The sequence below is a fragment of the Coloeus monedula genome, assembly GCF_965178545.1.
Source record: "Coloeus monedula genome assembly, chromosome: 34".
NCBI classification, from domain to species: domain Eukaryota; kingdom Metazoa; phylum Chordata; class Aves; order Passeriformes; family Corvidae; genus Coloeus; species Coloeus monedula.
The window spans coordinates 1,324,519-1,383,530 of NC_138814.1; the positions used below are offsets into that span (position 1 = coordinate 1,324,519).

Genomic DNA, 59,012 nt, shown 5'->3' on the forward strand with positions numbered 1-59,012 from the left:
CCCAGTGCACTGAAACCCCCTCCCAGTTCATTCCAGTGCCCTCCCAGTACTCCCAGTGCATTGAAATCCCCCCCCAGTCCCCCCCAGTCCCCCCCAGTCCCTCCCAGTCCCTCCCAGTCCCTGTCCCGGGTGGGGGAGGGGCCCTGGCGGGGGGCCCGGGTGGGGGAGGGGCAGGGACAGGTGCGGGGGGCCCGAAATAACCGGGGGGGAGGGGCCGGGCAGCGGGAACTGGGAGGGACTGGGAGGGACTGGGAGGGGACTGGGAGGGGACTGGGGGGGACTGGGGGGGAACTGGGGGGCAGTGGGAAGGGACTGGGGGGCACTGGGAGGGAGTGGGAGGGGACTGGGAAGCACTGGGAAGCACTGGGAAGGAACTGGGAGGGAACTGGGGGGGGCTGGGGGGGACTGGGGGGAACTGGAAGGGACTGGGGGAGACTGGGAGGGGACTGGGAGGGACTGGGACGGGACTGGGAAGGACTGGGAGGGAGTGTGGAGGGGAACTGGGAGGGACTGGGGGGAAACTGGAAGGGACTGAGGGAACTGGGAGGGGACTGGGAGGGACTGGGAGGGGCTGGGGAGGGACTGGGAGGGGACTGGGAGGGACTGGGAAGCACTGGGGAGGACTGGGGGGGGAACTGGGAGGGACTGGGAGGCACTGAGGGGAACTGGGAAAGGACTGGGAGGGGCTGGGGGGAAACTGGAAGGGACTGGGAAGGGACTGGGGGCACTGGGGGGATACTGGGATGGACTGGGCCATACTGGGGGGATACTGGGATGGACTGGGGGGTACTGGGGCCATACTGGGGGGATAAGGAGGGTGTACTGGGAGTCATTTGGGCCATACTGGGGAGACACTGGGGCCGTACTGGGGGATACTGGGAATCACTGGGGCCATACTGGGGAATACTGGGAATCGGTTGGACTGTACTGGGTGATGCTGGGCCCATACTGGGAATCACTGGGGCCATACTGGGAATCATACTGGGGCTATACTGGGGCCATACTGGGAGTCGGTTGGGCCATACTGGGGCCATACTGGGGCCGTACTGGGAGCCAACTGGGCTGTACTGGGAATCATACTGGGGCCATACTGGGAACCTGCTGGGCTGTACTGGGAATCATACTGGGGCCATACTGGGAGGCAGTTGGGCCGTACTGGGGCCATACTGGGAGTCGGTTAGGCCGTACTGGGACCATACTGGGGCCATACTGGGAGGCAGCTGGGCTGTACTGGGGCCATACTGGGAGCAGGCTGGGGTGGACTGGGGCTATACTGGGGCCATACTGGGAGCCAGTTGGGCTGTACTGGGGCCATACTGGGGCCATACTGGGAGCCAGCTGGGCCATACTGGGGCCATACTGGGGCCATACTGGGAGCCAGCTGGGCCATACTGGGGCCATACTGGGAGCCTGCTGGGCTGTACTGGGGCCATACTGGGAGCCAGCTGGGCTGTACTGGGGCCATACTGGGGCCATACTGGGAGCAGGCTGGGGTGGACTGGGGCTATACTGGGGCCATACTGGGAGCCAGTTGGGCTGTACTGGGGCCATACTGGGGCCATACTGGGAGCCAGCTGGGCCATACTGGGGCCATACTGGGGCCATACTGGGAGCCAGCTGGGCCATACTGGGGCCATACTGGGGCCATACTGGGAGCCTGCTGGGCTGTACTGGGGCCATACTGGGAGCCAGCTGGGCTGTACTGGGGCCATACTGGGGCCATACTGGGAGGCTGCTGGGCTGTACTGGGACCCTACTGGGGCCATACTGGGAGGCTGCTGGGCTGTACTGGGGCCATACTGAGGCCATACTGGGAGGCTGCTGGGCTGTACTGGGACCCTACTGGGGCCATACTGGGAATCACCAGGGCCACGCTGGGAGATAAAACTGCCCAGCCCCCACTCCCAGTGCTCCCAGTAACCCCCAGGGGCCTTCCCAGGCCCCGCCCCCTTCCCAGGCCCCGCCCCTTCACAGACCCCGCCCCCTTCCCAGGCCCCACCCCCTTCCCAGGCCCCGCCCTCCCGGAAGCACGAGCCGCAGTGGGGGGGGAGGGGCGCCTTTATTGACACGAGAGCGCCCCCTGGTGCCCCCCTGGCACCCCCAGACCCCCCCTCACCTGCGGGCACAGGTGAGCAGGTGAGAGAGGTGGGCACCGGGCACCTCAGCAGGGTCCGGCTGGGCACCGGGCACCTCCAGCTGGACACTGGGCACCTCTGATGTGTCCAGCTGGACACTGGGCACCTCCAGCTGGACACTGGGCACCTCTGATGTGTCCAGGTGGGCACCGGGCACCTCCAGCTGGACACTGGGCACCTCTGATGTGTCCAGGTGGGCACTGGGCACCTCCAGGTGGGCACTGGGCACCTCTGATGTGTCCAGGTGGGCACTGGGCACCTCCAGGTGGGCACTGGGCACCTCTGATGTGTCCAGCTGGACACTGGGCACCTCCAGCTGGACACTGGGCACCTCCTCCGTGGTGTCCAGGTGGGCACCGGGCACCTCCAGGTGGGCACTGGGCACCTCAGCACGGTCCAGGTGGGCATTGGGCACCTCCAGGTGGACACTGGGCACGTCCTCTGTGGTGTCCAGGTGGGCATTGGGCACCTCCAGCTGGGCACTGGGCACCTCCTCGGGGAGTCCAGGTGGGCATTGGGCACCTCCAGCTGGACACTGGGCACCTCCTCGGGGAGTCCAGGTGGGCATTGGGCACCTCCAGGTGGACACCGGGCACCTCTGATGTGTCCAGGTGGGCACTGGGCACCTCCAGCTGGACACTGGGCACCTCCTCCATAGTGTCCAGGTGGACACCGGGCATCTGCGTGCTCTCCAGGTGGGCACCGGGCACCTCCAGGTGGGCACTGGGCACCTCAGCAGGGTCCAGGTGGGCATTGGTCACCTCCAGGTGGACATTGGGCACGTCCTCTGTGGTCTCCAGTTGGGCAGTGGGCACCTCCGCAGGGTCCAGGGGGGCAGTGGGCACCTCCAGGTGAACATTGGGCACCTCCAAGGTGTGTCCAGGTGGGCACTGGTCACCTCAGCTGGCTCCAGGTGGGCACTGGGCACCTCCTCTGTGGTCTCCAGGTGGACACTGGGCACCTGCGTGGTCTCCAGGTGGGCACCGGGCACTTTCTCCGTGGGTTCCAAGTGGGCAGAGGGCACCGCTGACACCTCCAGGTGGGCACTGGTCATCTCCAAGGTGTCCAGGTGGGCACTGGGCATTTCTATGGTCTCCAGGTGGGCATTGGGCACCTCTGATGTGTCCAGGTGGGCACTGGGCACCTCCTCAGAGGGCTCCAGGTGGACACTGGGCACCTCCTAGGGGGGGTCCAGGTGCACCTCGGAGGTGACCAGGTGGGCACTGGGCACCTCCAGCTGGACACTGGGCACCTCCGTGGTGACCAGGTGGGCACTGGGCACCTCCAGCTGGACACTGGGCACCTCCTCAGGAGGCTCCAAGTGGACAGAGGGCACTTCCGACGTGTGCAGGTGGACATTGGTCATCTCCAAGGTGTCCAGGTGGGCACCGGGCACCTCCTCTGTGGCCTCCAAGTGGACACTGGGCACCTCCAGGTGGATGTTTGGCACCTCCTCAGTGGTGTCCAGGTGGTCAGAGGGCACCTCTGCCATCTCCAGGTGGACACTGGGCACCTCCAAGGGCTCCAGGTGGACATTGGGCACCTCGGTGGCCTGGAGCTGGACACTGGGGACACCCGAGGGTGGTGGCAACACCTGGAGCTGGACGTTGGGCACCTTGGTGGCCTGGAGATGGACACTGGTGCCCTCTGCCGATGGTGGCAACACCCGGAGCTGGACACTGGGCACCTCGGTGGCCTGGAGCTGGACACTGGGGACACCCGAGGGCAGGGGCAGGGCCTGGAGCTGGACGTTGGTGACACCTGAGGGTGGTGGCAGCACCTGCAGCTGGACCTTGGTGACCTCAGGGGGTGGTGGCAGCACCTGGAGCTGGACACTGGGCACCTCGGTGGCCTGGAGCTGGACATTGGTGACCTCAGGTGGTGGTGGCAACACCTGGAACTGGACACTGGTGACACCCGGAGGTGGTGGCAGCACCTGGAGCTGGACATTGGTCACTTCCCCTGCTTGGAGCTGGACCTTGGTCACCTCGGTGGCCTCTGCCAGTGGTGGCAACAGCCGGAGCTGGACGTTGGTGACACCTGAGGGTGGCGGCAGTGCCTGGAACTGGACATTGGGCACCTCGGTGGCCTGGAGCTGGACACTGGTCACCTCCCCTGCTTGGAGCTGCACCTTGGTGACCTCAGGTGGCGGCGGCAGCGCCTGGAGCTGGACATTGGGCACCTCCGAGGGCATCGGCAGCACCTGGAGCTGGACATTGGGCACCTCTGAGGGCATCGGCAGCACCTGGAGCTGGACATTGGGCACCTCCGAGGGCATCGGCAGCACCTGGAGCTGCAGCCCTGTGACCCCTGTGGCACCCACACCTGTGACCCCTGTGACCCCTGTGGCCCCGGTGACCTCCTGGGCCTGCCCCTGCCCATCGCTGACCTGCAGCCGTGGCGGCACCTGGGCATTGGTGACCTCTGGGGCCACTGGCAGCACCTGGAGCTGGACACCTGTGACCCCTACACCTGTGACACCTGTGGCACCCACACGTGTGACACCTGTGACTCCTGTCACACCTGTAACCCCTGTGACACCTACACCTGTCACCCCTGTGACCCCTGCCACCCCTGTGACCCCCGCCACCCCGGTCACCCCGGTCACCCCGGTCACCTCAGCCACCCTCAGCTGCCCCCCGGCGCCCATCCCCTCACCGCCCCCACTGGGCACAAACAGGACGCCGTGCCACGCCTGTGTCCCGCTGCCCACCTGTTTGCCCACCTGTTCGCCCACCTGCGTGCCCGGAGCGTGCCCAGAGCCACGAGTCAGAGCGGGCAGCAGCAGCACCTTTTGGGCCGCGGCGGTGCCGGTGACGAGCTGCAGCCGCTGCGGGCCGGGCAGCAGCACGAGGCTCACGGGCGGCACCGGCGGCGCCGTGGCGGGCGCGGGGCCGTGCGTGCGCAGGTGCCGCTGCAGGTAGGCGGCCATGACGAAGGCCTTGGGGCAGGCGGGGCAGCGGAAGGGCCGCGCGGCCGAGTGCGTGCGGCGGTGCAGCTGCAGGTTGGACGAGTGCGTGAAGCTCTTGCCGCAGGTGCCGCAGCTGTAGGGCCGCTCGCCCGTGTGCACCCGCAGGTGCTGCCGCAGGTTGGTGGCCTGCGCGAAGGCCTTGCCGCAGGTGCCGCAGGCGTGCGGCCGCTCGCCCGTGTGCGTGTGCCGGTGCCGCCGCAGGCTGGACGAGTTCTTGAAGGCTTTGGGGCAGCTGGGGCAGCGGTAGGGCCGCTCGCCGGAGTGCTGCCGCAGGTGGTACTGGTAGTGGGACGCCCACTTGAAGGTGAGGCCGCACTGGGCGCACTGGAAGGCGCGCAGCCCCGTGTGCACGCGCAGGTGCGTCTGCAGCAGCGAGGAGCGCTTGAAGCTCTTGCCGCAGGTGCCGCAGGTGTAGGGCCGCTCGCCCGTGTGGTCCCGCAGGTGGTAGCGCAGCCCCGAGGAGCCCTTGAAGGCCTTGCCGCACTCGCCGCACCGGTACGGCCGCTCGGCCGGCGCGGGGGGCTCGGCGGCCGGCGCGGCCTCGCCCGGCTGGGGCGCGGCTCCGTGGCCGGGCAGGTGCCGCGCCAGCCCCGAGCCGTTCTTGAAGCTCTTGCCGCAGGTGAGGCAGCGGTGCGGCGGCGGCACCGCGCCCGTCCCCTCCTGCTGGGCGCAGGTGACGCCCAGGGGCCTCCAGAGCGGCTCAGGTGAGGCGGCAGCGGCGGGGCCGTGCGGGCAGGCGGGCGAGGCGGCGGCGGCGCAGGCGGGGCAGCGCGGGGCAGGGCCGTGCGTGCGGCGGTGCAGCTGCAGGTTGGACGAGTGCGTGAAGCTCTTGCCGCAGGTGCCGCAGCTGTAGGGCCGCTCGCCCGTGTGCACCCGCAGGTGCTGCCGCAGGTTGGTGGCCTGCGCGAAGGCCTTGCCGCAGGTGCCGCAGGCGTGCGGCCGCTCGCCCGTGTGCGTGTGCCGGTGCCGCCGCAGGCTGGACGAGTTCTTGAAGGCCTTGGGGCAGCTGGGGCAGCGGTAGGGCCGCTCGCCGGAGTGCTGCCGCAGGTGGTACTGGTAGTGGGACGCCCACTTGAAGGTGAGGCCGCACTGGGCGCACTGGAAGGCGCGCAGCCCCGTGTGCACGCGCAGGTGCGTCTGCAGCAGCGAGGAGCGCTTGAAGCTCTTGCCGCAGGTGCCGCAGGTGTAGGGCCGCTCGCCCGTGTGGCCCCGCAGGTGGTAGAGGAGGGCGGAGGAGCCCTTGAAGGCCTTGGGGCACTCGGGGCAGCGGTAGGGCCGCTCGCCCGTGTGGCTGCGCAGGTGATGCGCCAGGCGCGAGGACCAGCGGAAGGATTTGCCGCACTCCCGGCAGGTGAACGGGTGCTCGGGGGCGCCTGCGGGGGGCGCTGCGCCCGCCATGGCCGCACCTGAGGGGACACGGCCGCAGGTGAGAGGCCGGAGGTGACGGGGGAGAGGCCAGAGCCGAAACACGGGGACAGGTGAGAGCCCAGACCCAGCACTGGGGGATCAGGTGAGACCCCAGACCCATCCCAGGTGTGCAGGTGAGACCCCAGACCCGACAAGGGGGGGGGGGTGTGGAACACGGACGGGGGCGTGGCCACCCATCAAGCCCCGCCCCTCCCCGCCCTCAGCCCCCGCCCCTTCTCCCCTCAGCCCCTCAGGCCCCGCCCTCTCCAGGCCCGCCCCGCGCAGGCGCCGCCGCCGCGGCCCCGCCGCTTCCTCCTCCTCTTCCTCCTCCTGCCCCGCTCCCCGCTCACCCCCTGGGCTCGCGGAGACTCCGCCGGGGCCGGCACCGGGCCAGGAACCGGGGGCAGAACCGGGGCCGGGCCGATCCCGCCGCCGCCGCCGCGCAACGCCCGGGCCGCGCCGCCTCACGAGGCCACGCCCCCTCCGCCTCACGAGGCCACGCCCCCTCCGCCTCACGAGGCCACGCCCCCTCCGCTTCCCGCCTTCGCCGCCGCCGCCCAGGCCACGCCCCCTCGGCCGGGCCGCTCCCCCCCACCGGAAACCGCGCGCGGTGCACTCTGGGTAATGTAGTCCCGCTCCGCTTTTAGCGGCCTTTACTGGTTCTTACTGGTTCTTACTGGTTTTTACTGGGTTTGGAGGGTATTTCAAGGCTGGGGGTGAATAAATACAAGGGGGAGGGGCTTCCCCAGCCGTTCTGGGCGGGCGGGGCTGGTCACAGGTGATTTTTGGGGTGTCCCAGGTGATTTTTGGGGTTCCCGGGTGTTTTTGGGGTTCCTGGGTGATTTCTGGGGAGTCCCAGGTGATTTGGGGGGTCCCGGGTGATTTTTGGGGGTCTCCGGGTGATTTTTGGGGTCCCCGGTGATTTTTGGGGTGTCCAGGGTGATTTTTGGGGGTGTCCCGAGTGATTTTTGGGGGTTCCCGGGTGATTTTGGGGTGTCCCGGGTGATTTTTGGGGTGTCCCAGGTGATTTTTGGGGGTCCCAGGTGCTTTTTGGGGGTTCCCGGGTGATTTTGGGGGTTCCCGGGTGATTTTTGGGGTGTCCCGGGTGATTTTTGGGGGTTCCGGTTGATTTTTGGGGTGTCCCGGTTGATTTTTGGGGTGTCCCGGGTGATTTTTGGGGGGTCCCGAGTGATTTTTGGGGTGTCCCGGGTGATTTTTGGGGTTCCCAGGTGCTTTTCGGGGATCCCAGGTGCTTTTTGGGGGTTCCCGAGTGATTTTTGGGATTCCCGGGTGATTTTTGGGGTGTTCCGGGTGATTTTTGGGGGGTCCCGAGTGCTTTTTAGGGGTTCCCGGGTGATTTTTGGGGTGTCCCGGGTGATTTTTGGGGGTTCCGGTTGATTTTTGGGGTGTCCCGGGTGATTTTTGGGGGTCCCGAGTGATTTTTGGGGTGTCCCGGGTGATTTTTGGGGTGTCCCGGGTGATTTTTGGGGGTTCCCAGGTGCTTTTCGGGGATCCCAGGTGCTTTTTGGGGGTTCCCGGGTGATTTTTGGGGTGTTCTGGGTGATTTTTGGGGGGTCCCGAGTGCTTTTTAGGGGTTCCCGGGTGATTTTTGGGGGTTCCCGGGTGATTTTGGGGGTTCCCGGGTGATTTTTGGGGGTTCTCGGGTGATTTTGGGGGTTCCCGGGTGATTTTTGGGGGTTCTCGGGTGATTTTGGGGGTTCCCGGGTGATTTTTAGGGTGTTCCGGATGATTTTTGGGGGGTCCCTTGTGATTTTTGGGGGTCCCAGGTGCTTTTTGGGGGTTCCCGGGTGATTTTGGGGGTTCCCGGGTGATTTTTGGGATGTCCCGGGTGATTTTTGGGGTGTCCCTTGTGATTTTTGGGGGTCCCAGGTGCTTTTTGGGGGTTCCCGGGTGATTTTGGGGGTTCCCGGGTGATTTTTGGGGTGTCCCGGGTGATTTTTGGGGGTTCCGGTTGATTTTTGGGGTGTCCCGGGTGATTTTTGGGGGGTCCCGAGTGATTTTTGGGGTGTCCCGGGTGATTTTTGGGGTTCCCAGGTGCTTTTCGGGGATCCCAGGTGCTTTTTGGGGGTTCCCGGGTGATTTTTGGGGTGTTCCGGGTGATTTTTGGGGTGTTCCGATTGATTTTTGGGATTCCCGGGTGATTTTTGGGGTGTCCCGGGTGATTTTTGGGGTGTCCCAGGTGCTTTTTGGGGGTTCCCGGGTGGTTTTTGGGGTGTTCCGGGTGATTTTGGGGGTTCCCGGGTGCTTTTTGGGGGTTCCCGGGTGATTTTGGGGGTTCCCGAGTGATTTTTGGGGGTCCCGGGTGATTTTTGGGGGGTCCCTTGTGATTTTTTGGGATGTCCCGGGTGATTTTTGGGGGGTCCCGGGTGATTTTTGGGATGTCCCGGGTGATTTTTGGGGGGTCCCGGGTGATTTTTGGGATGTCCCGGGTGCTTTTTGGGGGTTCCCGGGTGCTTTTGGGGGTTCCCGGGTGATTTTTGGGGTGTTCCGGGTGATTTTTGGGGGGTCCCGAGTGCTTTTTAGGGGTTCCCGGGTGATTTTTGGGGGTTCCCGGGTGCTTTTGGGGGTTCCCGGGTGATTTTTGGGGTGTTCCGGGTGATTTTGGGGTGTTCCGAGTGATTTTTGGGGTTCCCGGGTGATTTTTGGGGTGTTCCGGGTGATTTTTGGGGGGTCCCTTGTGATTTTTGGGATGTCCCGGGTGATTTTTGGGGGTTCCCGGGTGATTTTTGGGATGTCCCGGGTGATTTTTGGGGGGTCCCGGGTGATTTTTGGGGGGTCCCTACGGCTCCGCTGCGCTCGGCGGCTCCTCCGGCTCCGGGATCAGCGGCTCCCCTGCGAAATTGGGGGGGGGGGAGGGACCCTCAGGACCCCCCCCGGGACCCCCAAATTCCCCCAGGACCCCCCAAAACCCCACCCAGGGACCCCCAAATTCCCCAGAATTCCCCCCAAACCTCTCAGGACCCCCCGAAACCCCACCCAGAGACCCCCAAATCCCCTGCAGGACCCCCCAAAACTCTCAGGATCCCCCAAAATCCCTCCAGGACCCCCAAATTCCGGAAGGACCCCCCCAAAACTCCTTCCAGCCCCCCCCCAAACCCCTCCAGGACCCCCCAAAATCCCCCCCGCACCCCCCAAAATCCCCCCCGGACCCCCCAAAAACCCCCAGGGACGCCCAAAACCCTCAGGATCCCCCAAAACCCCTCAGGACCCCCCAAAACCCCACCCAGGAACCCCCAAATCCCCCAAATCCCCCCCAAATCTTCCCAGGGGATTTTGGGGAGGGGTCTTGGAGGGTTCGGGATGGATTTGGGGGGGTCCCGGGGGGGATTTTGGGGTCACCTGAGGGTTTTGGGGTTGGGGGCCCGGCGGGTCCCTGAGGGGTTTTGGGGTTTTTTTGGGGGAGATTTGGGGTTTTTTGGGGAGATTTGGGGGTTTTGGGTTTTTTTGGGGGAGATTTGGGGGTTTTGGGGTTTTTTTGGGGAGAGTTTTGGGAGGGGTTTTGGGGAGTTTTGGGGTTTTCTGGGGGGGGTTGGGGGGATTTTGGGGGAATTTGGGGGGTTTTGGGGGGGGTGGGGTATATGAGGATTTTTTTGGGGGGGTTTTGGGGAATTTGGGGAGTTTTGGGTTTTTTTTTGGGGGGGTGGGGGAATATGGGCGGGTTTGGGGGAGTTTTGGAGTTTTTGGGGGGAGTTTTGGGGGGATTGTGGGGGTTTGGGGGAATTTGGGGGGGTTGGGGGGGAATTTTGGGGTTTTTGGGGGGAGTTTTGGGGTTTTTTGGGTTTTTGGGGGGGGTTTTGTGGGGGTTTTGGGGGGGTTGGGATTTTTTTGGGGGGGTTTGGGGGAATTGGTTTTTTTGGGGGAGTTTTGGGGTTTTTTGGGGGGGTTTTGGGGAGGGGTTTTTGGGGTTTGGGGGGAGTTTTGGTTTTTTTGGGGGGGGTTGGGGTTTTCTGGGGGGGTTTTGGGGGGTTAAGGGAATTTGGGGAGTTTTGGGGGGTTTTGGAGTTTTTGGGGAGAGTTTTGGGGGAGTTTTGGGTTTTTTGGGAGGGGGGTTGGGGGAGTTTTGGGGTTTTTGGGGAAGTTTTTGGGGGTTTTGGGGGGTTTTGTGGGGTTGGGTTTTTTTGGGGGGGGTTGAGGAATTTGCGGTTTTTTGGGGGGAGTTTTGGGGTTTTGGGGGTTTTTTTTTGGATTTTTTGGGGGGGATTTTGGGGGTTTTGGGATTTTTTGGGGCGTTTTGGGAGAATTTGGTTTTTTTGGGGTTTTTTGGGGGGAGTTTTGGGGTTTTCTGGGGGGGGTTGGGGGAGTTTTGGTTTTTTTTTGCGGGGAGTTTTGGGGTTTTTTGGGTTTTTTTTGGGTTTTTTCGGGTTTTGAGTTTTGGGGGGATTTTGTGGGGTTTTGGGGGACTTGGAGGTTTTTGGGTTTTTTGGGGGGGATTTTTTGGGGTTTGGGGGAGTTTGGGGGGGTTTCGGGGGGGTTCTTGGGGGGGTTTTGGGAGTTTTTGGGGTTTTTGGGGGGGGATTTTTGGGGGTTTTGGGGGGGAGTTTTGGGTTTTTTTGAGGGTTTTTGGGGTTTTTTGGGGGGAGTTTTGGGGGTTTTGGGTTTTTTGGGGGAGTTTTGGGGGTTTTTGGGGTTTTGGATTTTTTGGGGGGGTTGGGGGTTTTTTGGTTTTTTTTTGGGGTTTTTTGGGGTTTTTGGGGTTTTTTGGGGGGGGTTGGGTTTTTTGGGGGGCGGGTTGGGGTTTTTTGGGGGAGTTTTGGGGGTTTTTGGGTTTTTGGGGTTTTTTGGGGGGGGGTTGGGGTTTTTTGGGGGGTTTTTTTGGGTTTTTGGGGGGTTTTGGGTTTTTTGGGGGGGTTGGGTTTTTTTGGGGGGGGTTTGGGTTTTTTTTTGGTTTTTTTTGGGTTTTGGGGTTTTTTGGGGGGAGTTTTGGGGGTTTTGGGGTGGTTTTTTGGGGGGTTTTGGGGTTTTTTGGGTTTTTTTGGGGTTTTGGGGGGGTCCCGGCCGTACCTTTGTGGCGCCGGCCCCGGCGGGGGGGGGCGCACCTGGCGCACAGGTAAAGGCCCAGCAGGGCCCCGCAGAGCCCTGCCCCCACCCCCAGCAGCGCCTCCAGCAGCGCGCAGGAGCCCGGAACACCTGGGACAGGTGAGGGACAGGTGAGGGACAGGGGAGGGACAGGTGAGGGAACACCTGGGACAGGTGAGGGACAGGTGAGGGACAGGTGAGGGACAGGGGAGGGACACCTGGGACAGGTGAGGGACAGGGGAGGGACACCTGGGACAGGTGAGGGACAGGGGAGGGACAGGGGAGGGAACACCTGGGACAGGTGAGGGACAGGGGAGGGACAGGGGAGGGAACACCTGGGACAGGTGAGGGACAGGGGAGGGACAGGGGAGGGACACCTGGGACAGGTGAGGGACAGGGGAGGGACACCTGGGACAGGTGAGGGACAGGGGAGGGACAGGGGAGGGAACACCTGGGACAGGTGAGGGACAGGTGAGAGACAGGTGAGGGACAGGTGAGGGACAGGGGAGGGAACACCTGGGACAGGTGAGGGACAGGGGAGGGACCGGGGAGGGACAGGTGACACAGGTGACACAGGTGACACAGGTGAGGGACAGGTGTGGCAGCCAGGTAAGACACGGAGCCAGGTGAGGGACAGGTGAGGACGGGTGAGATCAGGTGAGATTCGCGAGGACAGGTGAGGACAGGAGATCGCCGACACGGCCAGGTGCCCGCAGGTGCCCCCAGGTGCCCGCAGGTGCCCGCAGGTGCCCCCGGCTGCTCCCCTCACCTGGCGGCTCGGCGCAGGCGGCGGCGGCGGCCACACCTGAGGCGCAGGCGCCGGCCTCGATGCCGCGGCACTCGAGCAGCAGCTCCTCGGAGCCGCGGCAGGTGAGCCCGGCCAGCCAGGGCCCCGCCGCGGGCGGCCCCACAGGTGCGCTGAGGGCGGGCCCGCAGCCCACCTGCCTGCACACCACCTGCGCCTCGGGCAGGCCCCAGCGGTGCCCGCACACCTGGTGCCAGGTGCGGTTGTGCAGCACCTGCACCTGCCCCGCGCAGGGCCCGGGGCCGCCCTGCAGCCGCACCTGGGGGGGGTCCGCACCTGCGGGGGCAGGGGGAGGGTCAGGGCACACCTGGCCACACCTGGGCACCCGCCTTGGGCTCTGCAGAGCCCAGCTGTTACCTGAGCCCCACCTGAGCTCACCTGAGCCCACAGCACCCACCTGAGCCCCACCTGAGCCCACAGCGCCCACCTGAGCCCCACCTGAGCTCACCTGAGCCCACCTGAGCCCCCAGCGCCCACCTGAGCCCACCTGAGCCACCAGTGCCCACCAGAGCCCACAGCACCCACCTGAGCCCATCTGAGCCCACAGCACCCACCTGAGCCCCCCCTGAACCCACCTGAGCTCACCTGATCCCCACCTGAGCCCTCAGCGCCCACCTGAGCCCACAGCGCCCACCTGAGCCCCCAGTGCCCACCTGAGCTCACCTGAGCCCCACCTGAGCCCCCCCGAACCCTCAGTGCCCACCTGAGCCCCACCTGAGCCCTCAGCGCCCACCTGAGCCCCACCTGAGCCCTCAGCACCCACCTGAGCCCCACCTGAGCCGCCAGTGCCCACCTGAGCCCACCTGAGCCCATCTGAGCCCACAGCACCCACCTGAGCCCCCCCGAACCCTCAGTGCCCACCTGAGCCCCACCTGAGCCCCCAGTGCCCACCTGAGCCCTCACCTGCGCAGACGGCGCTGGCGTCCTCGCTGTGCCCGCAGTTGTGCTCGCCCCAGGGGTGCAGCTGGCACTGGGCCAAGGTGAGCTCCTCACCTGTGCACTGCGTCCCGTCCAGCCAGATGGGGTCCGTGCCCGGCCCGAAGCGGGCGTGGCCAGGTGCGCTGACGGCGGTGCCGCAGCCCAGCTGCCGGCAGGTGACCCGCGCGTCCGCCAGGTCCCAGGTGTCGTCGCACACGGTGCCCCACCTGCCCAGGTGCAGCACCTCCACCCGCCCCGCGCACCTGGAGGAGCCGTTCACCAGCCGCACCTGCGGGCACCGGGGGTCACCTGGGGGTACCTGGGGTCACGTGCGGACACCTGGGGGACACCTGGGGGCACCTGTGCATCTCCTGGGGGCACCAGGGGGTTACCTGGGGGGCACCTGGGGGCACCTGTGCATCTCCTGGGGGCACCAGGGGGTTACCTGGGGGGCACCTGGGGCCTCACCTTCAGCTGTACGTGGGCATCCACCTCATCATCCGCCTGCCCGTCCACCTGGGGCAGCACCTACAGATGCACCTGGGCATCAACCTGGGCACCAACCTGGGGCTGCACCCGGGGCAGCACCTGGGGATCCACCTGGGAACGCACCTGGGGCTGCACCGGGGGATCAGCACCTGTGGGGGGGGGAAAGAGGGGAGTGGCACACCTGGCACAGCTGGCACACCTGGAGCACCTGGCACACCTGGAGAACCTGCACCGACCTGCTGCCACCTGCACCCACCTGCACCCACCTGCGCTCACCTGCACCCACCTGCACCCACCTGCACCCACCTGTGCTCATCTGCCCCCACCTGCACCCACCTGCACCCACCTACTCCCTCCTGCTCCCACCTGCACCCACCTGTGCTCACCTGTGCTCACCTGCACCCACCTGCTCCCACCTGTGCTCACCTGTGCTCACCTGCACCCACCTGCACCCACCTGCACCCACCTGCGCTCACCTGTGCTCACCTGCACCCACCTGCACCCACCTGCACCCACCTGCTCCCACCTGTGCTCACCTGCACCCACCTGCTCCCACCTGTGCTCACCTGTGCTCACCTGCACCCACCTGCTCCCTCCTGCACCCACCTGCACCCACCTGTGCTCATCTGCCCCCACCTGCACCCACCTGCACCCACCTGCACCCACCTGTGCTCATCTGCCCCCACCTGCTCCCACCTGCACCCACCTGCTCCCACCTGTGCTCACCCGCACCCACCTGCCCCGCCCGCCCCGCGCTCACCTGCGCACGCCACGCCCGCGTCCTCGCCATGGTGGCAGTTGTGCTCGCCCCAGGGCCGTGCCCGGCACAGCTCCAGCGCCTCCTCGTGGCCCGTGCAGGTGACATCGTCCAGCCAGATGGGCCCCTCACCTGTGCCGAACTCACCTGGGCGGGGCAGCGGCAGCGCGGGCCCGCAGCGCACCTGGCGGCAGGTGACCTGCGCGGCCGCCGCGTCCCACGAGTCGTCGCACACCGTGCCCCAGGTGCCCGCGTGGAACAGCTCCACGCGCCCCGCGCACCTGTGCGGGCCCCCGGCCAGGCGCAGCGGGGCGGGGCCGGCCGCACCTGGGGCTGCAGGTGAGGGGGGGGCTCAGCCGGGGCAGGTGAATCCTCCCCTCACCCCGCACAGGTGTGGATGGGGGGGGAGGGGGTGCTCAGGTGAGTTCTGGCCCCGAGCTGCACCTGGCGGGGTTGCCTGGGGGGTGGGGCTGGCCCTCACATGTGCCCCTCCCCCCTCCCCCGCCCCCTCCCCCCCCGGGCCCCACTCACCGCAGAGCCACAGGTGCAGGAGCAGCCCCAGGTGGGCGCGCAGGTAAAGGGGCCCCCAAATCCTCATGGCAGGTGAGGGCAGGTGAGGGCAGGAACAGGTGAAGGCAGGTGAGCTCAGGTACAGGTGAGGACAGGTGAGCTCAGGTACAGGTGAGGACAGGTGAGCTCGGGCACAGGCGAGGCTCCGGGACAGGTGAAGGTCCCACGTGGGCTGAGCTGGGGCACAGGTGAGGGGTCGGGACAGGTGAGGGGCTCCCCAATGGTTTAAGGTCCCCAAGGTGCCCCCAGGTGCCCCCAGGTGGGATTTACCTGCCCAGCCCCCCCCAGGTGCCCCCCAGGTGCCCCCAGGTGGGATTTACCTGCCCAGCCCCCCCCAGGTGCCCCCCAGGTGCCCCCAGGTGGGATTTACCTGCCCAGCCCCCCCCAGGTGCCCCCAGGTGCCCCCAGGTGCCGCCAGGTGGGATTTACCTGCCCAGCCCCCGCAGGTGCCCCCCAGGTGCCCCCAGGTGGGATTTACCTGCCCAGCCCCCCCCAGGTGCCCCCAGGTGGGATTTACCTGCCCAGCCCCCCCCAGGTGCCCCCAGGTGGGATTTACCTGCCCAGCCCCCCCCAGGTGCCCCCAGGTGGGATTTACCTGCCCAGCCCCCCGCAGGTGCCTCCCGGAGCTCTTGGGGGGCCCTTCCCGCTTTTCCCTGGAGCTGGCGCAGCCCCGCCCCTCCCCCCGCCCCTCCCCCCGCGGTCACTGCGGGGTCACTGCGGGGTCACCGCGGGGTCACTGCGGGGTCACCGCGGGGGGAGGGGCGCGCTGCGGCCCCAGCGCGGCCATGGCGGCTCCAGGTGCGCTCCGGGGCCCCGCCAGGTGCGCCCGGGGGCGGCTCCCGCTCACCTGGAGCCTCCTGGGGCTGCTCTACCTGGGCGGTGAGTGACGTCACGGGGGGCGCGGGGGGACGGGGGGGGATTGGGGGATTTTAGCCCCCCCAAAAATTGAGGGGTTTGGGTCTAACGTCGAGGGGGTTGGGTCTAAAATCGGGGGATTCGGGTCCAAAATTGAGGGATTCGGGTCCAAAATCGGGGGATTCGGGTCCAAAATCGCGGGATTTGACCCCAAAATTGAGGGGTTTGGCCCCAAAATTGAGGGGTTTGACCCCAAAATTGAGGGGCTTGGGTCCAAAATTGAGGGATTTGGGTGCAAAATTGAGGGGTTTGGGTCCAAAATCGGGGGATTTGGGCCCAAAATTGAGGGGTCTGACCCCAAAATTGAGGGGTTTGAGCCCAAAAGTGAGGGATTTGACCCGAGATTGAGGGGTTTGGGTCCAAAATCGGGGGATTTGAACTGAAATCTAGGCATTTGACCCCAAAATTGAGGGATTTGGGTACAAAATTGAGGGATTTGAGCCCTAAATTGAGAGGTTTGACCCCGAAATTGAGGGATTTGACCCGAGATTGAGGGGTTTGGGTCCAAAATCGGGGGATTTGGGTCCAAAACTGAGAGATTTGACGTGAAACTGAGGGATCTGAACTGAAATCGAGGGATTTGGCCCCAAAATCGGGGGATTTGGGTACAAAATTGAGGGATTTGACCCAAAATTGAGGGATTTGGGTCCAAAATCGGGGGATTTGACCTCAAATTTGAGGGGTTTGACCCCAAAATTGCAGGGTTTGGCCCCAAAATTGAGGGGTTTGGGTACAAAATTGAGGAATTGGACCCCAAAATTGAGAGGTTTGGCCCCAAAATTGAGTAATTTGACCTGAAATTGAGGGGTTTGGGTCCAAAATCGGGGGATTTGGGTCCAAAATTGAGGGGGTTGAGCCAAAAATTGAGTAATTTGACCCAAAATGGAGGGGTTGGCCCCAAAATCGGGGGATTTGGGCCCAAAATTGAGGGGTTTGAGCCCAAAATTGAGGGATTTGACCCGAAATTGAGGGGTTTGGGTCCAAAATCGGGGGATTTGAACTGAAATCGAGGCATTTGACCCCAAAATTGAGGGATTTCGGTACAAAATTGAGGGATTTGAGCCCTAAATTGAGAGGTTTGACCCCGAAATTGAGGGGTTTGAGCCCAAAATTGAGGGGTTTGGGTCCAAAATCGGGGGATTTGGGTCCAAAATTGAGGGGTTTGAGCCCAAAATTGAGGGGTTTGACCTGAAATTGAGGGGTTGGCCCCAAAATCGAGGGATTTGACCCCAAAATTGAGGGGTTTGGGTCCAAAATTTTGGGATTTGAGCCCAAAATTGAGGGATTTGAACTGAAATCGAGGGATTTGACCCCAAAATCGGGGGATTTGCCCCTGACATTGATGGATTTACCCTAAAATCAACATTTTTGGCCCCAGAATTGGCAGATTTTGCCCCTAAAATGGAAGGTTTTGCCCCCAAAATCAAAAGATTTTGCCCCAAATCGATGATTTTGCCCAAAAATCGCTGCAGTTTGCACTAAAATTGACAGATTTTGCCCCAAAATGGAAGCATTTAATCCCCAAATTGTAGGATTTGGCTCCATTTCGAAGGATTTCGCCCCCAAATCGATGGAATTTGGCCCAAAAATGACAGATTCTGTGCCCAAAATAACGGATTGTGGCCTGAAATTGAAGACTTTTACCCCAAAATTGTAGGATTTGACCCCAAAATTGGGGTATTTGACCCCAAAATTACCAGATTCTGCCCTAAAATTGAAGGATTTGCCCCAAAATCGAGGACTTTGAACCCAAATCCCAGATTTTACCCCCAAATTTGGAGCCTTCTGTCCCAAATCCAAACGTTTTTACCCCAAAATCGACGGATTTTGCCCCAAAATGAGGGACTTGGCCCTAAAATTGTTGGGTTTGCCCCAAAACTGAGAGATTTTACCCCAAACCTGAAGGATTTGGCCCCAAAATCCACGGATTTTGCCCCAAAACTGAGGGAATTCCCCCAAAATTGAGGGATTCTGCCCCAAAATTCAGGGATTTTCACCCAAAATTCTCGGATTTGCCCCCAAATCCGCGACTTTTCCCCCATCCAAGCTTCCCCCCCCAAAAAAAATCCCCATTTTTCACCCCAAAATCCAGAAATTCTCCCCAAATCCATCGGCTTTCCCGCTCCCCACCCCCCCCGATATTCCCAACCCCCCCCAAAATCGGGATTTCCCGCCATTCCCGCCCCTTTTTTCCGGGAATTCCGCGCCTCGGGGCCGCGGCGACCTCGGCCTTTGGAGCCCCGATCGATTTTTGGGGGCAAAATTCCCGATTTTGGCTCATTCCCGGCGCTCCGGGGCCTCCCGGGATTGCGCCACGCGCGGGCGACCTTCGGCCCCGGAGGCTTTGCCCGAATTTTCCCCAATTTCCCCCACAATTCCCGGGTTTCCCCCTTCCCCCCCTTTTTTCCCCAATTTTTTCCTCTTTCCCCCCTTTTTTCCCGACTTTTCCCCATTTTTCTCCTCCTTTTCCCTCATTTTCCCCCAATTTTCCTCAATTTTCCCCCAATTTTCCTCAATTTTCCCCAATTTCCTCCAATTCTCCCCCAATTTTCCTCAATTTTTCCCCCAATTTTCCCTCTCCCCCCTTTTTCCCCGATTTCCCCACAATTTTCCCTCATTTTCCCCAATTTTCCTCATTTTCCCCCAATTTTCCCCCAATTTCCTCCGATTTTTCCCAATTTCCCTCAATTTTTTCCCATTTTTCCCAATTTTCCTCAATTATTCCCCGATTTTCCCCTCTTTCCCCCCTTTTCCCCGATTTCCCCCCATTTTTCTCCTCCTTTTCCCTCATTTTCCCCCATTTTCTCCATTTTCCTCCAATTTTCCCCGATTTTCCTCAATTTCCCCAATTCTCCTCAAATTTTCCCCATTTTCCCAATTTTTCTCCTCCTTTTCCCACTTTTCCCCCACAATTCCCGGTTTTCCCCTCCCCCCTCCCCCCTCCCCCTTCCCCCCCTTTTTTCCCCAATTTTTTCCTCTTTCCCCCCTTTTTTCCCGATTTCCCCCATTTTTCTCCTCCTTTTCCCTCATTTTCCCCCAATTTTCCTCAATTTTTCCCCCAATTTTCCCTCTTCCCCCCTTTTTTCCCGATTTCCCCCATTTTTCTCCTCCTTTTCCCTCATTTTCCCCCAATTTTCCTCAATTTTTCCCCCAATTTTCCCTCTTCCCCCCTTTTTTCCCGATTTCTCCCCATTTTTCGCCTTATTTCCCCCACATTTTTCCCACAATTTTCCCTCATTTCCCCCAATTTCCTCCGATTTTTCCCCAATTTCCCTCAATTTTTTCCCATTTTTCCCCAATTTTCCTCAATTTCCCCCCAATTTTTCCCTTCCCCCCTTTTTCCCGATTTCCCCCCATTTTTCTCCTCCTTTTCCCACTTTTCCCCACAATTTTCCCCCCATTTTCCCCAATTTTCCTCAATTTTTCCCCACTTTTCCCCCACTTCCGTTCTCCCTTCCCCCCATTTTTTCCCCTCTTCCCCCCTTTTTTTTCCCATTTTCCCCCATTTCCCCCCACTTTTCTTCCCCTTTTCCCCATTTTCCCAATTTTTCTCCTCCTTTTCCCACTTTTCCCCCACAATTCCCGGTTTTCCCCCTTCCCCCCCTTTCCCCCCCCCCCAATTTTTTCCTCTTTCCCCCCTTTTTTCCTGATTTTCCCCATTTTTCTCCTCCTTTTCCCTCATTTTTCCCCAATTTCCCTCAGTTTTTCCCCAATTCCCCCAATTTTCCTCAATTTTTTTCCAATTTTTCCCTCTTCCCCCCCTTTTTCCCGATTTCCCCCCATTTTTCTCCTCCTTTTCCCACTTTTCCCCACAATTTCCCCCATTTTCTCACATTTTCCCTCATTTTCCCCAATTTTCCCCAATTTTCCTCAATTTTCTCTCACTTTTCCCCCCAATTTTCCCTCTTCCCCCCTTTTTCCTGATTTTTCCCTCATTTTCCCCAATTTCCTCCAATTTTCCCCAATTTTCCTCCAAATTTTCCCCAATTTTCCTCATTTTTCCAATTTTCCCCAATTTCCTTCAATTTTTTTCCCAATTTTCTCCAATTTTCCCCATTTTCCCCACATTTCCCCCAAATTTCCCCAATTTTCTCAATTTTTTTCCCAATTTTCCCCATTTTTTTCCCAATTTTCCCCATTTTCCCCCCTTTTCCGGCTTTTCCCCCACTTTTGTTCCCCTTTCCCCCTTTTCCCCAATTTTTCCTCTTCCCCCCCTTTTTCCCCCGATTCTTCCCCATTTTTCTCCTCCTTTTCCCTCGTTTTCCCCAATTTCCCCCAATTTTCCCCACTTCCCCCCTCACTTTTCCCTTTTCCCCTTTTTCCTCCGTTTTTCCCCAATTTTCCCCCATTTTCCCCATTTTTTCTCCACTTTTCCCGAACTTCCCCGAATTTCCCCCCATTTTTTGCCAATTTCCCCGTTTTTCCCTCATTTTCTCCCACCTTTCCCCACTTTTCCTCACTCCTGGGACTCACCTGGGCACACCCGGGCACACCTGAGCACACCTGGGCACACCCGGGCACACCTGAGCACACCTGGGCACACCTGGGCCACACCTGGGCACACCTGGGACGCTCCTGGGGCACACCCGGGCACACCTGAGCTCACCTGGGCACACCTGGGCCACACCTGGGCACACCTGGGACGCTCCTGGGGCACACCCGGGCACACCTGAGCTCACCTGGGCACACCTGGGCACACCTGCTCACACCTGGGGCACACACCTGGGCTCATCTGTGCTCACCTGGGCACACCTGGGCTCACCTGGGACACACCCAGACACACTTAGGCACACCTGGGGCACACCTGGGCACACCTGGAATACACCTGCTCACACCTGGGGCTCACCTGGGCTCACACCTGGGCACACCTGTGCACAGCTGGGCACACCTGGGCACACCCAGGGCACACCTGGGCACACCTGCTCACAGCTGGGACACAGCTGGGCTCACCTGGGCTCACCTGGGCACACACCTGGGCACACACCTGGGCACACCTGCGCTCACCTGTGCCAGGTGTGAGGGGCTCCCGCTGTCGTTGCAGGTTCGGCGCTGCCGCCGCTGCCGGCCCAGGTGCGCCTGGCCGGGGGCGCCACGCGCTGCGAGGGGCAGGTGCAGGTGGCACTGAACGGCACCTGGGCACACCTGTGCGAGCCCGGCTGGGGCCTGCCCGAGGCCCAGGTCACCTGTGCCCAGGTGCGCTGCGGCCGCGCCCTGGCGGCCCCCGGCGGCTCCCGCTTCGGGCCCGCGCGGGGCAGCACCTGGCCCGCAGGTGTGCGGTGCCAGGGCAGCGAGGGCGCGCTGGGCGCCTGCCAGGTGAGAGCCCTGGGCAACCTCACCTGCCCGCCGGGAGGCGCCGCCGCCGTGCTGTGCGCAGGTGAGGGGGGAGGGGCTCACCTGGGCAGGTGTGGGTGCCTCACCTGGGGGGGTCAGGTGAGGGGGGAGGGGCAGCTGGGGGGTCAGGGGAGAGGGGGAGGGGCTCACCTGGGCAGGTGTCGGTGCCTCACCTGGGGGGGATCAGGTGAGGGGGGAGGGGCACCTGGATGTGCCTCACCTGGGCAGTGTCAGTGCCTCACCTGAGGAGGTGTCGGTGCCTCACCTGAGGAGGTGTCGGTGCCTCACCTGGGCAGGTGTCGGTGCCTCACCTGAGAGGTGTCGGTGCCTCACCTGGGCAGGTGTCGGTGCCTCACCTGAGAGGTGTCGGTGCCTCACCTGGGCAGTGTCGGTGCCTCACCTGGGCAGGTGTCGGTGCCAGGTGGGCACGTGTCAGCACCTCACCTGTCAAGACCCCACACCTGGGCAGGTGTCAGCACCTCACCTGTCAGGACCCCACACCTGGACAGTCCCCAAACCCCCCCCCCGCCCGCACAGGTGCCCTCACCCCCCTGTCCCCCGCACCCCCCACAGGTGAGCAGCCGGAGGAGGGCCAGGTGCGCCTGGCCGGGGGCCCGCACAGGTGCGCGGGGCGCGTGGAGGTTTTCCACGCGGGCAGGTGGGGCACGGTGTGCGACGACGCGTGGGACATGGCGGACGCGCAGGTCACCTGCCGCCAGGTGCGCTGCGGGCCCGCGCTCTGGGCGCCAGGTGCGGCGCAGTTCGGGCGCGGCTCAGGTGTGATCTGGCTGGACGAGACCAACTGCACGGGCACGGAGCCGCACCTGGGCGCCTGCCCCGCGCGCACCTGGGGCCGCAACGACTGCTACCATGCCGAGGACGCCGGCGCCGTGTGCGCAGGTGAGCCCCGGCCGCAGGTGAGCGGAGCTGGGGGGAACCCCCCCCCAGGTAACCCCGGGGAGTGATGGGAGAGGGAATTGGGCTCACCTGGAGCTCACCTGTGCCAGGTGCGCCCATCCGGAAGGGTTTGGGGGTTGGTCCAGGTGTGCTCTGCACCTGTGGGGAGGTGAGGGGGGGGTGGGAGTTTGATCCTGGGGGCACCTGGGGAGTACCTGGGGGGTACCTGGGGCTTGTCTGGAGGTACCTGGGGGTATCCGAGGCTACCTGGGGATACCTGGAAGTGCCTGGGGGGTACCTCGGGGTCACCTGGGGGACACCTGGGGGTACCTGGGGTCACCTGGGGGACACCTGGGGGTACCTGGAGGGCACCTGGGAAGCCCCTGTGGGACACCTGGTGGTACCTGGGATGCACCTGGGGGTACCTGGGGGTACCTGGGATGCATCTGGGGGGCATCGGGGGGGCACCTGTGGGACACTTGGCGGTACCTGGGGGTACCTGGGGTTACCTGGGCATTACCTGGGGGTACCTGAGGGTACCTGGGATGCACCTGGGGTTACCTGGGCAGTACCTGGGGGTACCTGGAGGGGACACCTGGCGGTACCTGGGGGTGTCTGGGGGCACCTGGAGGGCACCCCTGTGCGACACCTGGCAGTACCTGGGGTTACCTGGGCATTACCTGAGGGTACCTGGGATGCACCTGGGGGTACCTGGGGTTACCTGGGAAGCCCCTGGGGGACACCTGGCGGTACCTGCGGCACCTGTCCCGTTCCAGACTCGCTGCTGCCGGAGCCGCCTCACCTGCGCCTGGCCGGGGGCTCGCACCGCTGCGCTGGCCGCGTGGAGCTGCTGCACCTGGGCAGGTGGGGCGGGGTCTGCGCGCACACCTGGGGCCCGCGGGAGGCTCAGGTGGTCTGCAGGCACCTGGGCTGCGGCAGCGCCCTGCCCGCCCCGCCCGCGGCCGCGCCCGACGCCGCACCTGGGCAGGTGTGGCTGGAGCAGGTGAGCTGCAGCGGCTCCGAGAGCGACCTGAGCCAGTGCCGGGCGGGGCCCTGGCGGGAGCGCACCTGTGCGGAGGGGGGCGTGGCCAGCGTGGTGTGCTCAGGTGGGTGTGACGTCATCCTCACCTGGGCAGGTGATGCGGGGGGAGGGGACTCAGGTGGGTGTGACGTCATCATCACCTGGGCAGGTGATGCGGGGGGAGGGTATTCGGGGGTGACGTCATCCTCATCTGGGCGAGGGGAAGGGGCTCAGGTGGGTGTGACGTCATCCTCACCTGGGCAGGTGACGCAGGGAGGGGGGGATGGGTCGGGGGTGCCCAGGTGGCTCTGGAGCCTCACCTGGGCAGGTAGCACCGGTAATACCGAGAGACAGGTGCGGTGCAAGCGGCCCCTGCCTCAGGGGGTGCCCAGGTGTGTTTTGGGGCCTCACCTGGCCAGGTCACACCTGTAACCCCCCCACCCCACCTGAACCCACCCCCAGCTCCCCTTCCACCCCTCCCAGCTAACCTGGGCCGTTACCTGAGCCCTCCCCTCACCTGTCCCGCTCCTCCCAGGTAACCCCTGGGCACACCTGAGCCCTCCCCTCACCTGTCCCACCCCCCCCCAGCTAACCTGGGCCGTTACCTGAGCGCGCCCCTCCCCGCAGGCTCGGCGCTGTCCAACCACAGCCAGGTGCGCCTCTCGGGCGGGCCAGGTGCGTGCGCGGGCCGCGTGGAGGTGCTGCACGCCGGCACCTGGGGCTCGGTGTGCGACGACACCTGGGCCTTCGCCGCCGCCGCCGTCGTGTGCCGCTACCTGGGCTGCGGCCAGGTGATCGCGGCCCCGCCCCGCGCGCGCTTCGGGCCCGGCCAGGGCCCCGTGTGGCTGGACGGGCTCACCTGCACAGGTGCGGAGGGGGCGCTGGACGAGTGCCGCCACAAAGGGTGGGGCGTGCACACCTGCGACCACAGCGAGGACGCCGGGGTGGTGTGCTCAGGTGAGCTCAGGTGGGCTCGGGAGTGGGTGTGCTCAGGTGTGCTCAGGTGGGCTCAGGTGGGAGTGGGTGGGCTCAGGTGGGCTCAGGTGAGAGCGGGTGGGCTCAGGTGAGCTCAGGTGGGCTCAGGTGGGAGTGGGTGGGCTCAGGTGGGCTCAGGTGAGGGCGGGTGGGCTCAGGTGAGCTCAGGTGAGAGCGGGTGGGCTCAGGTGAGCTCAGGTGGGCTCAGGTGGGAGTGGGTGGGCTCAGGTGGGCTCAGGTGAGGGCGGGTGGGCTCAGGTGAGCTCAGGTGGGCTCAGGTGAGAGTGGGTGGGCTCAGGTGAGCTCAGGTGGGCTCGGGTGAGAGCGGGTGGGCTCAGGTGGGCTCAGGTGGGAGTGGGTGGGCTCAGGTGAGAGCGGGTGGGCTCAAGTGGGCTCAGGTGGGCTCAGGTGAGCTCAGGTGGGGTCAGGTGGGCTCAGGTGAGTGCGGGTGAGCTCAGGTGAGAGCGGGTGGGGTCAGGTGGGGTCAGGTGAGCTCGGGTGGGCTCAGGTGGGCTCAGGTGAGAGCGGGTGGGGTCAGGTGGGGTCAGGTGAGCTCGGGTGTGCTCAGGTGGGCTCAGGTGAGAGCGGGTGGGCTCAGGTGAGCTCAGGTGAGAGCAGGTGGGCTCAGATGGGCTCAGGTGGGCTCAGGTGGGCTCAGGTGAGAGCAGGTGGGCTCAGATGGGCTCAGGTGGGCTCAGGTGGGCTCAGGTGAGAGCGGGTGGGTTCTCTCAGGTGAGAACCAGGTGGGCTGTGCACAAAGTCCCGCACCTGTCCCCTCCCCGTTCTCACCTGTCCCCTCTCACCTTTCCCCACTCACCTGTCCCCACTCACTTGTTCCACTCTCACCTGTCCCTCTCACCTGTCCCACACTCACCTGTCCCCCCTCACCTATCCCCCCTCACCTATCCCCTCTCACCTTTCCACTCTCACCTGTTACTCTCACCTGTCCCCTCTCACCTGTCTCACACTCACCTATTCCACTCATTTGTCCCACACTCACCTGTCCCCCCTCACCTGTCCCCTTTCACCTTCCCTTCTCACCTGTCCCCCTCACCTTCCCCCCTCACCTGTCCCCCTGTCCCTGCAGGTTCCGGCCTGGCTGACCTGGCTCACCTGCGCCTGGCCGAGGGCGCGCACAGGTGCGCCGGGCGCGTCCAGGTGCTGCACGAGGGGCGCTGGGGCGGGGTCTGCGCCCACACCTGGGACCTGGCGGCCGCGCAGGTGAGCTGCCGCCAGCTGGGCTGCGGCCCCGCCCTGGAGGCCTCCAAGGTGAGCGCGGGCGGCGAGGAGCTCACCTGGGTGGAGGCCGTCAGGTGCAACGGCACCGAGGGGAACCTGCTGGAGTGCCAGGTGCAGGTGTGGGGCGCCCCCCGCTGCCCCCACGCCACGGTCACCTGTGCGGCCCCAGGTGAGTCGGGGGTGATCCCCCCCCCCATCCACACGGCCCCGGGTCTCACCTGGGGGCTCCAGGTGAGTCAGGGCGCCCCCACAGGTGACCCCTCCCCCTCCCCGCGGCCCCGGGTCTCACCTGCAGGTTCCAGGTGCGTTCCTCACCTCGGGGTTACCTGAGGGCAGGTGAGGGGCTGGGGCGTCCCAGGGATTCCCAGTCCTGGCACACCTGGGCACACCTGGGGCACACCTGGGCACACCTGGGAACACCCGGGGCACAGCTGGGGGACAGCTGGGAACACTCGGGGCACACTTGGGGGACACCTGGGAACACCTGGGCACATTTGGGGGGCACGTGGGACACACCTGGGCACACCTGGGGCACACCTGGACACACGTGGGCACACCTGGGATACACCTGGGCACATTTGGGGTGCACCTGGGCACACCTGAGAACACCCAGGGAACACCCATGGCACACCTGGAACACACCTGGGTACTCCTGGGGCACACCTGGGCACCTTTGGGGCACAGCTGGGAACAACCAGGGAACACCCATGGCGCACCTGGACACACCTGGACACACCTGGGACACACCTGGGCACACCTGGGACACACCTGGGACACACCTGAGGCTCAGGTGTGACGTTGGACCAGGTTGGGTTGGTCCAACCTCAGAGCTCACCTGGGCATCCCCAGCCACACCTGCCCAGGTGCCTCCGAGCCCCGCCCATCCTGACCCCTGACCCACCTGCCCTCACCTGTCCTCACTCACTCACCTGTCCCATTCGGCCACGCCCAGCCGGGACTCGCCCACACCTGGGGTGAGCGCCGGGTGAGCGCACCTGCCCAGCTCGCCCGTGTGTTCCAGGTGAGGCCCCAGGTGCGACCCCAGCGCCCTCAGGTGTGACCTCCCTGCCCCCAGGTGCGGCCCCAGTGCCCCCAGGTGCGACCCCGCTGCCCTCAGGTGCAACCCCGACGCCCCCAGGTGAGCCCCAGGCGCCCCCAGGTGAGGCGAGCCCGGCCATCAACCCCCACCCCTGGATGAGCGGGTGGCCCCCGGCCAGGTGAGCGCACCTGCCCGCGTTCTCTGCGCCTTCCAGGTGAGCAGCCGGAGGAGGGCCAGGTGCGCCTGGCCGGGGGCCCGCACAGGTGCGCGGGGCGCGTGGAGGTTTTCCACGCGGGCAGGTGGGGCACGGTGTGCGACGACGCGTGGGACATGGCGGACGCGCAGGTCACCTGCCGCCAGGTGCGCTGTGGGTCCGCGCTCTGGGCGCCAGGTGCGGCGCGCTTCGGGGAGGGGGCGGGGCCCATCTGGCTGGACGGGCTCAGGTGCGCCGGCTCCGAGGAGCACCTGGCGCAGTGCCCCGCGCGGCCCTGGGGGGAGCACACCTGCAACCACGTGGAGGACGCCAGCGCCATCTGCTCAGGTGAGCGCCCAGGTGAGCCGCACCTGGCGCGGGGAGGGGTGGGGGGTGCGTGAGAGGGGGGCAGGTGGGGCAGGATGGGGGTGGCAAAAGGTGGGAGGGAAGGGCGCACCTGGGATCACCTGGGCTCACCTGGGCGCACCTGACCTCACCTGGGCTCACCAGGGCGCACCTGGGCTCACCTGAGCTCACCTGACCTTACCTGGGCGCACCTAGGCTCTGAAAATGCTTTTTTGTGCCCATTTTGGGGCCAAATCCCAAATCTGAGCGATCTCAGGTGAGCCCCGGTGAGGGAAGGAATGGCCCCCGTGCACCTGCCCCAGGTGAGGCCTCACCCGACTCACCTGAGGGCGCACCTGGCGCAGGTTCAGCACCTGGAGACGCCTTTGCACCCCAAACTTGAGGCCAATCCTTGGGGGAAAGCGACTTTGGCTTCCCCACACCTGCCCCACACCTGTCCCACACCTGTGCCCAGGTGACCCATCCCTGTCCCACACCTGCCCCACACCTGTCCTGTACCTGTCCCTCACCTATCCCTGCCCCACACCTGTCCCTGCCCCACACCTGTGCCCAGGTGACCTTTCCCTGTCCCACACCTGCCCCATACCTGTGCCCAGGTGACCCATCCCTGTCCCATCCCTATCCCACACCTGTGCCCAGGTGACCCTTCCCTGTCCCACACCTGTGCCCAGGTGACTCTGACCCCCACACCTGTGCCCAGGTGACCCATCCCTGCCCCACAGCTGTGGCCAGGTGACTCTGACCCCCACACCTGTGCCCAGGTGACCTTTCCCTGTCCCACACCTGCCCCACACCTGTGCCCAGGTGACCCATCCCTGTCCCACACCTGTGCCCAGGTGACCCATCCCTGCCCGACCCCTGCCCCTCCCGTTCGCAGGCTCGGGGCTGAGCGCGGTGCCCCAGGTGCGGCTCTCAGGTGCGCCGGACAGGTGCGCGGGGCGCGTGGAGGTGCTGCACGAGCACCTGTGGGGCACCGTGTGCGACGACACCTGGGACCTGCGGCACGCGCGGGTGATCTGCCGGCAGCTGGGCTGCGGCGCCGCGCTGGAGGCGCCAGGTGCGGCCAGGTACGGCCAGGGCACGGGGCCCATCTGGCTCGATGACGTCACCTGCACGGGCGACGAGAGGGATCTGTTCCAGTGCCCCGCCCGCGGCTGGGGCCAGCACAACTGCCACCATGGCGAGGACGCGGGCGTGGTGTGCGCAGGTGAGCGCGGGCAGGTGTGCGCAGGTGAGCGCGGGTGTGCATGGACAGGTGTGCACAGACAGGTGGGTATGGATAGGTGTGCACAGGTGAGCGCGGGTGTGCATGGACAGGTGTGCGCAGGTGGGTATGGACAGGTGTGTATGGACAGGTGTGCGCAGGTGAGCGGGGGTGTGCATGGACAGGTGTGCACAGACAGGTGGGTATGGACAGGTGTGCATGGACAGGTGAGCGTGGACAGGTGTGTGCAGGTGAGCATGGACAGGTGGGCACAGACAGGTGTGCATGGACAGGTGTGCGCAGGTGAGGTGGGGGGTCCCTTTAAGGCGGGCAGGGCAGGTGGGAGGAGCTTCCAGGAGCTCCCAGCCAGGTGCACACCTGGAGGGGCTCACGTGGAGGGGCTCACCTGGGTGTGCCCTTGCACACCTGGAGGTGCACACCTGGAGGTGCACACCTGGAGGGGCTCACCTGGAGGGGCTCACCTGGGTGTTCCCTTGCGCACCTGGAGGGGCTCACCTGGGTGTTCCCTTGCGCACCTGGAGGGGCTCACCTGTTCTCCCCCCGCAGGTAACTTCAGCTCAGGTGAGCTGCGGCTGGTGGCCGGGTCGCACCTGTGCGCAGGTAGGGTGGAGGTGCTGCACGAGGGCCAGTGGGGGACGGTCTGTGACGACGGCTGGGACATGAACAACGCCCAGGTGAGCACAGGTGGGGGCAGGTGAGGGTGGGGGGGACCAGGTGAAGTTAGGGAGGCTCAGGTGAGCTTGGGGGGGACAGGTGAGCCCTGGGGGGCCTCACGTGAGGGTTTGGGGGGGGTTCAGGTGTGTCCCCGTGCCGGCCAGGTGAGCTCAGGTGTGTCCCTGTGCCCCATAGATGAGCTCAGGTGAGCCCTGGGCACTCCCAGGCGAGCTCAGGTGTGTCCATGGCCGCTCAGGTGAACCCTGGGCACTCCCAGGTGAGCTCAGCTGTGCCCCTGTGCCCCATAGGTGAGCTCAGGTGAGCCCTGGGCACTCCCAGGTGAGCTCAGGTGTGTCCATGGCCCCCCAGGTGAGCTCAGGTGTGTTTTAAGCCTGCCCAGGTGAGCTCAGGCGTGCCTGGGCTCACTGCGGGGTGCGATTACCTGCCCGCAGGTGGTGTGCCGCCAGGTGGGCTGCGGGGTGGCGCTGGCGGCCCTGAGCCGCTCCCACTTCGGGGCGGCCTCGGGGCAGATCTGGCTGGACGAGGTCACCTGCGCGGGCAGCGAGCGGCACCTGGCGCAGTGCCGGGCCTCGGCCTGGGGCAGCAACAACTGCAACCACGGCGAGGATGCGGGCGTGGTGTGCGCAGGTGAGCGCAGGTGTGCACGGACAGGTGTGAACAGGTGTACACGGACAGGTGTACATGGACAGGTGTGAGCAGGTGTGCGCAGGTGTGCGTGGACAGGTGTGCACGGACAGGTGTGCACAGACAGGTGTGCACAGGTGAGCGCAGATGTGCACGGACAGGTGTGAACAGGTGAGCGCAGGTGTGCACAGACCCGTGTGAACAGGTGTGAACAGGTGTGCATGGGCAGGTGTGAACCGGTGTGTGCAGGTGAACGCAGGTGTGCATGGACAGGTGCATGCAGGCGAGCATGCACAGGTGTGCATGGACAGGTGTGAACAGGTGACTGCAGGTGTGAATCGACAGGTGTGCATGGACAGATGTGCACGGACAGGTGTGAACAGGTGACTGCCAGTGTGCATGGACACGTGTGCATGGACAGGTGTGCACAGACAGGTGTGCACGGATAGGTGTGCACAGGTGAGCAGAGGTGTGCACGGACAGGTGTGCATGAACAGGTGTGTGCAGGTGAGTGCAAGTATGAAAGGACAGGTGTGTGCAGGTGTGAGCAGGTGTGAGCAGGTGAGCACTGGTGTGCATGGACAGGTGTGCACAGGTGTGAGCAGGTGTGCACAGGTGTGCATAGCCTCACCTGCCCCTCACCTGCCCCTCATCTTCCCTCACCTGCCCCTCCCCTGTGCTGCCCCTCCCCCGGCAGACCCCCGCTCCCCGGCCACGCGCGCACCTGTGCAGGAGGAGGAGGAGCCGTTCCAGGTGCGCTTGGCCGGCGGCCCCGGCAGGTGCGCGGGGCGGGTGGAGGTGCTGCACCTGGGCAGGTGGGGCACCGTGTGCGACGACACCTGGGACCTGGCGGACGCGCGGGTCACCTGCCGGCAGCTGGGCTGCGGCACCGCCGTCAGCGCACCTGGCCACGCCCGCTTCGGCCGGGGACCCGACCCCATCTGGCTGGACCAGGTGCACTGCACAGGTGAGGAGCTCACCTTGGCCCAGTGCGGCCACCGGTCCTGGGGCGAGCACAACTGCGGGCACAGCGAGGACGCCAGCGCCGTCTGCACAGGTGAGCGCTGGGGGGGGCAGGTGGGTGCTGGGGGGGCTCAGGTGAAGCTGGGGGGGACAGGTGAGGGCTGGGAGGGGGCAGGTGGGTGCTGGGGGGGCTCAGGTGGGGCTGCAGGGGATAGGTGGGGCAGGGGATGCTCAGGTGGGTCCTTGGGGGTGCTCAGGTGGGTCCTTGGGGGTGCTCAGGTGGGTCCTTGGGGGGTGCTCAGGTGGGTGCTGGGGATGCTCAGGTGGGTCTGGGGATGCTCAGGTGTGTCCTTAGGGGTGCTCAGGTGGGTCTCGGGATGCTCAGGTGTGTCCTTGGGGGTGCTCAGGAGGGTGCTGGGGTGACCAGGTGTGCCCAGGAGGGTGCTGGGGGTGCCCAGGTGTGTCCTTGGGCATGCTCAGGTGGGTGCTGGGGTGCCCAGGTGTGCCCAGGTGCGCCCAGGTACCACCCGGTCGTGGCAATTCCACGACATCTCCGGGCACCTGCGTGGGGGGAGGCGCACCCCAGGTGTGCCCAGGTGTGCCCTGACCCTCCCCCTGCCCCCGCAGGTGCGGACCCCTCCCCGGTGCGGCTGCAGGGCGGCCCCGGGCCCTGCGCGGGGCAGGTGCAGGTGCTGCACAACCGCACCTGGCACCAGGTGTGCGGGCACCGCTGGGGCCTGCCCGAGGCGCAGGTGGTGTGCAGGCAGGTGGGCTGCGGGCCCGCCCTCAGCGCACCTGTGGGGCCGCACCTGCCCGCGGGGGGCGCGGGGCTCCTGCAGGGCCTCACCTGTGAGGGCTCCGAGTCGCAGCTCCTCGAGTGCCTGCGCAGGCAGACGCGGCTGGGCACCTGCGGCGCAGGTGGGGCCGCGGGTGTGGTCTGTGCCATGCCCACAGGTGAGCGCGGGGGGGCGCGGAGGGGCTCAGGTGGGCCACAGGTGTGGGGGAGGGGCTCAGGTGGGCCACAGGTGTGGGGGAGGGGCCCAGGTGAGGGACAGGTGTGGGGGAGGGGATCCAGGTGAGCCCCAGGTGTAGGAAAGGAATCAAAGCAGAAGTCAGGTGAGGGAAAGAGGTGGGACAGGTGTGAAGGGAGGGGAACAGGTGTGAAAGAGGAGCCAGGACAGGTGAGAAGAGTTAAACCAGGACAGGTGAGAAAGGTGGGACAGGTGAGAAGCAAATGGGGCAAACAGGTGAGGAGGTGAAGGCAGCACAGGTGAGAGGGTGAAGGTGGCTCAGGTGAGGAGATGAAGGTAGCACAGGTGAGAAGGTGAAGGTAGGTCAGGTGTGAAGGTAGCACAGGTGAGCAGGTGAAGATAGCTCAGGTGAGAGGGTGAAGGCAGCACAGGGGAGGAGGTGAAGGCAGCACAGGTGAGAGGGTGAAGGTGGCTCAGGTGAGGAGATGAAGGCAGCACAGGTGAGAGGGTGAAGGTGGCTCAGGTGAGGAGATGAAGGTAGCACAGGTGAGAAGGGCCGAGGGCTCCTCCCGTGACCCCCCCGCCCTCACCTGTCCCCCCCCCAGGTGCGTCCCCGTCCTGTGCGTACCTGGTGGCGCTGCTGGTGCTGCTGACGTCACTGAGCGGGGCCCTGCTCTGGCTCACCTTGCGGGCCAGGTGTGTCACAGGTGAGTCCTGCACCTGCCCCGGCCCCTGGCACGGCCGGCTGACAGCCAGGTGGCACCAGGTGATGCCAAGTGGCACCAGGTGACACCAGGTGTGTCCCCAGCTCACCTGGATGCCCCGAGGGCCCCCGGCTCCATTTACCTGCCCAGGAGGGCCCCACCTGGCGAGGCCGATGCGCTGCAGCTGATGGACGACGCCCCCTGAGCTCACCTGAGCAGCTCACCTGGCGGTGCTCACCTGGCACCTGGAGCCCCTTACCTGAACCCTCACCTGGAACTTTTCACCTGGATCCTCTCACCTGAACCCCTCACCTGGAATTTCTCACCTGGATCCTCTCACCTGGAACCTCTCACCTGGATCCCCTCATCTGAACCCTCACCTGGATCCTCTCACCTGGGACCTCTCACCTGGATCCTCTCACCTGGAGCTTCTCACCTGGATCCCCTCACCTGAACCCTCACCTGGAATTCCTCACCTGGATCCCCTCACCTGGATCCCCTCACCTGGAACCTCACCTGTAACCCCTCACCTGAATCCTCTCACCTGGAATTCCTCACCTGGATCCCCTCACCTGGATCCCCTCACCTGGATCCTCACCCGGCCCCTGCCCCGCCCCCGGCAGCCCCCGCAGGGCTCAGGTGCTGCTGCACACCTGGGCCAGGTGAATAAATTCAAAAGGGCTCTGGACCCTCCAGGTGCGACAGGTGTGGAGTTCTTGGGGGTCCTGAACTCTGCAGGTGGGACAGGTGTGAGTTTGGGGGTCCCTGACTCCCCCAGGTGTGGATTTGGGGGGTCCTGAGCCCCCCAGGTATGAATTTGGGGAGTCCCAACCCTCCAGGTGTGAATTTGGGGGTTCCTGACTCCTCCAGGTGTGAATTTGGGGGTCCCAACCCTCCAGGTGTGAATTTGGGGGTTTCTGACTCCTCCAGGTGTGAATTTGGGGGTCCCAACCCTCCAGGTGTGAATTTGGGGGGTCCCAGCACCCCAGCTGTGAATTTGGGGGTTCCTGACTCCCCCAGGTGTGAATTTGGGGAGTCCCAATCCCCCAGGTGAGGATTTTGGGGGGTCCCAGCCCCCCAGGTGTGAATTTTGGGGGGGTCTCTCCCTCCCCCACCCGTCCGCTGACTCCGGCCCCGAAGCGCCAGGTGGGACTCAGGTGAGACCGGTGATGACGTCATCAATTAACCATCGTTTAATGAGTTACTCAGGTGTGCCCCGCCCCCACCCCCAGCGCTACAGGTACCGCCCGGAAAGATGAGACAGGTGAGCCCAAGTGTGCCCAGGTGAACCCCAGGTGTGCCCCAGCTGTGCTCAGACGTGCCCAGGTGAGCCCCAGGTGTGCCCAGGTGAGCTCAGATGTCCCCAGGTGAAGCTCAGGTATGCCCCAGGTGCCCCCAGGTGTGCCCAGGTGTGCCCAGGTGAGCCCAAGGTGAGCTCAAGTGAGCCTCAGGTGAACCCCAGATGTGCCCCAGGTGTGCTCAGATGTGTCCAGGTGAGCTCAGGTGAGCCCCAGGTGTGCCCAGGTGAGCTGAGGTGAAACCCAGGTGTGCCCAGGTGTCCCCAGTTGTGCCCCAGGTGAGCCCAGGTGTGCCCCAGGTGAACCCCAGGTGTGCTCAGGTGAGCTGAGGTGAACCCCAGGTGTGCCCAGATGTGCCCAGGTGTGCTCAGGTGTCCCCAGGTGAGCCCAGGTGTCCCCAGTTGTGCCCCAGGTGAGCCCAGGTGTGCCCCAGGTGTGCTCAGGTGCACTGTCCCTGTCCCATTGTCCAAGGGGAACAAATCCAGGCCCCGGGAAGGCCCCGCCCCATCCAGGTGTGCACCTGGAGTGCCCCAAAATCCAGGTGAGTCCAGCCTCAGGTCCCCCAGTCCCGACTGGGAGGGGCTCTGCAGCTCCAGGTGAGGGCTCAGGTGAGGCATCGCAGTTCTGGGGTCACACCTGGCCACAGGTGCACCCTGGGGGTCCCCAGGTCCTTTTCCAATGCTGGTGACATCACAGCTCAGGTGTGGCCGTGCTGGGACCCCCCACCTGCGGCTCAGGTGCTGCCGATTTTGGGGTCCACACCTGTCCTGGAGCCCCTCACCTGCGGCTCAGGTGTCGCTGTCCAGGTGCTGCAGCTTTTTGGGGTCCACACCTGTCCAGGGTCACAGGTACAGGGTGCCCTCACCTGTGGCTCAGGTGTCGCAGTTCAGGTGGTGCTGCTGCAGCTTTTTGGAGCCCACACCTGTCCTGGGGTGCAGATCCAGAGTCCCCTCACCTGTGGCTCAGGTGCTTCAGGTGTTGCTGCTGCAGCTTTTTGGGGTCCAATGCACATTTTTAGGGTCCTCACCTGTCCGGGGTCACAGATCTGGGGTTCCCACACCTGCGGCTCAGGTGTCGCAGTTCAGGTGTTGCCGCTGCAGCTGTTTGGGGTCCACGGGAGATCTTTGGGGTGCACACCTGGCTGATACTGGGGGTCCTCTCACCTGGGCCTTCATCCATGGGGCTCAGGTGCTTCAGGTGATGCTGCTGCAGCTTTTTGGGGTCCAATGCACATTTTTGGGGTCTGCACCTACCCGGGGTCACAGATACAAAGTCCCTTCACCTGCGGCTCAGGTGTCGCAGTTCAGGTGTTGTTGCTGCAGCTTTCTGGGGTCCATAGCATATTTTTGGGGTCCATAGCACATTTTTAGGGTCCACACCTGTCTGAGGTCACAGGTACAAAGTCCCCACACCTGCGGCTCAGGTGTCGCAGTTCAGGTGTTGCCGCTGCAACTTTTTGGGGTCCACGGGAGATCTTTGGGGCGCACACCTGGCTGATACTGGGGGTCCTCTCACCTGGGCCTTCATCCACGGGGCTCAGGCGCTTCAGCTGACGGTGCCACACCTTTCTCACCCCCGCGCCCATCCGGGGCCCCTCTCAGGTGTCGCGGTGCACGCGCTGGTGCTGCAGCAGGTTGGAGGGGTGCGCGAAGCCCTTGGCGCACACGCCGCACTTGTAGGGCGTCTCTCCCGTGTGCACCTTCTCGTGCACGGCCAGGTAGGCCAGGTCCTTGAAGAACTTGTGGCAGTGGCTGCACTGGTGCGGCCGCTCCTGGCTGTGCACGCGCCGGTGCTGCAGCAGCAGCGAGGGCCGCGCGAAGGCTTTGCCGCAGGCCTCGCACCTGTAGGGCCGCTCGCCCGTGTGCGCCCGCTGGTGGATGGCCAGGTAGGACGACTGCTTGAAGGCCTTGCCGCAGGTGCGGCAGGCGAAGGGGCGCTCGCCCGTGTGCACGCGCTCGTGCGAGGCCAGCGCGTTGCTCTGCTTGAAGGCCTTGCCGCAGAGCGCGCAGCGGAAGGGGCGGTCGCCCGTGTGCACGCGCTCGTGCACCTTCAGGCTGTGGCCGTAGGTGAAGCGCTTGCCGCAGACGCCGCAGGTGTGCGGCTTGTCCTGGCAGTGCTGCCGCCGGTGCAGCAGCAGCGCGTTGGCCGCCGGGAAATCCTTGCCGCACTCGCCGCAGCGGAAGGGTTTCTCGGCGCCCAGGTGGGTCAGGGCGTGGCGCTGGCGCTCGTAGGGCGTTTTGAAGCCCTTGGCGCACCTGGGGCAGGTGAAGGGGCGCTCGCCGCTGTGGATGCGCCGGTGCTCCTGCAGGTTGGAGGAGCGCTTGAAGCGCTTCCCGCACAGGTCGCAGCGGTGCGGCCGCTCCTCCGTGTGCACCAGCCCGTGGCTCTTGAAGTCCGAGTGGCGCTTGAAGGTGGCCTGGCACAGGTGGCAGGTGTAGGGCCGCGCCTCGGTGTGCACCACCTCGTGGCTCAGCAGCTCCCAGGCGCGCTTGAAGCCCTTGTGGCACACGGGGCACTGGAAAGGCTTCTCGGCCACGATCACCTGCCGGATCTCCAGGTGAGGCGGCAGCTCCTCCTCCTCCTCCTCCTCCTGCTCCTCCTCTTCGGCCTCGGCCTCGCCCGGCGCGCCCGCGCGGCCGCCCAGCACCAGCTTGGCCGTGGAGTAGACGCCGCGCTCGTCGATGAGCTGCACGAAGCCGGGCGTGGCGCCCGCGGCGCCGGCCGGGGCCTCCAGCGCGGCGCTCACCTGGCCCGGCTCACCTGGGCGGCCCCACAGCGCCCGCGGGGGCTCCCCGTGGGACGGGCCCGGCTCCTCCGGCGCCCGGCGCGGCCGCAGGTACAGGCGGGGCTGGGGCCGGCTGCCCGAGGCCTCACCTGGAGCGGGGCGCACCTGGAGGGCTCCCCCCGGCTCCTCCTGCTGCTCTTCATCATCACCTGGGGCTTCCTCATCACCCGGATCCTCTTCACCTGCATCATCTTCATCACCTGCTTCTTCCTCCTCACCTGGTTCTTCACCGGGTTCTTCCTCACCTGGTTCCTCCTCCTCACCTGCTTCTTCCTCACCTGGCTCTTCCTCCTCACCTGGTTCTTCACCGGGTTCCTCCTCCTCACCTTGTTCTTCCTCTTCCTCCTCCTCCTCCTCGTCCCCTTCGGAGAGGGGGGGGATCCCCTGGGGAAAGGGGGGGTCGCAGCCCCGCAGCCCCTCCATGGCCGCAGCTGGAAAAGCGGGAATGGGGACAAGTGAGGAATGGGGAATTCCCTTGGGAATCTCGCCAGGATGGATTTGGGGATTGCCTGCTTTTGGTGGTCCCCAAATTGGGGATCCCAGCCCGGAGTGGGATTTGGGGATCCCTTTGGGAATTCCCTGAGCTGGATTTGGGGATCCCTTTGGAACCCCCCAGGTGTGGATTTTGGGATTCCCTTGGAAACCCCCTGGCTGGATTTGGGGATCCCTTTGGGAATTCCCGGAGCTGGATTTGGGGATCCCTTGAGTTGAATTTTGGGATCCGTTTGGGAATTCCCTGAGCCGGATTTGGGGAATCCTGGGAACGCCCTAAACCAGATTTGGGGCTCCCCTTGGAATCCCCCTGGCTGGATTTGGGGATCTCTTTGGGAATTCTCTGAGCTGGATTTGGGGATCCCTTGAGTTGAATTTTGGGGTTCCTTTGGGAATTCCCTGAGCTGCATTTGGGGATCCCTTTGGGAACCCCTGGAGCTGGATTTGGGAATCTCCTCAAGCATCTCCTGAGCTGGACTCGGGGATCCCCTGGGAACCCCCTAAACTGGATTTAGGGATCCCTTTGGGACCCCCCAGGGCTGGATTTGGGAATCCCCTCGAGGACCCCCCCGGGATGAGCTTGGGGGATCCAAAGAACCCAAGGAACAAGGAAAAATCTGGGAATTGGGTGGAACTGGGGGGAATTGGTGGGAATTGGGGGGGAATTGGGGAGAATTGGGGGGAATTGGGGAGAATTGGGGAGAATTGGGGGGAATTGGGGAGAATTGGGGGAATTGGGGGAATTGGCGGGAATTGGGGGGAATTGGCGGGAATTGGGGGGAATTGGGGGGGAACTGGGGGAATTGGGGGGAATTGGGGAGGAATTGGGGAGGAACTGGCGGGAATTGGGGGGAACTGGGGAGGAATTGGCGGGAATTGGGGGGAATTGGGGAGGAATTGGGGAGGAATTGGCGGGAATTGGGGAGGAATTGGGGGAATTGGGGGGGAATTGGGGAGGAATTGGCGGGAATTGGGGGGGAATTGGGGGGGAATTGGGGGGAATTGGGTGGGAATTGGGGGGGAATTGGGGAGAATTGGGGGGAATTGGGGAGAATTGGGGAGAATTGGGGGGAATTGGGGAGAATTGGGGGAATTGGGGGAATTGGCGGGAATTGGGGGGAATTGGCGGGAATTGGGGGGAATTGGGGGGGAACTGGGGGGAATTGGGGGGAATTGGGGAGGAATTGGGGGAATTGGGGGGGAATTGGGGAGGAATTGGCGGGAATTGGGGGGGAATTGGGGGGGAATTGGGGGGGAATTGGGGAGGAATTGGGGGGGAATTGGCGGGAATTGGGGAGGAATTGGGGGAATTGGGGGGGAATTGGGGAGGAATTGGCGGGAATTGGCGGGGAATTGGCGGGAATTGGGGAGGAATTGGCGGGAATTGGAGGGAATCGGGGGGAACTGGGGGGAATTGGGGGGAACTGGGGGAAATTGGGAATTGGGGGAATTGGGGAGAATTGGGGGGGAATTGGGGCAGTTCCGGGTGGGGCTGGATCCTGAAGCGCCACCAGGGAAAGGAGGCCCCGGGATTGGAATTCCGGGAATTCCAAAGGGTTGAGGTGGTCACAAGGGACCTTGAGGTGGCCATGAGGGACCCCGAGGTGGCCATAAGGGACCCTGGGGTGGCCATGAGGGATCCCGGGGTGGCCATGAAGGAGCCCAGAGTAGCCATCAGTGACCCTAAGGTGGCCATGAATGGCCACAAGGGACCCCGGGGTGGGCACGAGGGACCCCAGGGTGGCCATGAGGGACCCTGAGGTGGCCATGAGGGAGCCCAGGGTGGCCAGGAGGGATCCTGGGGTAGCCATGACACTGGGGGCACTGGGGGGATGCTGGGGGACATTGGGGGGGCACTGGGAACACTGGGAGCACTGAGGGATACTGGGGGATACTGGGGGGCACTGGGGGGGCACTGGGAGCACTGGGAGCTCTGGGATCACTGGGGGAGCACTGGGAGCACTGGGAGCACTGGAGGGGCACTGGGAGCACTGGGGGGGCACTGGGAGCACTAGGGGCACTGGGAGCACTGGGGGGGCACTGGGAGCACTAGGGGCACTGGGAGCACTAGGGGCACTGGGGGGGCACTGGGATCACTGGGATCACTGGGAGCACTGGGAGCTCTGGGGGGGCACTGGGAGCACTGGGGGGCACTGGGAGCACTGGGGGAGCACTGGGAGCACTGGGATCACTGGGGGGCACTGGGATCACTGGGGGGCACTGGGGGCACTGGGGGGACACTGGGGGCACTGGGAGCTCTGGGGGGGCACTGGGGGGGCACTGGGAACTCTGGGAGCACTGGGGGGGCACTGGGGGGGCACTGGGAGCACTGGGAGCTCTGGGGGGGCACTGGGAGCACTGGGATCACTGGGGGGCACTGGGGGCACTGGGGGGCACTGGGGGCACTGGGAGCACTGGGGGGGCACTGGGAGCACTGGGGGCAGCGGCTGCGGGGCCAACGGGAGCAGAGCCCCCCCGGCTGCAGAACTGGGGACAAAAGCGCCGGGTTTGGGTTAAATCGGGTGCTAATGAATATGCAAATGATTCATTAGCATCTCATTAGCGACGTGCAGGGATTGGGGGGGGGGGGGGCGGAGATTCCTGCTGGAGGATCCTGGGAGGGGATTTGGGATCCCTGGGATGGGATTTGGGATTTGGGATCCCTGGGAGGGGATTTGGGAATTCCCGGGGCCGGGATTTGGGATCTCCCGAGGGAGATTCGGGATCCCCTTGGGAACGCCCTGAGCTGGGACCGGGGATCCCCAGGACACTCACCCAGTACAGCCCAGTACGGCCCAGTACGGCCCAGTACGGCCCAGTACGGCCCAGTGCAGCCCAGTGCGGCCCAGTACAGCCCAGTGCAGCCCAGTGCAGCCCAGTGCAGCCCAGTGCCTCCCAGTACGGCCCAGTGCAGCCCAGTGCAACCCAGTACGGCCCAGTACGGCCCAGTACAGCCCAGTGCCTCCCAGTACAGCCCAGTGCAGCCCAGTACGGCCCAGTACAGCCCAGTACAGCCCAGTACGGCCCAGTACAGCCCAGTGCCTCCCAGTACAGCCCAGTGCCTCCCAGTACAGCCCAGTGCAGCCCAGTACGGCCCAGTACAGCCCAGTACAGCCCAGTACGGCCCAGTACAGCCCAGTGCCTCCCAGTACAGCCCAGTGCAGCCCAGTACGGCCCAGTGCAGCCCAGTACGGCCCAGTACAGCCCAGTGCCTCCCAGTACAGCCCAGTACAGCCCAGTACGGCCCAGTACGGCCCAGTGCAGCCCAGTACAGCCCAGTGCAGCCCAGTGCCTCCCAGTACAGCCCAGTGCCTCCCAGTACAGCCCAGTACAGCCCAGTGCAGCCCAGTATGGCCCAGTCCGGTCCAGTACAGCCCAGTGCCGCCCAGTGCCTCCCAGTGCAGCCCAGTACAGCCCAGTGCCTCCCAGTACAGCCCAGTATGGCCTTCCAGTCCCTCCCAGTTCCCCCCAATCCCCTCCCAGTCCCCCCAGCGCACCCCAGTCCCTCCCAGTCCATCCCAGTCCCCCTAATCCCCTCCCAGTCCCCTCCAGTCCCTCCCAGTCCCCCCCAATCCCCTCCCAGTCCCCCCCAATTCCCCCCAGTCCCCCCCAATCCCCTCCCAGTCCCTCCCAGTCTCTCCCAGTTCTCACCGAGCGCCGCCACCGCCCCCGGAGCCGCTTCCGGCCGCGCTCGCCCGCGGTGACGTCACTTCCGGAAAGGGCGGGGCTGGGAGGGAGCGCGGGGAACTGGGAGGGACTGGGATGGACTGGGAGAGACTGGGGGGGGACTGGGAGAGACTGGGAGGCACTGGGCCGTACTGGGAGAGCACTGGGCTGCACTGGGAGGCACTGGGACGTACTGGGCTGTACTGGTCTGTACTGGGAGGCACGGGGCTGTACTGGGAGGTACTGGGCTGTACTGGGCCGTACTGGGAGGTACTGGGCTGTACTGGGAGGCACTGGGCTGTGCTGGGCCGCACTGGGCTGTACTGGGCTGTACTGGGAGGCACTGGGAGGGCACTGGGCTGTACTGGGTTGTACTGGGTTGTACTGGGAGGTACTGGGCTGTACTGGGAGGCACTGGGCTGTGCTGGGCTGCACTGGGCTGCACTGGGCTGCACTGGGCTGCACTGGGCTGTACTGGGCCGCACTGGGCTGTACTGGGCTGTACTGGGAGGCACTGGGAGGGCACTGGGCTGTACTGGGCTGTACTGGGAGTTACTGGGCTGTACTGGGAGGCACTGGGCCGTACTGGGCCGTACTGGGCTGCACTGGGCTGCACTGGGCTGTACTGGGCTGCACTGGGCCGTACTGGGCCGTACTGGGCCGTACTGGGCTGCACTGGGCTGTACTGGGCTGTACTGGGCCGTACTGGGCTGTACTGGGCCGCACTCCAGGTGTTCCAGACCTTTCCCGAGGGTGTCCAAGCCCCTCCCCAGTTTCCCATCCCCCCCCCCCCAATCAATCCCATCCCATCCCATCCCATCCCATCCCATCCCATCCCCCCTATCCCATCACATAAATCCCATAATTCCCATCCCATTCCCATCCCTTCCATCCCATCAATCCCATCAATCCCATCCCATCCCATCCCATAAATCCCATCCATCCCATCCCCCTCCATCCCATCCCATCCAATCCCATCGCATCCCATCTCATAAATCCCATCAATCCCATCCCATCAATCCCATCCAATCCCATTCCATCTCCCCCATCCCATAAATCCCATCCCATCCCCCCATCCCATCCCATCAATCCCATCAATCCCATCCCCCCCATCCCATCCAATCCCATCAATCCCATTCCCATCCCATTCCCCCTATCCCATCCCATCAATCCCATCCCGCTCCCCCATCCCCCCCATCCCATCAATCCCATTAATCCCATCCCATTCCCATCCCCCCCATCCCATCAATCCCATTAATCCAATCCCATTCCCATCATTCCCATCAATCCCATTAATCCAATCCCATTCCCACCCCCCCATTCCCATTCCCACTTTTCCCTTCCCCATTTCCCCCTCGGGTCCCGCTTTGGGATTTTTGGGGATTTTTGGGGATTTTTGGGGATTCCTGGGAACCCCCGGCTTGGCCCCGCTCAAACCCATCCTGGAGCCCCAAATTCCCAGTCCAGCCCAGTTCATCCCAGTTCATCCCAGTCCATCCCAGTTCATCCCAGTCCATCCCAGTCCATCCCAGTTCCTCCCAGTCCATCCCCGTTCATCCCAGTTCCTCCAAGTCCATCCCAGTCCATCCCACTCCAGCCCCTCCCTTGGGAATTCCCGGGATCGGCCGTGTCCATCCCGATCCCAAATCCCTGGTGGGAATTCCCGGGATCGGCCGCTTCTCCGGGAATTCCGGGAGAGCCCCGGGGATCCTGGCGCTTCCGTGTCCCGATCCCGGAGGGTTCTAATCCCAATCCCGGGGGGTTCCAATCCCAATCCCGGGGGGTTCCAATCCCGATCCCGGGGGGTTCCAATCCCGATCCCGGAGGGTTTGAATCCCAGTCCCGGGGAGGGTTCAGTCCCGATCCCGAGGGTCCGAATCCCGATCCCAAGGATTTGAATCCTGATCCCGGGGTTTTGAATCCCGATCCCGGGGGGTTTGAATCCCAATCCCAGGGGGGTTTGAATCCCGATCCCGGAGGATTTTAATCCCAGTCCCGGAGGATTTGAATCCCAATCCCGAGGGTTTGAATCCCGATCCCGGAGGGTTCCAATCCCGATCCCAAGGATTTGAATCCTAATCCCAGGGGGGTTCCAATCCCGATCCCAAGGATTTGAATCCCGATCCCGCCGATTCCCGGCCGCTCCCGCCTTTGCCTCCTCCCGAGGGCTCCCGGGCGCCCTTTGGACCACCCGGGGCGGCTCCGGGGCCGCAATTCCGGGTCCAAAGGTTCCCGGGGCCGGCGGCGGCTCCGGCCGGGAGCGATTCCCGGGATCCGGCCTCGGCTGGGAATCAGGTGGGTGCTCCCGGCCCTCGGCCGGACCCGGCGCCTTCTCCGGGAATTCCTTGGATTTGGGGGTTTAGGGTTTGTGTCCAGCGGGAAATCTGGAGCTGCCGAGCTTCCCTGGATCCCTCCCTGGATCCCATCCCTGGATCCTATCCCTGGATCCCTTCCCTGGATTCCATCCCTGGATCCTTCCCTGGATCCCTCCCTGGATCCCGTCCCTGGATTCCATCCCTGGATCCTTCCATGAATCCTTCCCTGGATCCCATCCCTGGATCACTTCCTGGATCCCTTCTCTCCCCTTTCCCCTTTTCCCCTTTTTTCCCTTTTCCCCCCTTTTCCCCCACTTTCCCCTTTCCCCCTTCCCCCCCCTCCCCTCCCCATCCCATTCCCACTTTTCCCCCTCTCTCCCACTTTCCCGTCATCTTCAGGGACTTTCCCCACCCATCCCAAGAGATTCCCAAGGAATTCCCTCCCCGCCCCACCCCAATCCAATCCCAGGGAACGGGGCCTGGGAGCCAGACCCCAATCCCTGGATTCCATCCTCACCCCTGGAATTTCCCCTTTCCCCCAGGGACGGGAATGGGAACAGGAATGGGAACGGGAACGAGAATGGGAACGGGAATGGGAACGGGAACTGGAATGGGAACGGGAATGGGAATGGGAACGGGAACGGGAACTGGAATGGGAATGGAAACGGGAATGGGAATGGGAACGGGAATGGGAACGGGGACGGGAATGGGAACGGGAATGGGAACGGGAATGGGAACGGGAATGGGAACGGGGACGGGAATGGGAACGGGAATGGGAACGGGAACGGGAACGGGAACGGGAACGGGAATGGGAACGGGAATCCCGCTGCTGCTGCTGCTGCTGCTGCTGCTCCCGGTGCTCCATCCCGTGGCGGGTGAGTCTGCGGGATCAGGGAATGGCTCGGATGGGAAAGGAACTTTGGGATCGCCCAATCCCGTGGGCACCGGAATCCCCGTGCCAGGAATGCTGAACCCAGAGAATTCCGGGAATATTGAACCCAGAGAATTCCAGGATACTGAACCCAGAGAATTCCGGGAATGCTGAACCCAAAGAATTCTGGGATACTGAACCCAGAGAATTCCAGGATACTGAACCCAGAGAATTCCGGGAATACTGAACCCAAAGAATTCCGGGAATTTCAAACCCAAAGTATTCTGGGATACTGAACCCAAAGAATTCCAGGATACTGAACCCAGAGAATTCCGGGAATATTGAACCCAAACAATTCCGGGAATGCTGAACCCAAAGAATTCCGGGAATATTGAACCCGGAGAATTCCGGGAATATTGAACCCAAACAATTCTGGGAATGCTGAACCCAAAGAATTCCGGGAATTTCAAACCCAGAGAATTCCGGGAATATCAAACCCAAAGAATTCTGGGATACTGAACCCAAAGTAATGAATGAACCATTCATTAATTAATCCGTTAATATCATCATTAATAAAATATCGAATATTGAACCCAAAGAATTCGGGAATGTTGAACCCAAACCACTTCAGGAATGTTAAACCCAGAAAATTCTGGAATGTTGAACCCAAAGAGTTCCAGGAATGTTGAGCTCAAGGAGTTCCGGGAATGTTGAATGCAAAGAATTCCGGGAATGTTGAGGAATATCAACTCCGGGATATTGAGTCCAAACAATCTGGGGATGTTAAACCCAAACAATTCCCAAATATTGATCCCAAACAATTCCAGAATGTTGATCCCAAACAATCTGGGAATGTTAAATCCCCCGAAATTCCAGGATGCTGAACCCAAATAATTCCGGGAATATTGAACCCAACAATTCCAGGATCTTAAACCGAAAAATTTGGGAATATTGAACCCCAGAAATTCTGGGAATGTTGAACCCAAACAGCTCTGAGAATGTTAAACCCCAGAAATTCCAGGGATTTTAATCCCAACAAATTCGGGAATATTGAACCCCAACAATTCCCGAATGTTAATCCCAAACAATTTGGAAATGTTGGACCCCAAAAATACGGGAATATCAAACCCAAACAATCCGGGATGTGAATCCCAAACAATGCCAGGATATCGAACCCAAACAAATTGGGAATATTAAACCCCAAAGTCCTGGAATATTGAATCCCAGCAGTTCTGGGATATGGAACCCAAAGGAATCAGGAATGTGAAACCCAAGCAACTCCAGGAATGCCGAACCCAAAAATTCTGGGAATGTTAAACCCCAAATATTCTGGGATGTTGAACCCAAACAATTCCGGGAATGTTAAACCCAAAGAATTCCGGGAACATTGAACCCGAACAACAACTTTGGGAATGTTAAACCCAGCAAATTCTGGAATATTGAACCCAAAGAATTCCGGGAATGTTGAATGCAAAGAATTCCGGGAATATTGAACCCAGAGAATGCTGGGAATATTGAGGAATATCAACTCTGGGATATTGGACCCAGACAATTTGGGAATGTTGATCCCAAACAATCTGGGAATGTTAAATCCCCCGAAATTCCAGGATGTTAAACCCAAATAATTCTGGGAATATTGAACCCAACAATTCCAGGATCTTAAACCGAAAAATTTGGGAATATTGAACCCCAAAAATTCTGGGAATATTGAACCCAAAAATTCCGGGAATATTCAACCCAAACAACTTTGGGAATGTTAAACCCAGAAAATTTTGGAATGATGAACCCAAAGAATTCCGGGAATATTGAACCCAACAATTCCAGGATCTTAAACCGAAAAATTTGGGAATATTGAACCCCAAAAATTCCGGGAATATTGATCCCAAAAATTCCAGGAATATTGAACCCAAACAACTTTGGGAATGTTAAACCCAGAAAATTCTGGAATATTGAACCCAAACATTCCGGGAATATTGAATGCAAATCATCCCAGAAATACTAAACACAAATATTTGGGAATGTTAAACCTCCAATATTCCGGGATATTGAACCCAAATAATTCCAGAGTGTCGGACCCACGGCATTCCGGGATATTGAACCCAAACAATCCGGGAATGTTGAACCCAAACAACTCCGGAATGTGGATCCCAAATATTCCGGAATATTGAACCCCAACAATTCCGGTCGCCTTAGAGCGGGAACTCCGGGATTTTGCCGTCCCTCTTGTCATACATGAAATCCCTATTTGTGCTTGGTCTTTGCATATTAAGTGCTTTAATTAATTAATTTTGAGTTAAATATTTTTAAATTGAACCTTAAAATTAACCCATCAGCCCAGGTACAAAAATCCAGTTCCATCATCAGTGTTTTCAATTGTTCAAAGTGGTTTATTAAGAGAGTTGCACTATTCCCAGTTAAAAATTCCCCAGTTAAAAATCCCCAAGTTATGCTCCCTTTTCAAACTTGAAACCCCCTGTACACCACAAGAGTTACCTTTCCTGTGTTTGCTGTAGACTTTTACAAGCGTTTTGAGATGTGTTGGATGTATTTTAATACTTTTTTTAGGTGTTTTCACTTGCACTTTGGTTCCAAGGCCAAAAAAAACCCCAGTTCTAACAGCCAGCAGCTATTTTTAGCCACGGCCATTACTCTGCCGGCAAGCTCCATGGCAACCTGAATTCCTGAATTTTAAGGAAGGCATTGTAGCTCCCTTATCTCAACTGATACCAGCCCTCTGACAACGATGAGCCATTGGTGCACGGAGATGATCCATCAAAGGGAAAGCACCAATCGCCTTGGACCGAAGGGGCGGGCTGGGGGCGGGCTGGGGGCGGAGCAAAGACACTATAAAAACAACGAGGCAGCGAGGTGGGACCGCTTCTTCCTCTCTCTCTCTGCAAGCGAGCTGTGGGAGACGTCGGTGCTGGGCATTCAAAGCCTTACTCCTTTAGTAATTTTTTACTTTTGGACCAGCCAAAAGCCAGCCCAGCACTGCAAGTTCTTTTTCTCTACCTGCGGTCTAGTGCTGTCTCAGCCAGAAGATCTCAAATCCCTGCGCTCCTGGGGCATCACCTACTGAGCCATAGGATCCCAAATTTTTATATATTTTTTTTAATTTCTGTAATTTTTCAGTTTTTCTGTTTTCAATAAATTAATCTTTTTAAGAGTTGTCTCATTTCTCACGTCGTACATGGGGACGTGAGCACCTGCAGTGAAGCCATCTCCATCCCTCTGTGTCCAGCGGAACACGTGTGTCCATCAACCACGGGATCTACCATCATAAAGTCACCCCAAGACATTCCACCCCTTATCCCATATCGTCAGCTCAGTGCCCAAACGAACGTATTCTAACCCTACAGACACATGTTAATGCACACACACACACACATACACACACATGCACAGCTGTGCACAAACAGTGACAGTGACCCTCAGCAAGCAGGGGCACACAGGCATTCCACACTCCAGGTGGTTCTCACCCAACAATCAGATCTCCCTGCGGTACACAACGTGTTGTTCCATCTTTCTGCATCACCCACCATGTGCAACCAGGTCCCTGAGCAAAGACAACCCCACGGATGGGTTTGTCTGTACTCGAGGCAGAATTTATCCACACAGTCCTTCCTAACAGACCTCTGACATGCACTACTGGGGCCTTATCTCCATCATGCTGTATGCAGGGATTCAGATTGGGCTGGACCCGCTCTACAGGTGGAACCTCAGGTGTTAACTAACCAGGTGGCCTTTGCTAGATTCTGTTCCCAATTTTTGAAAGTTCCCCCACCCAGTGCCTTCAAGGTGGTTTTCAACAATCCATGGCACCGTTCCACTTTGCCTGCAGCTGGTGCATGGTAAGGGATGTGGTACACCCACTCAATGCCATGTTCTCTAGCCCAGGTGTTTATAAGGCTGTTCTTGAAATGAATCCCACTGTCAGACTCGATTCTCTCAGGGGTGCCATGCCTCCAAAGGACTTGCTTTTCCAGGCCCAGGATGGTGTTCCGGGCAGTAGCGTGAGGCACAGGGTAGGTCTCCAGCCATCCAGTGGTGGCTTCTACCATTGTGAGCACATAGCGCTTGCCTTGGCGGGTTTGAGGCAGTGTGATGTAATCAATCTGCCAGGCCTCCCCATACTTGTATTTGGACCATCGCCCACCATACCACAGAGGCTTCACCCGCTTGGCCTGCTTGATCACAGCACATGTCTCACAATCATGGATAACCTGGGAGATACTGTCCATGGTCAGATCCACCCCTCGGTCTCGTGCCCACTTATAGGTGGCATCTCTGCCCTGATGACCTGAGGCATCATGAGCCCATCGAGCTAGGAACAGCTCTCCTTTATGTTGCCAATCCAAGTCTATCTGGGACACCTCTATTTTCGCAGCCTGATCTACCTGTTTGTTGTTACGATGTTCTTCATTAGCCCGGCTCTTGGGGATGTGAGCATCTACATGACGGACCTTCACAGATAGCTTCTCTACCCGAGTGGCAATGTCTTTCTACTCTTCAGCAGCCCAGACTGGTTTTCCTCTGCGCTGCCAGTTTGCCTTATTCCACCTTTCCAGCCAACCCCACAGAGCATTGGCCACCATCCATGAATCAGTGCAGAGGTAGAGCTTTGGCCACTTCTCTCTTTCAGCTATGTCCAGGGCTACTTGAACAGCTTTGAGCTCAGCAAATTGGCTCAATCCACCTTCTCCTTCAGTAGCCTGTGCAACTTGCCGTGTGGGGCTCCATACAGCGGCTTTCCATTTCCGGCTAGCACCTACAATTCGGCAGGAACCATCAGTGAAGAGGGCGTATTGCCTTTCACTCTCTGGTAGCTCGTTATATGGTGGGGCTTCTTTAGCACGTGTCACCTGCTCCTCTTCTTCTTCAGAAGATAACCCAAAAGTCTCACCTTCCGGCCAGTTCGTAATTATTTCCAAGATCCCAGGGCGATTTGGGTTTCCAATTCGGGCGCGCTGCGTGATGAGGGCAATCCATTTGCTCCAATTAGCGTCGGTGGCGTGATGCGTGGAGGGAACCTTTCCTTTGAACATCCACCCCAGCACCGGTAGTCGGGGTGCCAGGAGGAGTTGTGCCTCAGTGCCGATTACTTCTGAGGCAGCTTGGACTCCTTCATAAGCTGCCACGATTTCTTTCTCTGTGGGAGTGTAGTTGGCCTCAGATCCTCTGTAGCTTTGGCTCCAGAATCCCAGTGGTCGGCCCCGAGTCTCACCAGGCACCTTCTGCCAGAGGCTCCAGGACAGACCATTGTTCCCGGCTGCAGAGTAGAGCACGTTCTTCACCTCTGGTCCTGTTCTGACTGGGCCAAGGGCTACGGTGTGAGCAATTTCCTGTTTGATCTGGGCAAAGGCTTGCTGCTGTTCAGGGCCCCAGTGGAAATCATTCTTCTTGCGGGTAACCAGGTAGAGAGGACTCATGATCTGGCTGTACTCGGGAATGTGCATCCTCCAAAAGCCTACGGCACCTAGGAAAGCTTGTGTTTCCTTCTTGTTGGTGGGTGGAGACATTGCTGTGATCTTATTGATGACCTCAGTGGGAATCTGGCATCATCCATCTTGCCACTTTACTCCCAGGAACTGGATCTCTTGGGAAGGTCCATTGACTTTGCTCTTCTTGATGGCAAAACCAGCTTGCAGGAGAATCTGTATGATTTTCTCTCCTTTCTCAAACACTTCGGTTGCAGTGTTCCCCCACACAATGATGTCATCAATGTACTGCAGATGTTCTGGAGCCTCACCCTTTTCTAGTGCAGTCTGGATCAGTCCATGGCAGATGGTGGGACTGTGCTTCCACCCCTGGGGCAGTCGGTTCCAGGTGTACTGCACGCCCCTCCAGGTGAAGGCAAACTGAGGCCTGCACTCTGCTGCCAAAGGAATGGAGAAAAATGCATTGGCAATGTCAATAGTGGCGTAGCACTTCGCTGCTTTGGACTCCAGCTCGTACTGGAGCTCCAACATGTCCGGCACAGCGGCGCTCAATGGTGGAGTCACTTCATTCAAGGCACGATAGTCCACAGTCAATCTCCATTCTCCTTCAGATTTGCACACAGGCCAAATGGGGCTGTTGAAGGGTGAGTGGGTCTTGCTGACCACCCCTTGGCTCTCCAGCTCACGGATCATCTTGTGGATGGGAATCACAGCATCCCGAGTTGTCCGGTACTGTCGGCGATGCACTGTCGAGGTAGCAATTGGTACTCTTTGTTCTTCCACCTTCAGAAGGCCGACTCCAGACGGGTTCTCTGATAGCCCAGGCAAAGTGTTCAATTGCTTAATGCCCTCTGTCTCCACAGCAGCTATTCCAAAAGCCCACCTGAGTCCCTTTGGGTCTCTAAAATACCTGTTCCAGAGGAAGTCTATGCCCAAAATGCACGGGGCCTCTGGGCCAGTCACAATGAGATGTCTCTTCCACTCATTTCCAGTCAGGCTCACCTCAGCTTCCACCAAGGTCAAATTTTGTGATCCACCTGTTACACCAGCAATAGAAACAGATTCTACCCCCATATGCTGCGATGGAATTGTTGTACACTGTGCACCAGTGTCAACCAAGGCATCATATTTTTGTGGTTCTGATGTACCAGGCCAACGAATCCACACAGTCCAAAAAACACGGTTTTCCCTGGCCTCTACCTGGCTAGAGGCAGGGCCCCTCTATGCCTGGTTATCCTTCTTTCCCTGGGCCTGCATCTTAGAGGTTCCTTCATGGGAATTGGACATGCCATCATCTTTTCCATCATTTCTGGCAATTTGGCTACGGGCAACTGAGCTACTTCCTTTTTGGTAGATCCTCCTTTCTGAGACTTGCGCTCCTTCAATTCACTCACTCGTGCTGCCAGAGCAGACGTGGTTTGTCCTTCCCACCTCCACATGTTTTCCCCACTATCACACAGGAAATCCCACAGCTCACTTCGTGGGATGTACCTTCTCTCTCTCTCTCTCTGGGGAATGTCTGCATTTGGTAACAGAATTTCTGGTCTGTGCTGCTGAGATTTGGAGAAGGCCCTCTTTAATCTCCTTCTTGAGGTCCTGGTGATTCTTCTGTATCTTATCTTCCACTTTCTGCAGATGTGTTTCCACCGCTGTGATTCTTGCATGTGTTGGGCCATGCACAGAGTCCGCATATGCTCGGAGCTTCACTGCCATATCCCGCACGGTCTCATTCACACCGTAGTCCGGTTTCATTATTGCTAAAGCAGAAGCGTATTCTTGTGGCCCAAGTCGTACGAGTTCTCGTCACATCACTGGTGTACATCTTACCCTGTCTGGACTTCTCAATCCTGGGTCATTCGTGTAGACAATCTCTACCACCGCCAGTTCTCTCAAGTGTTGGATCCCTTGTTCTATGCTCTTCCACGGGGTTTGTTGCACACAGAAATTGTCTGGGCACAGGTATCTTTCCCCCACACTTCTCAAGAGCCGTGTCCAAAGACTGAGAGGGTCAGGCCACCTTACCATCCCTTGGTCGATAGCTGGATCATGTGACAGGGATCCCAAATGCCGCGCTTCAGCACCGTCCAGAATCGTATCATCACCTGCAGCATCCCAAATACGGACCATCCAACTTATTACGGGTTCATCAGACTGTCCGGTGTAATCCTTTCTTAGGCTGTGAAGGTCCTTCATGCACATGGACTCAGTAATGGTTTCTGGTTCTGAGTCAGTTGGTGGCTGTGAGGATCCTTCACCCCCATCATCCTCATCTTTCGCTGGGCGATCAGTTTGGGTTGTGTGCTTTTTCCTCGTGACAGGAGCCACTGTCAATGGCTTAGACTCTCCATCTGGTTTGAGCTCGCTGTCTGGTTTGGCTGCAGCCTGAGTGACTGCAGGGGTGTCTGCAGGCTTTGCTGATTGATCTTCCTGCCCCTCTGCCTTTATCTGCTGCTCTACAGTACCTAGCAGTGTGTGATAGGCATAGGCCAAAGCCCAGCATGTTGCAATGAGCTCTTTCTCATTAGAATTGTCACTGTATTTCTCTTTCAGATATTTCCCCACCTCAGCTGGCTTCTGAATTTGTTCAGGGGGGAAATCCCAAACAATCGGGTCAGAGAATTTCTTCAAGGTTTGGCCCATATCCTCCCATTCCCCACACCACTCAGGATGTTCCACCTCTGGGTCAAGTGTCTCAGCAGCCCCTCTGGACATCTCAGCCCAGATTCTAGACAAGCTGCAGATCATAGAGAGGAAGCCTACCAGCTGAAATACCAGGAGGGTGGTCTCTTTAACATCCAGGGGAAACGGAACATTCTCAAAAGATAACCTATCCAATTGAAAGGGAAGGGAGATGAAAGGCTGGGAAACCCCATCCCCATCTCCTCTAACAAACTGGGTGCAATTACTAATAAACCCCCAAAACAGGCTACTGAAACTAGGGCTGGGGTTAGGATGGAGAAACCACAAATCATACACACTTTGAACAGCTGCCTGTACCTCTGTTAACATTTTATAAATCGTTATCACCGCGCCCAGCAGAATAAAAATCCGGATTGGTGCCCCTGCTCGGTGAAAGTTCCGTACCAGGGACAAAACCAGAGCAATCCATGGGTAGGCAAACAGGCCTAGGGACCAGAAAGGCATTGGTACCTCGAACCAGAGAGACATTATGAACTCAACCAACATGGTGACTACTGTACCCCAATGCAAAGTAATTAAAACCAAAATGTCATTACCACACTTCTTCACTTTCCTTCGGGCCATGCACTGGGAGCCAAGAATTATTTGTCCTGGTTTGAGACAAATTCGGAGGAACGTCCGAAATGAAGGTCCTCCGATAGAAGGCAGGTTACAGCCACCCTCCCCCACCAGCTTCGGAAAGAATTTTCCTCGGAGGAAAGTGGGAAAAAAAAGTTCTTTATTTAACAAGCAGAGTGCAGACAGGCACAGAAAAAAGAATAATGCTAAGGAATATAAAACCTCTCGCTGTGGAGAGAGCGTGGTAAAATTCAAAGCCCTTGTGGACGTGGCTCTCTCCTCTCCGGAGCTGGGGTTCGGCACGGGCCCCTGGGGGTGAAGGTGTAGGGCCTCCCGGTGATGTTCTGGTGGTGCTGAACAGTCCAGAAGAGAAGAAGCCAAAGTCCCAGGGAGAAAATCTTTCTTGCCTCAGCTCGCAGACTAGCTGAAAAGCAAAGGAGTTGAACTGTCTGTGTCTCTCCTGAGAAAAGGAACCGAGAGCTGGGAAAAGCAGGAAGGTGCTTTCCTCCACTGTGTAGCAGCCAGGAACGCAGGGGAGTGTGTGTCTGTGTCCTTGAGCACAAACCGCTCGGCTTTTTTTATTCTGCCTTTCTCTCGGACCCAGCTTAGAGACACAGAAAGGCACAGGATTCATGTCTGGCACAGGGCAGACGATGGGGGATACAGTATCACACAGTCACCCCAGGAGAGCCGGAAAGGAAGCTCCTTCTCCATCCCTTCCGCCACTGCGCCCGCCATTGTCCACGTGGAGAAAAGACGGCCGGACCCGCGCCACAGCGCCCCCTGCAGCCCTGGAGGAATCACTGCACCCGCCCTGCCCGGCCGGGAGCCACCAGCGCCCCTGCTGGCTGCGACCGGAACTGCACCAAGGGGAAAGTGCTTAAAGAGTGAGAAGAAGCTGTTTATTGGGCTGTCTGCTCTTGTTTGTTTTGCTGCCACTGTTGTTGTTTGCTTGCCTTGCTATCTATATACACACTAGTGAAGAACTGTTACTCCTTTTCCCGTATCTTTGCCTGAAAGCCCCTTCATTTCAAAGTTTTAACAATTTGGAGGGGATGGGATCGTATTTCCCATTCCTAGGGAGGGTCCTGCCTTCCTTGGCAGACACCTGTCTTTCAAACCAAGACAGAAGGCTGGTGGTGCAGTAAATCTAGAGGGTCCCCCATACCTATGGGTGATAATGGCCGAGTTGGGTGTAAAGGAACCAGACAGCCGAGAACTGCGCTGGCCCTTTCCCTGCAGGAAGTCCCGCTTTGGAAGGTCACTAGTGGCTCTGTGGTAATTTTGCTTACCAAGGGCTACCCAAGAACTCAGCTGGGATGTGCTGTGTTGGGGTTGTCCGCCCGTTGTTGTTTCTCCTCCTTGGGGAGGAGGGAAATGAACCAGGCCTAAGGGTGTGTGATGATTTGGAGTGCCAGAAATGGTCAACAGATGCATCGATAACTGGGAACAGCGCTCAAAATTGCCAAGGTGATGAGTGGCCCCCCCAGTGCATTCTACAAAAACATGGCCCAGCCACATGAAATCCCATTGGGGTCTTTGATGGAGCCAGAGAACCAATTTACAGTTGCAATCCTATCATTCCCCTGCAAGCCGTTCAGGACATTCTCACCAACGAGACGGCCGTGCCCTGGATCTGCTGCAGGCCGGGCCACAGCGATGAGCACGGCCACATTCCAGTACAGAACGGCTCTGGACCGTTGCTGGTCTGGGGAAGGCGGAGTTTGTGGGAAATGAAACGACTCCAACTGTTGCCTTAAGATAGATGGTACTGGGGAGATAGGGAAGGAAATTCCCAAAGGGATACACACACTGCCTCATGTCCCAGTCCAGACCTGGGATTCCTGGGACTGGGACCTTTTCTCTGGCTGCCTGGGGGACCGCGAGTGAGACATATTTTGTTCTTCATGTTCTGCAGTTTGAGCGCGTTGATAATTTTGGGCTGCGTTGTTCCGTGCTTGGTTCAGTTCACTCAGGCTGTTGCTGGGAAAACGGGTGCTGTGGTGGTAACTTCCAGAGATGATGTAAAATAAGTGAGAATTGTATCCCTGTCAGCAAATCAACCGACTGAAATTCCAATTGTTTAGATGTTCTTACCTTTCCTTCCCTTTTCTGAACTTTCCCCTTACCGCTACAGGAACCGTGTTGAGTCACGGGGCGCTGTGTGGGACTGATTGAATTTAGAATAAGAAAGCCCAATCCTGCCCACAACCACCGCTGTCCCAGTCCTGCCCACAGCCCTGGCCCCCTGCCACCTTTCCTGGCACTGCCACGTACCGCGTGTTTTGCCATGCGTTGGCCACAGATCCCCGCTGTTCGCTGACTGTGGGAGTCACGCCCTGCGCCAACTCACCCGGCTCACAGCGCCCTCACCCCACTGCTGACCAAACATCGATGGTGAGCCCTGAGCGCCATGGAAGGGAACGCTCTGGCTCTGGCTCTGGCTCTGTCTCTTTTCTCTGCCCTTTCTATTCCCCTCTTACGCCCATGTCTTTTCTTTAATCAATAAACACTTCACAGGTTTAATATTGACCTCGTTTGCTTCTAATTTCACCCTAGGAATCCTTGGAATTCTCCCGATCTCACTCTGGGATGGGACACCCCCCCCAGGGTGCCAGGCAAAAAGGTCATATAGACCCAATTTTAGACCAAAATCCTTCTTTTAACTCCTTTTCCTGCCACAAATTCTTCAAGATGAAGTCTAAAAGAAAAGTTCTCAGAACAGCAATTTTTTAATCCTTCAAAACACTTTAAATTAATTTCTTAATACAAAAAGAATACGTAAAAAACCCAGGAGAATTCCACCTGCCCAAATCTCAGGATGGGATTCAGCCCAACAGAAAGAGGAAACACGGAGCCCAGGGTATGCACCCCAGAGTGGGAGGAAGGAAAAGCTTCAAAACCATTTAAATTGAGACACTGGTAAAGGTTGTGGCCTGGAATGGTAACAGAGACTTCTCCAAGGGTTTTCTGGATCAGATCTGAATTTTCTTTCAACCTGTTGATCCTCTCCTCTCCTCTCCTCTCCTCTCCTCTCCTCTCCTCTCCTCTCCTCTCCTCTCCTCTCCTCTCCTCTCCTCTCCTCTCCTCTCCTCTCCTCTCCTCTCCTCTCCTCTCCTCTCCTCTCCTCTCCTCTCCTCTCCTCTCCTCTCCTCTCCTCTCCTCTCCTCTCCTCTCCTCTCCTCTCCTCTCCTCTCCTCTCCTCTCCTCTCCTCTCCTCTCCTCTCCTCTCCATCCATTTAAATTTATCCATTGTTAATTTTCCATTTCTGACATCAACATTTTACTTCTTTCCTTCTTCCCACGGGCCCTTCCCCTGCTCCCTCAGACCCCACGGTGTTTCTTCAGTGGGACTGGGATCGGCACCGGGAGGATCCGGAGTGTCCCCGTTTGCATTCTAGATATAAATGGGAAGAACTCTCCCACGGGATTGTCTCCAGAGCCCAGCGACATCACCGCAACCAGATCCCTCTGCTTCACGTCATAAAATTCCAGCCGTTCTTCCTCTGAGTCCAGGAACAGCCCAAGCACGGAGAGACCCTGGCTCTGCTCCCTGAGCAGGCGGCTCCTGATGCAGCTGGAGTAAAGCTGTCCCTGGGATGCGCACAGAGCCCAGCAATGCCGGGAATGCCGGGAATGCCGGGAAAGCCAGGAAAGCCAGGAATGTGGCCCGGGAAGGCTCGGTCTGTACTGAACCACTCCCAACGCCCAGTCCCGCTCCCGGCCCAGCTCCACCTCCCAGTAGCGCTTCCCAGCTCCCAGCGCGTCCCTCGCCACCAGCACCGGCACCTGGAGCGGATCCTGCGCATCCTCGAGATCCAGGGACTGCGCCTCGGGATCCAGCGCCACGGGAACTGCGGGGAACGGGAAGGATCCCATGAGCGGAGCGGCCCCGGGAGCTCCCGGCGGCTTCCGCGAGGGATTGGGACATTCCCGGGGACTGCAGGGGATGCGGCCACTGAGGAACCGAGGGGCCAAGGAATCAGTGAGTCCCTGAGTCCCACAATCACCAAATCCTGAAATCCCCAAATCCCACAGTTGGCGAGGTTCCGGGATGGTTCTGTAAGGAATTTGAACATTCCCCAGAATATGGGATGTGGCCCCTGAGGAACTGAGGGGCCACAGAATTCCGGAATCCTGGAATCCCAGAACCCCTGAATCCTCAAATCCCTGAATCCCAGAATCCCCAAACCCCAGAATTCAAGACTCTCTGAATCCCCGAAAGGCTCAGTGGGTGAGATCCTGGTGTTGGCCAGCAGGGAATGGTAACATTTCCCAGAGCAGGGAATGTGGCTACTGAGGAACTGAGGCCCATTAATCCCTGAATCCCAGAATCCTACAATCTCCAAATCCCACAGTGGGTGAGGCCCTGGGGTGGTTCAACAAGGAATTTGAACATTCCCCAGAATAGAGAATGCGGCCACTGAGGATCCGAGGGGCCATGGCATTCCCAAATCCCCGAATTCATGAGTCCCCAAATCCCAGAGTGGGTGAGATTGGAAGGGATCCCAGAGGGGTCTCCTTGGCCCTGTGGACACCCCGGAGCTCTCCTGGCCAGGTCCTTCCTCAGGCACAATTCCCTCATTCTCTTTCCATCCATCCTCCCTGGAATTGTGTCCTAATCCCAACCCAGGCTCACGCCTGGATTCCAGCTTGGCCAGGATGTCTCTGACCCTGTGGAATTTCGGGACAGCCAGAAGTGCCGTTCCAGGGCTGCTTGGTCACCACATTTTCATGGAACCATGGAATGGGTTGGGTTGGAAGGAGCTGAAATCCCATCCAATCCCATCCAATTCCATGGGCAGGGACACCTTCCACTGTTCCGGGCTGCTCCAATCCCCTCCCAGCGCGGCCTTGGGTGCTTCCAGGGATGGGGAATCCACAGCTTCCCTGGCAATTCCATTCCAATCCATCCCCGCCCTCACAGGCAGGGATCTCTTCCCCAGATCCCCCCCAAATCTCCCGTTTCCCCGCGGGAAGCCGCTCCCTGTGTCCCGCCATTCCCTGCTCACCCGCGTGGCTCCGGGCTTCCCAGAAATCTGTGGGAAGGAAACGGAAAGGGGAATTTCATGGATCTGTTGGGCAGCGATTTCAATGATTGCAATGAATGAAAGGAATTGATTGGACTGAAATGGGGCAATAAAATGGAATTTTTATCCCACTTACCCAACTCGGCTCGGAGTCGCTCTGGAAAGGAGAGAAATTCCAGTTATTGGCACTTCTTCACTGGGAGTTTTGCAGGTCAGACAACCCCAATCCACGGGAAATCCCGCCACACCAGGGGTTGGTATTTGAATTTTTGAATTCCAATTCAGCATAAAGAATTAGTGGGGTTTAATTAAAATTAAATGGGTTTATATTTGTGAGTTTCAATGAAATTATCTGGGTTTTTATTTGTGGGGTTCTGTATAATTATATCTCATATAATAGATGGGATCTAATAATATATAGCCAAATATAGTAATAAAAAAATACAGTATTATATAATAACAACATTCTATTATATAGAATATGTAACTACATAATATATATGCAGTACATTAAATATAATGTATGGGGTATATAACACCTCACTACTATGATATATACATCTATTTTACATCTTATGTGTAAGGTAATACATATAATATATTATTGTATATAATATATAAGAGAACAATATATAATATTATAATGCATTATATTATAATATATTATATCACATACATTTAATGTAATATAATATAACATAATATAGTGCAGTATAATAGAAAAATATCGTTATCATATTATATTGTTCTATTACACGACACCGACACGAAACAATCTCTTACCGAGTCTCTGATTTTTTTCCAGCTTTCCTGTGGAAAAACAACAACTTCCCTGAGCTCCGCGGGCCCTCGAGGGGCCGGTGCAGAGCTGAGACCCCCGGGCAGGAATTCCAGCCCTGAGCAATCCCGGCAGCGCTTCGCCCTTTGGAATTGTTCCCGTGAGGAACGGGCGGGGTTCAATTCCCCAAAGCCAATGCCGGGATCGAATGCTGGGATTGGGTTGGGTGGGAAAGCCCCGGAGTTTAATTTCTGCCCTTTCAGCGGCTCTCGGAGCTGCTTGATAATTAATAGTGAGGGCATTAATATTAATTGCATTTGATTTGAATATAATTTACATAAATCGGAGAAATGGATTTACCTGCTTCGGCTGCCCTCCTCAAGGACTCTGAGTCCATCAACAAATGCCGGGAAAAAGGGAGAAAAATCCGTAAATTCCCGTGGGGGTCAATTCAGGAGTAAAATATTAAAATTTTTAAAAATTTAGTTCTGGATGAAAATTCAGGAGCGAAATTAAATAATTAAATAAATAATTAAATATGTAATTGAACAAATTTAATTTAGGACCCAAGCTTAGAAGTACAAATTAATTAAATCTAATTCAGTAAAACGTAGGAGTAAAAATTAATTCTATTTCATTTAAGAGCAAAATTAATTTCATTTAATTTAGGTGAAAAAATGATGGGGATTTAAAGTATTTCTTTGTCCTCAATTATTAAAGCTCTGACAAGGAGTTTTACTGGAAAATAGGAAATGAATCAATTGGAAAATCGAACGATTAGAAAAGAAATCCATTGGAAAGAAATCCATTTGATTTTATCCTCATATAACGATCCGCATCTCTTTTTGGGACAA

General features: G+C 60.1%; 4 protein-coding genes across 4 annotated transcripts; 1 reads left to right on the forward strand and 3 right to left on the reverse strand.

Annotated features, from left to right (window-relative positions):
• Positions 1-2,112: 2,112 nt before the first annotated feature.
• On the reverse strand, positions 2,113-6,981 carry LOC309583974 (uncharacterized protein; the record flags this gene model as incomplete). The annotated part of the gene is made up of 4 exons (XM_082299863.1): positions 6,864-6,981; positions 3,439-6,512; positions 3,064-3,279; positions 2,113-2,550 (listed from the first exon to the last, which is right to left on the reverse strand). Exons 2-4 carry the CDS (start codon positions 6,502-6,504, stop codon positions 2,113-2,115), a joined length of 3,720 nt encoding a protein of 1,239 aa, XP_082155989.1. The 5' UTR covers positions 6,505-6,512; positions 6,864-6,981.
• Positions 6,982-9,313: 2,332 nt separating this feature from the next.
• On the reverse strand, positions 9,314-15,117 carry LOC309583975 (scavenger receptor cysteine-rich domain-containing group B protein-like; the record flags this gene model as incomplete). Its single annotated transcript, XM_082299864.1, has 8 exons — positions 9,314-9,366; positions 11,536-11,661; positions 12,320-12,631; positions 13,259-13,562; positions 13,742-13,801; positions 13,886-13,911; positions 14,523-14,846; positions 15,051-15,117. The coding sequence occupies 8 exons, from the start codon at positions 15,115-15,117 to the stop codon at positions 9,314-9,316; spliced, it is 1,272 nt and encodes a 423-aa protein (XP_082155990.1).
• A 757-nt stretch (positions 15,118-15,874) lies between these two features.
• On the forward strand, positions 15,875-32,432 carry LOC309583976 (scavenger receptor cysteine-rich domain-containing protein DMBT1-like; the record flags this gene model as incomplete). The annotated part of the gene is made up of 15 exons (XM_082299865.1): positions 15,875-15,968; positions 21,046-21,378; positions 21,909-22,235; positions 23,009-23,392; positions 23,842-24,210; positions 25,316-25,636; positions 26,543-26,626; positions 26,721-27,047; positions 27,943-28,272; positions 28,837-28,964; positions 29,397-29,592; positions 30,287-30,646; positions 31,180-31,470; positions 32,129-32,230; positions 32,332-32,432. The coding sequence occupies 15 exons, from the start codon at positions 15,875-15,877 to the stop codon at positions 32,430-32,432; spliced, it is 3,747 nt and encodes a 1,248-aa protein (XP_082155991.1).
• A 1,058-nt stretch (positions 32,433-33,490) lies between these two features.
• LOC309583938 (uncharacterized protein) lies at positions 33,491-40,486 on the reverse strand. Its single transcript, XM_082299827.1, has 2 exons — positions 40,454-40,486; positions 33,491-36,741 (listed from the first exon to the last, which is right to left on the reverse strand). The coding sequence occupies exon 2, from the start codon at positions 36,731-36,733 to the stop codon at positions 35,123-35,125; it is 1,611 nt and encodes a 536-aa protein (XP_082155953.1). The 5' UTR covers positions 36,734-36,741; positions 40,454-40,486; the 3' UTR covers positions 33,491-35,122.
• Between the last annotated feature and the right edge of the window lie 18,526 nt (positions 40,487-59,012).

Excerpts from the sequence above, each read along its gene's own strand:
- LOC309583938 (XM_082299827.1), bottom strand. The coding sequence starts at position 36,733 with ATGGAGGGGCTGCGGGGCTGCGACCCCCCCTTTCCCCAGGGGATCCCC.